At 41.6% G+C, this 70,898-nt stretch overlaps 5 protein-coding genes across 6 annotated transcripts; 2 read left to right on the top strand and 3 right to left on the bottom strand.

Moving 5' to 3' along the window:
• Positions 1 to 1,665: 1,665 nt before the first annotated feature.
• On the top strand, positions 1,666 to 20,538 carry map3k14b (mitogen-activated protein kinase kinase kinase 14b). Its single transcript, XM_085762065.1, has 16 exons — positions 1,666 to 1,760; positions 1,889 to 1,964; positions 3,468 to 3,741; positions 4,522 to 4,597; positions 5,964 to 6,651; positions 7,884 to 8,018; positions 8,522 to 8,651; positions 8,754 to 8,882; positions 10,518 to 10,622; positions 11,778 to 11,941; positions 12,951 to 13,101; positions 14,638 to 15,198; positions 17,615 to 17,721; positions 19,221 to 19,341; positions 19,430 to 19,530; positions 20,313 to 20,538. Exons 3-16 carry the CDS (start codon positions 3,495 to 3,497, stop codon positions 20,475 to 20,477), a joined length of 2,880 nt encoding a protein of 959 aa, XP_085618191.1. The 5' UTR covers positions 1,666 to 1,760; positions 1,889 to 1,964; positions 3,468 to 3,494; the 3' UTR covers positions 20,478 to 20,538.
• Positions 20,539 to 23,259: 2,721 nt separating this feature from the next.
• On the top strand, positions 23,260 to 35,688 carry arf2b (ARF GTPase 2b). 2 transcript variants are annotated; one of them, XM_085762066.1, is made up of 5 exons: positions 23,260 to 23,332; positions 26,102 to 26,259; positions 27,446 to 27,556; positions 31,446 to 31,570; positions 33,421 to 35,688. In XM_085762066.1, the coding sequence occupies exons 2-5, from the start codon at positions 26,112 to 26,114 to the stop codon at positions 33,580 to 33,582; spliced, it is 546 nt and encodes a 181-aa protein (XP_085618192.1). In that variant the 5' UTR covers positions 23,260 to 23,332; positions 26,102 to 26,111; the 3' UTR covers positions 33,583 to 35,688. The 2 variants fall into 2 exon arrangements, 1 of the variants encoding a protein (XP_085618192.1); XR_015034425.1 differs by lacking the exon at positions 23,260 to 23,332 and having other exon boundaries at positions 33,421 to 34,400; positions 34,433 to 35,688.
• A 3,931-nt stretch (positions 35,689 to 39,619) lies between these two features.
• Positions 39,620 to 43,674, bottom strand: LOC146967183 (tyrosinase-like). Its single transcript, XM_085762190.1, has 4 exons — positions 42,841 to 43,674; positions 42,555 to 42,765; positions 42,321 to 42,462; positions 39,620 to 39,923 (listed from the first exon to the last, which is right to left on the bottom strand). Exons 1-4 carry the CDS (start codon positions 43,615 to 43,617, stop codon positions 39,620 to 39,622), a joined length of 1,434 nt encoding a protein of 477 aa, XP_085618316.1. The 5' UTR covers positions 43,618 to 43,674.
• A 3,637-nt stretch (positions 43,675 to 47,311) lies between these two features.
• Positions 47,312 to 49,364, bottom strand: LOC146967184 (tyrosinase-like). The gene is made up of 5 exons (XM_085762191.1): positions 48,594 to 49,364; positions 48,308 to 48,518; positions 47,876 to 48,017; positions 47,416 to 47,702; positions 47,312 to 47,337 (listed from the first exon to the last, which is right to left on the bottom strand). Exons 1-5 carry the CDS (start codon positions 49,353 to 49,355, stop codon positions 47,312 to 47,314), a joined length of 1,428 nt encoding a protein of 475 aa, XP_085618317.1. The 5' UTR covers positions 49,356 to 49,364.
• An 11,744-nt stretch (positions 49,365 to 61,108) lies between these two features.
• On the bottom strand, positions 61,109 to 68,696 carry LOC146967185 (tyrosinase-like). The gene is made up of 5 exons (XM_085760847.1): positions 67,858 to 68,696; positions 67,572 to 67,782; positions 64,909 to 65,050; positions 63,855 to 64,196; positions 61,109 to 61,175 (listed from the first exon to the last, which is right to left on the bottom strand). The coding sequence occupies exons 1-4, from the start codon at positions 68,632 to 68,634 to the stop codon at positions 63,869 to 63,871; spliced, it is 1,458 nt and encodes a 485-aa protein (XP_085616973.1). The 5' UTR covers positions 68,635 to 68,696; the 3' UTR covers positions 61,109 to 61,175; positions 63,855 to 63,868.
• Positions 68,697 to 70,898: the final 2,202 nt, after the last annotated feature.

Below are 70,898 nucleotides of genomic sequence, written 5' to 3' on the forward strand. Positions count from 1 at the left end.
TGTTCAAATTTCAAAATGGTTGCCGTTTCCAGCAACTAGCAAGATAGCGCCATATTTAGCAAACAGAAAAGAAACTTATGTCTCATCTTGCTCAACGTATTCATTAAAAATGGCACATTTTAAACTCAAAATTCACCATTAATGTATTTTTTAAGGTCTAAATCAGCTTTTATTTGTATATTTGGAGGTTTTATTTGGTTTTGTTAGCTAGCGTAAAGCTAACAGTTAGCTGTTTGCTAGCGGAATAGTGTGAAATGTTTCAATTTCAGTTTTAAACTAAAATATGGAATATAAATTAGAAAAATGTTCGTCCATAAGTTTAATTTTGTTATCAAGGATTATTTCCATCGTGCTAAACTAAGCTAACCAGCTAAATCTGATCTAAACCAATAGAAACGGCACAATAAACCACTGAACGTAAGAAATGTTAACATCGCTGTGTTTTTCAGTGTATTTTAAGTAATTCATCATTATCTGCAGCAGCAGTGAAGACGCCGTGTTTCCACGCTGAGGATTTTCAGGTCTATGTTTAGCAGAGTTGCCCCACCAACAGCACCGAGGGCCGAAGTGACAAAAACCCTTTGACGTGAGGCTAAACTTCCTCCTCAGCTTCACCATTGGTCGGTCACTGATCCCATTCACATGTTGCCAGGGAGAGGGACCCTCCACCCCAATCACACACACACACACACACACACACACATTCACACACTCCCTCCTCCGGTATTTTGCTAATTCCCATTGGAATGTATGGATCTGTATTTGGGGCAGCAGATGTGTTGTTGGAGAGGAAGCTGCACTGATGGATTCATGTCAATTGTGTCAGAAGGAGAAGATGTAGGCTATTACACTTTGAATATAATTGTATATTCAATTAAAATACTTTCTATCTATGTATTTTGAGATTTAGAAAAACTTGTGAGTTCGCAATCAAATCTTATTATGGCATGATATAAATGTATGTTTTGGCCATAAAGTTAGAAAAGAAAGAAATATGAAAGTGTTAAAACATCTGGGACAAACTTGTTGTAAATTACTTTGAAAATCAAGTATTCTGTAATATAGCCTACTTAAATTTCTAATTTCGTTGTAATATTTGCATGTGTATCCACGATTAACATACTTAAAATGGATGATCATCAGTTTACCAACACAGACACTGCACTTAATCTATAGTGTAAATAAGATATACAGCATATTAATTCTACTTTAACTATTATGCTAAATTATTATTGTTGTTATTAAGTTTTATAATGAAGTGACATTACATAGCCTATTATTTGTTTTACATACTTAAAATATTTGAATATCACACCTGATAATGAGATTTGAGTTTGAGTTTAAGTTTTATTTACAACAACAAAGTGGATTTTAAAGCTTCACATATCTAAAATATCCTACTTTATTTTCACATTGAACTTTAATTTTCAGAATATTTGAAAATCAATTAATGTTTACATGATATAATGTCTTATAACTTCATGATATCTCAGTTTAAGTTTTGTTTTTTTTGTCTTGTCGTTACAAGTGAAACACTGAATGACCTAGAAGAGCGTGACAGATGAGATCCAAGTGTCACTGAGGGCATCCAGAGTCTTCGGAGGCTGGAATCCGTGTGTGGGTGGAGGGTGAGGAGGGTGAGAGGGTGAGGAGGGTGAGAGGGTGAGGAGGGTGAGGAGGAGGGGGTGACAGAGGTGTAAGGGCTCATAACTTACCCACGTGGTCGACCAATCAGCAGAGCCTGCGGGGGCTGAAAGCCGGTAGGTTACAGCTGGACACTAATATACACATGACACAAGACAAACAGACAGACGGAGACTCAGGAAGTCCAACCAGACCAGAACAGATCAGATCAGACCTGTCCTCTCATCTGTCTTTACAAAACCAGAATCTCACCTGAACCTGCATCGGGACGGGGGAGGAACACACCTGATTGTTAGAGTGAGGAAACAAACGTGTTTCAGGTAAGAAGCTGCAGCTTTAAACCTCTGAAACATGTGTCTGTGTGTGTCTGTGTCTCTGTGTGTGTGACATTATCTCAGTGTCAGGTCACGGAGCTGCTGCAGCGTGGTCTCAGCCGGAGACATTACGGGATGTAGATGTTTCACGTCCTCATCATCGTGGTGTCAGGTTCAAATCTCTGGAGCTTCGTCTTCTCACACCGACTCTTAACAAAAACCAACTTTATAAATGAAGCTTTTGGTTCAACTCTGTGACTTTGCATCATCCATCCATCCAGCCTCAGGTTGTCTACCCATCATGCTGCCTTGCAGGTTTTCTGTTTCTGTGAGGACTTCAGTGTCTCTTTCCTCTTTGTGTGGGAAGTTTCCGTGTTTTGGTCCCAGTAGTTTCTGTCAACATGGCGTTGGGCCTGAGGAGAGAGACTCTGACAGCTGGGCCGGCCCGGTGGAAAGCATGCAGCCGCATCTCTGCAGGCTATTTATACTCACTCTGCCAGGATCACTAGTGGTGTCTGTTCATTCACGCCCCGGCCACGGCAAATACCTCCGCATTAAAGCGCCTGCCAATTACAAATCTGCTATTTTCTACTACGGTTGAATCGACAAGTCTTCTTTTTAAAACGTCGTGCAGGATTGAAAGTCGATTTAAAAATAGATTTTTATCTTGGCAAGTGTGTGAAAGTCTCTGGAGCTTAAAGGGCAACGCCACCTGAAAACCTGAAAACCTGGTCTGTACTGACCCCCGGTGGTCTGACCTCTCACCGCAGCGACGTACAGGTGTGAACTCAGTGACATCACTGGTGGGTGTGGTCACAGGTGCAACAGGTGGAAACCTTCATCCAACCTTGTTTTTCATACGATATTGTTGTTGTTGTTATGGTTTTGTATCATTTCTATCTATCTATCTATCTATCTATCTATCTATCTATCTATCTATCTATCTATCTATCTATCTATCTATCTATCTATCTATCTATCTATCTATCCACCGTATCTATCTATCTATCTATCTATCTATCTATCTATCTATCTATCTATCTATCTATCTATCTATCTATCTATCTATCTATCTATCTATCTATCTATCTATCTATCTATCTATCTATCTATCTATCATATTGTTATTACATCACATATCACATAACACTATTACATATATTCTTCATATGAGAATATGAGTTAATCATATATGAAATACCTAGTAAGATCTGTATTTCTGCAATAGCCTATACACGCACATTACAACACATATATAATGTTTTTTATATCTTAATATGTTGTGACCATGGATTTTAACAGCATATATATTTTATTTGCATATGGAAGTTAATGAAAACAACAGGAATGTAAAGTTTCATATGTTTATATATGGTTTTTCTGATACTTTTAAACATATATTTTCTCATTGTGCATTACTTTGGGACTGTGTTGTTTATAATATTAACAAAAATACTTCACCTTTACTCCACAGTGTGTATTTACTGCTGTGTGTGTGTTGTCCTGCAGTAGCTGCACTCCTGCACCGACACAGTCATGGCCATTCCCCGGATGTTTAACTCCAACACGCCGTTCATCATCGTCACCGGAGGCTCCGAGCTCTCGTTCCTGGGTAAAGAGGAGGACGACCGGGGCCGAGAGGAGGAGCAGGACTCTCTGGTCCAGGTCATCGGCCCCCACCTGAGCCGCGTGATGCAGCACGGCACCGCCAAGCAGCTGGCCCCCGAGGGCCCCGAGGGCCCCGAGGAGAACCCCTGTGTGTCCATAGTGGCCCAGGCCGAGAGTAAGACTGGGAGGGGGAGGTGTTTCTGTTTCTGTTTCTGTTTCTGTTTCTGTTTCTGTTTCCTCTACACTCAATTCAATTCAATTCAATTCAATTCAGTTTTATTTGTCACTTTCATGAGAAACCATTTGTTTAACATGGGGGTGAGAAGCCGTTCTCCCTGTCATGTTGTATGCAAAGATAAAAAAGGGAGACATGTTTAAAACAAGACAATAATTCTAAAATTCTAAAAAGACAGCAAAAGTTTTGTTAAGTTAAATAAATAATTAAGAATAGATAGACTCATCATACATATAGTGTCATGCAAAAGTTTGGGCACCCCTGGTCAAAATCTTCAATTTCTTCTTTTCCATTTTCAAAATGACAGAAAAGGAAAAGGGCCTGCAGCATAGTTAGTACCAGTAGCCCCCCCGCCCTTTGAAACTATCACAGTGTAAATAGTAAATATCTCCTTGGTCAAAGTTATCTGAGAGCTAAAACTGTAGAAAAACTAAAATAATACACTGATATTGCTTAAAATATTGAAAAAAAAGAGTTTCATGTTTGACTTTATGCCTTTTGGGGATTATTTCATCTTCTATTCGCAGTAACACTTTATAAAAAAAGTATAATAGTATGTAGTTTATAAATACAGTTAGTGCTTATCAATGATGAGTAAAACATTTTTAACTGTTTATAACTTATTATAAAGTGCCACCCCACTTCCTGAACTGTTGACATTAACAGACATTTTGACACTGTATATGTATTTGTCTAACTGTCCACATGTCTCTGTCCCAGGAGAAGACTTCCAGGAGTTCAGTCCCACCTGCACAGAGTGTCTCTTCTCTCGGTCTCCTCTGCTCAGAAAACACAGGTACGTCACAACGTGCAGCTCACACCTGTTTGGAATATGCCTTTTTTTTTTTTTTTTTAAATATTATTATTATTAGGCTATTATCATTATTTTTTAAAGGTTGATGGATTATGGGGTTATTATGATATCTATGTTTTGTTTGTTTTGTTTGGCAGCATTGAAATATAAATAGTTAAGGATTGAAGGGTCGACTCGGCACGTACAAGCATTAGCTTCAGCCTGCTCCTAATTATGGACTCATAAATTAGATTGAATATAGTCTGGCAGGTAGAGATGGATGACGATTGTTTAATTTTTTATAGTAAAAATTAAACAATTGTCATCAATCTGTACTTGCCAGACAAATATTATGTGCATATGACCCAAATGAACCACTACTACAAACAAACACTCCTCTCTAAACTTCACGCCACTGGAAATCTCCCACTCAGTCCACTTTTAAGGAGTGGCTGGGAGGGAAGACTTATTTAACGAGGTGTGGGGCCCATTCCTATAGCTCAATTGCTGGATATGTAAGGATGTCACCATCTATCCATATTTTATTAGAGGCAGGTACAGGATTGGTATAATATGTAGACTTCCTAGGGTGTTTTGTTTTGTTTTGTTTTGTTTTGTTTTGTTTTGTTTTGTTTTGTTTTGTGTTGTAGGTCTGGCTTGTTTTGTAGCCTACATTATTGCTGGACTTCATTTTTTTTTTTTTTTGCTGTTTTTGTTGCTGTTTGTAAGAAGAAAAAAAAAGACTAGGCAGATAGATACTGATAAATGCATACAAGATGTGTATCTTATCCATGTAACTGCAATAAGGTAACATTTGTCTGTCATAAACATAAAAAAAAGAAAAAAAAGAAAGGTGCTGAGTGAGTGGTGGTGGTGGTGGTGGTGGTGGTGCATATGGCAAGCGGATTTAACATTTAAAAGATATCTACAACGTCATTTCGCCTAGTCAACACTTAATTTAAGATATCTGAAAAGGGACATGTAGATATCTTTAATTGAGGTGAATTGAAGATATCTTGAACTGGAATTATGACTAGTCAGAATCAAATTGTAGATATCTCAAACTGGAATTAGTAGGCTACTAGTCGTAATTCAGTTACAGATATCTGTAATTCACATTGCAGATATCTGCAACTGAATTGTAGATATCTGTAATGACAAACCCCATACACATGAATGGCAAAAGTGACGTCATTTGTCCTAGGAAGAACGTAGTTGCAGATATCTGAAATATTCTTTTTGACTGGGCAAAACTGAATTACAGATATCTGCAACACATATCCAGTCTGGCTTTTAAATGTTAAAATGGCTTGCCATAGGGTGCGTTCAGGGACCTCCTGACTGACGCCGCTCCTCCTCTCGCCCTCAGGTCTCTCTGTGAGGGATCTGCCTTCCTGAGCGACAGCGAGGACGAGGGTTTGAACCTGGGGCCGTTGCCGCCGCTGCACCACCTGCACCGGAAGCAGCAGCGGCGGAAAAGCAGCAGCAGCAGCCGGAGGAGGAGGAGGCGGAGCCAGGAGGAGGACGGAGGAGAGCAGCCGCCCATCATCCGCGGCCTGTGGGTGCAGGAGATCGACTGGCTGCGGTCGACCGACATCATCCCGCCTCCTCCTCAGTTCACGGACTCAGCCTCCTGTTGCCATGGAGACGGCAGCTGCGCATCTCTGTCCGGCGGGGACCAAGAGACGACGGAGGAGGAGGACACGGCCAGCTCCGAGGACCCGGACTCGGACTGCGGATCGGGTCTGGACCAGGACTCTGGATCCATCTGCACGCATGAAAGCGACTCGGACTCGTCGTGCTGCTGCGACGGCGACGAGGACGACACGCTCGCCGCCGAGGCCAGGAGGAGGAGGAGGTCAGGTCTGACCTTTGACCTCATGCGTGTGTCTGGCTTCACCTCACCACCACCTCAGCTGGAGGAACTGAGAGGGAAAGTGACGCAGACGCTGAAGCTGCTGGTTCCTCCGTTCTTCAGAGACCTGATCAGACAGACGCTCAACGACCAGAGACACAACAACCACGGCCACGTCAACGAAGGACTCGTCTTTCACCCTGTAAGAGCACAAAGTTAACATTGTAATAAAATAGAATAGAAAATAGTATATATAGTCATAGCAGTAGGTTCGTTACCTTTAATTGTCGGTGCAAGCTATTTTTTAGAACGGCGGAGCAGAGCCGCGAGCTGCTCAGAGCTACGCTACGGAAGCTAATGGATTTCTTGGTTTCCCTCATCAAACTCGTCAAATACACAATCCAACAACTCCACAACGCTCTGGTGGACAAGTTGTGAGCTGCACATTCACCACGCTATGAGATAATAACAGAACGTTACCAGACAGAGTTGTTTTAGAGGTAAATGCAGAGACTGCTTGATGAAAAACTGTCCCTGAAGGCAACGCACATCTGTGATTTTGCATGAATTTACCTCTAAAACAACTCCATCCCGTAACGTTATCTTACACCGACAATTAAAGGTAACAAACCTACTTCTAAAACTATGGGGATTATGGCAATGGGCCAATTTGCCAAAATGTTGAACTAGCCCTTTAAATATTAACAGTTTCCAGTTTCTCAAATGTCCAAATCTAAGTCCTGTCTGTGTTGAACATGAGGACTGAGCAGGTTTTTTTGGTAACCCTTTAATTTACAGGCTGCTTATTACGTCATAATGTCACAAAATCGCCAAGAAATAACAATTGATTGCGTAGAAAACAGTCCAGAAATAATTTATTGTAATTGAAAATTGCAAAGGACTTTGGCCTTTCCCAAAGAATTCAAAGCATGAAAAGCATGTGTACTATTTTGCCTTTATGGAAAACATGACATTATTATGAAATTGATTGTTATTTCTAGGCGTCACTCTAATCATGTAATTAGCAGCCTGTAAATTAAAGGTTTACCAAATATTTGCAGTTTCCAGCTTCTCAAATGTCCAAATCTAATTCCTGTGTTGAACATGAGGCCTTAGCTGGGTTTTTTCTGGCATTGTCGACACTTGACACACAAGATTAAAAACAAAAAACCAACATAACGAGACAAAAACTAGATAAAACAACAATAAAACAAAAACCAGGGTGATGGATACGTGATAGTGAACTGCATATTCTTGGTTTCTGGGGAGTTGGGGAGTCAAGAATTTGCAGATTAATCAGAGTTATCGTCAGTTTCTTATCAATACATTTGTGTTTTTCCTGTGAAAACAATCTGAAGGCGATTAGAGCTGACGTCTCTCTGGTTTTCCTGTTTCTCGTCCGTGTTGTTGACCTTTTGACCTCTGGCCCTCCAGCGCCTGCAGCCTCACCGCTCTCGGTACAGGGAGGGGGAGGAGTACAGCGTCCTGCACCACATCCAGAACGGCTCCTACGGCGATGTGTTCAGTGTCCGTGACAAGAGGACGGGATTCGAATGCGCCGCCAAGAGGGTAAGAGGCCAAGAAACAGCACTGCAAAAACTCAAATATCTTACCAAGAATATCTGTCTTATTTCTAGTCAAAACAAATCTCATTATACTTAAAATAAGAAACATCACATTAAAAAGTAGCCTGTTTCTAGACACTTTTTAGTTCTTTCAAGTCTATTTTCACTTGAAATAATTAGAAAAATTTTATAGTGGATCAAGTTTTTCTTTCTTATTACAAGCACAACAAACCTGCTTTCACTGGCAGATTTTTCTACTGTTTCAAGTGAAGATTTTGTTTGAAACAAGTGAAAATTATCTAAAAACAAGTTCATTTTTAGGTGATGAGTCTTATTTTAAGTGGAAAGAGATTAGTTTTGACTAGAAATGAGACATTTTGACAAGAAATAAGACAAATATTCTTGGAAAGATTTTGAGTTTTTGCAATGAGAGAGAGAGAGAGTGAGTCAGCGTCCTGCTCTCGCCCCAGTGAAACAATGACTAAGCTGAAAGTTATTGTGCCTCAGATTCCGCTGAGTCACTTCAGCAGTGAGGAGGTGAAGACGTGGAGCTGCCTGGACTCCCCCCGGGTGGTGCAGCTGTTCGGGGCGGTGAGGGAGGGGCCGAGCGTCGTGCTCTTCATGGACCTGAAGCCAGGTAGGAAACCGGAGAACTTTCACAATAAGAGACTGAGACGTCACGTTGCAGCTGTATAGATGATGAAGTGAAGTGTGACGTCGTTTCAACTTCCTCCTCCAGCGTGTTTGGCTCAGCTGCTCAAAGAGATGAACTCCCTCCCGGAGGATCTGGCCCTGCACTACCTGCACCAGACACTGGGGGCGCTGGAGCACCTTCACCACAGGAAGGTCCTTCACCTGGATGTCAAAGGTGCGTTCATGCTCCTGTTCTAGCATCCTTATCTTATTTGTCTCTTTCTAATGCAGGACTTTAACTTGTGAGGAATATCATCTTATTAAAGTAGTGTAACTTTTACTTAAAGGGATAGTTCAACATTGAGGGAAACCAAGAAATCCCATGAGCCTCCGTAGTGTAGCTCTGAGCAGCTTGCGTCTCTGCTCCGCCGTTCTAAAAATAGCTTGCACCGACAATTAAAGGTAACGAACCTACTGCTATGACTATAAGGATTATGGCAATGGACCAATTTGCCAAAATGTTGAACTATCCCTTTAAATAAAGTATCCAAGTACTTTCTCCAACATTATCCAACATCCGACAGTCTACATTTACTTTGCAGGCTACAACTTACATTGACATACAATGCGATTTATAAAATTCATTATTATATACAGTTATTAAAATGATCTGCACCTCAAACAGAGTCAGTGTTAAGGTGCTATTCAGATGTAAACAGATCAATAAGTGAGTCAATAATGTAACACTGGAGCGTTTTACCTCTAATGTCATGTTTTTATTTCGTCATATTTTTACTTTTACTTACCGGACATTGATGCTTTTCCAATTCTGGTTTATATTAACCTGCCAATAATGGATAAATACAGTTAATATTGTTAGACACTATATTACATTACATTATCACATACATGTACAGTACATCCTCTGGATAAACGACGACATAAGTTTGAAATACCCATACAACATATATATATATGGGTCTTTTTTACAATATGTTATAAGGTACCAATATCTGTAAATGTTTTAATTATTAGGATATTTACAAAAATGAATTAATTTTTATGTTATGTTATGACCATATAACATTATATACAGTATATTCAGTTATATGTAAGTTAATGAAAACAACATGCATGTAAAAAATGCATGTTTTCTTAATTTTTTCTTTTTTTTAACATTTATTTTCCCATTTTGGGACAAGGTGGTCTGACACTTCTAGGCCTATACTGTTTGTTATATTAACATGTATTGAACTTTGGGGTGCATACAAGAACATTTATGTCAATAATTAGAATTATTTGTCTATATTATATCTACAATATATATAATATAGACAGAAGCAGATGCAGCAGGCTACATCATCATGTTGTGTGTGTGTTGGACAGTAGGTCTGATATTATCAGCTCACACAGAGGGAGGGAGCCCAGTAAAGCCTGTAGCTGCTGGTCCGACTGTCAGCGAGCGTCCACGGTGACGGGACCTAATCCCAAACTGACACCTCAGCCTAAACCCTCGGTAATCCCCTGTGAGAGGATTGAGAGGGAGGGGAGGGGGCTCGCTCAAATTAGGCCCCTCCATTGTGCTCAGCGAGCAGGTTCACTCAACCACCAAATCAAGCAGTCGCATCCCATCACATCTCCACACAGAGCTGGGGAAAACGTGTGTGTGTGCTTTATTTTGGGTGTTTTTTTGTTTTTTTTCACCTGGAGGCAGCTGTGGAGGAGCCGCGGCCACAAAGAGGACGAGGTTTTGTTCCCATGTGGCCGCGGCCGGCCGTCAGCTCCTGCCTCCTCGGCCCCACTGTTTCATAATGAGCTCCAAATGAAAACAAGCTGTCTCTCTCAATCCTGTGTGTTGATTTTATTCCAGTTGACAATGTGCTGCTGTCTGCAGACTGCAGAGACACATTCCTCTGTGACTTTGGTCTCTCAGAGACTTTGGATGACAGCGGGCGGAGCACCAAGGCCTTCGGGGGTGAGTGGACTCTGCTCCGTCACACCGAGCGCCATCAGCCACGGGGCCAAAGGTCACATGGTTTCACAGATTCACTTTAAAACGAACAGAAAGGGTCAGTCACGCTTCATAGGTTCATCCGTTAGTGGTGCAGCCAAGTTCATTATGATGACAGAGAGTTAAGGCGAGACACTACAGGCTACAAAAAACTACACTGTTTTTTCATGCACTGATAAGTCGAAAATTTAGATTTTGGGCTATTTTGCCTCCTTAACATGTTGTCTTTCAGAATAGTGGAAAGAAATGGTAAAAAATCAACATAAAGCTGTTTTTATTTTACTTCATTTTGTCTCTTTTGTCTCCTAAATTCACCAGAAGTTAGTCTGACCTATGTCATGTCAGGTATCATTGTAAAGTTCTCTCTCTCCTGAACAATGATGTAAGCTCCAAAAATTGTCATTTCCTCCGTATCAGCAACCAATCATAAAAATAAGATTGACAATAACAATCTATGGAAATTTAAGTCTTTAAAGGCTGTTTTCTCAAAATTAGTTTTGGGAAAACAGACTCTGAGCTAGAAATCTCCACTTCAGCAGCATCTACAGACACCAAACCTTCCAGTTTGATCCCTTTCTATAGTCTGAAGGTTTTTACAGAGGGGATTGTTGATATATCATTCATAGCCTGATTTATACAACATTTTATTTCTTAAAACATGGCAAAATATGGCAAAATAAGATATTTTTTTAGGGCTGTTGACAGTATTTTCTCATTTACAGAGTGATAAAAAGAGATATCCAAAATCCCCTCTGTAAAAACTTTTGTCTCTAATATGTCAACAAAATAAAACAAGAATTTCACTTACTAAGTACATCCATTGTTCAGATTTCTGTTCTGGAAATGTATGCAAATTAGTGCAAATTTCATTAGATATTGCCTCATTTACATATTTACACATACAACTTGACTTGTAATATGAAAAATAATTGTTTTACTGTAGCCTAAGTGATAAACTTGGGAGGTTTCATGGTGATATGTGTACGTAGTGTCTCACATTTTAAACAATAGTAGTGATGTATCAGTAGAAATTGTAGCCGCTGCTCAGATGAACAGGTGTGATCTGTGTGATGAGACGGAGACAGAGGTGGATGTTAAAGCGTCTCTGTGTCCGTGCAGGAGCGGCCTTCCCCGGCACAGAGACCCACATGGCGCCGGAGGTTGCCCGGGGCTACCGGCTCAGTGTGAAGGCCGACGTGTGGAGCAGCTGCTGCATGATGCTGCACATGCTGAACGGCTGCCACCCGTGGATCCGCTTCTACTCCCATCCTCTGTGTCTGCAGGTAAAAGAAAACCTTTATCTTTATTAAAGGGCTATTCCAGGTAAATTCAACCTGGGGCAAAACCACATTTTTTTCTCAGATAACGGAAGGAAGGAAGGAAGACGACATGTTTGTAAACGGAGCTGTAATACGAAGTCTAGTGAGAGTCAAGTTCTCTCACTATGTTTACAAGTAGAATAAACAACAGCCAGATTTACTCTGACTGCTACGAAGACGTTGTGCTTCCAAGTTGATATTCCTCTGTTGATAAAACAAACGGGAGCTTCAGAGCCCGTCCACACAAATATGAATTTATTGAATTCGTAGTAAAGTATTTTATCGTTTCGTCCAGACGGAAACTGTGTTATCGGGGGGTGAAAACGGTATAAAACGGGTCCTAGAGTGGGAAAATCTCAAAACGTCATCCACTTATAATGTTTGAGTGTGAATACCTAAACTTTCTGTCTGCTTCTCTGTTTGTGGTGTTTATGTGTGACAGCGTTACAGCACCACACACAGGCCTGGAGTATGTACTACAACAGCGTTTTCAGTCGTTTTCAGTGTGTACGCAGATATTTCTTGTTCTCAATGTCGTGTTTACGGAGATTTTTTTCAAAACGAACAAGAAAAAGATTGTTTTGGGTGAAGCTCCTGTAAACATACTGAGCCGTCAACTCGACTTTCACTAGACTTCGTATTACAGCTCCGTTTACAAATATGTTGGCTTCCTTGAAGTGAACAAACCCCTCGGTGTACGTCTGAAGACATCTGACGTTGTCTGTTGAAAAAAATTGCAGTCTTGTGGGATGCAAAAGATCCGTCCGCTCCCATCATACGCTGCTGTGGCGATGCAGGGACAGACACAACTACTGTACTGCAGAACAGGAGACATTAAAAAGAAAATCTGCAGATTTATTCTGTTACACCTAAAATATTAGTAAACTAGAGCCCAGGTTGAATTTGCCTGGAACTGCCCTTTAAGTTTTTCAGCTCTGAGACCTTCTCACTGTCGTTTCGTCTGGTTTGTCAGATTGTGAACGAGCCTCCTCCTCTGTGGGAGGTGCCGTCCACCTGTAACAACTTCACGGCCGAGGTGTTCAGGGCCGGGCTGCAGAAGGACCCGGACCGCCGCGCGTCGGCCAGGGAGCTGCGGAGGAAAACCACCAAGGCCCTGAGAGCAGGTCGGTGACGGATACCTGAGTGTGTTCGTGCTGGAAAAGCTTCAGTGTAGGGATGTCACGATTACAAAGAAATAATCACGGTATTACGATTATCACGATTATTATGTATTAATTTCACAACACTATGAATGTGTAAAATCAAATAAAGTCAAATATATAATTACATTATTCATTGTTTACACAAAATATTTAATAAAGAAAATAAAACTAACCCAAGACATTAGAATTTTTTATACAAAGGTTAAAATCTGGCTGAAACAAAATCAGAACTGTATGCGTTTTTAATGTGTCATGACTTGGTATGATTTTAGATGTATTGTACATTTTATAGTGTTGTATGTAATTTTGATGTCTTTCTTCTTACCTTCTTTTTTCTACTAAAAGCCTAACTAGGGACGGGAGTTGGAAACTAGCATTAGCTATAATCTCTGTATGCAGAACATCAGTCACATTGACTTGTTTGTAACGAGTGCAAGTGTCACTATGTTAACCTGCATAAACTGAATTAAATTAAATTAAATATATGACGAATTATTAACCCCCCAGGGGAAGTGTTTGAAATATTCAGGTCATAAATTGTCATCTATATCAAATGTTTACGTTTATTTTAGTTGTTTTTTGTTTTATTTTGTTGTTTTTTTAAATTAAAAATGACACGCTAACATTTAAATTCCTACCAATTCAATGTTACGTTAAGTTAAATGGACCAGTATCTGTGCATTTACCTTTATTTTGGCTGCACATCTGCCGATACGGTTCCGACATAATCTTTTTTGGGACGTGACGGTATTTAGGGATCTCTATGATTAATTAATTGTGGCGTTTAATACCGCGATTCATTGTGAAAACAACTAATTGTGACGTCCCTACTTCAGTGCTGCTGCTCTGGTGACGAACAGAGAGTAAATAAGGTCGCGCACATCCAGTTTAAAAACATAAACGTGAACAAAAAAGAGAAAAGAGGAGACCGCACACTTCAGCTCCCTTACGTGCAGATTTATTAGCACATCAAAAATAAAAAGACAGTAACGTTTCGAGCGCACTGCTCTTCTTCAGACTAACTCATTTGTATAAGACGCCCCATTTTTAAACCTTCCCCTGAGGGTCACATGATGAGTCACATGGTTAAGGGAAATACATAAATCAGAACACACCTTGTGTTGAAGTAGAAAAGACATAGAATATATATATACACAAATAATCTATCAACATACATAGATCTCCATCATAATTGACATTAGATCAAAGCCCATCAGGCCAAATGGCCGTCATAAAGATCTAGTAAATTAGAGGCGCCTCTTAGTATTAGGATGGCTAATTTTGAATACAAGGTTATTGTTTTACATTTATAAATTTCACATTTTTTACCTTTTAATCATGTTTAGAGATTTTAGATTTTAACAAATTTTAGATTTTAATCATGTTTTAAAGTTCAATTTAAACATAAGTTTCCTATAACCTTGAAAAGGACCAAGGACAAACCCACCATAGGTTAACATTAAATGGTGACGAACAGCCGATGTTTTGTCTCCACAGTCGGAGGTCTGAGGTCCTGGTCCGTCAGAACCGCCTGGGAGACTCTGCATCGCGTTGGCAAGAACCGGACCGAAGACGCCTCGTCGTCCCACCATCCTAACAAACCGCCAGCTCCTCCCACAATGCACTGGGTGAGCCCCTGGAGGACGGCGGCGGTGGCCTGCGAGGACGGAGACTCCGAGGCGGAGACGGACTCGTTCAGCGGGGACTGGGACTCTCAGCCGAAGTCTCTGCGGGACGAGAAGGACTGGGAGACCGGCTCGGACTCTGAGGTGGACATCTACATGGGGGAGGAGGAGCTGAGCCGGCGGGCGTGGCCGAAGAGTGACCAGGACTACGAGGGCGACTGGGAGGAGGAGGAGGAGGAGGAGGAGGAGGAGGAGGAAGGACAGGAGGAAGAGGAGGAAGAGGAGGAGGAGGAGGAAGAGGAAGAGTGGGACTCCTCCATCTCCACAGGTCACCTCCACACCCTCAGAGGACTCTTCCCTCTGCTGCAGAGAGGCCAACGGACCGACCACAGCCCCTGGGGGTCGGAGCCGGAGCTGGAATATCTCCGAGACGGTGAGTCGGAGGAGTCGGAGGAGGAGGAGGAGGAGGAGGAGAAGGAGGAGGAGGAAGTCAAGTCAAGTCAAGTCCACTCACAATTTATTTATAAAGCACATTTAAAACAACCTCAGTTGACCAAAGTGCTGTACAATTGCAAAAGCACAACAAAGTTAAAGCAGAAGTAAGCGTAATGTTTGTGTTAATATAAATCTTAAATAGTTATATCTTCCGACAGCAATCACTTACATAGAGTGTTTGGTCTGAAACACGGGTCTGTCAGTCACTCTGCTCTGCTCTGAGCCGAGGAGAAAACTTTTCTCGTATCCTACAATTTTTATCCAATGAGGAGAGAGAACGGCATGAAGGGCTGTGTGTGCAGCCAAGGGATGCGCGTGAATGTGGTGACGTAGGGACGAGGACCAATAGATCCATGACGAGGGCGGGGGCTGCTAACTCCATCAGCTGACAAGAAGTTATGGTGCGTTCAGGGCAACCCGTAACTCGTGTTTTTCCGACCTGTGAAGTCATACCAGTTCGATCTGGTGCGAGTTCACGGGTCGGAAGTTACGAGTGGCCGTTATAGTGACTTTCACAGGTAAAACAGGTTGGAGAAACACGAGTGGGTTGCCTGGAACGCTACAAAGTCGTAAGTTGTGACTTGAAGCTGTAATTTACAGTTTCAAAAGCCTGCCTGGAACGCAGCGTTAGCCAAAACGACCGGATCGCTTACTTCTGCTTTAATCACAAACACTACAACAAACAACAAACAATTAAAACAACACAAGGGATAGTAGTCACTTTAAAACAAATCTAGGTTAAAAAGAAAGAATAAAAAAGAGAGAGAGGGAAAGAAAGAGAGAGAGCCAAGATTGCTTGCTTAGCTGGGAGTGAACGCCAAGGAGAAAAGATAAGTTTTTATGAGTGTTTTAAAATGTTCAACATACTGTGCAGCCCTAACATGGAGAGGCAGGCTGTTCCACAGCTTAGGAGCCGCGACTGAGAAGGCTCGGTCTCCACGAGTGGAGAGTCTGGACCTGGGTACTGCCAGGAGCAGCTGGTTAGATGACCCAAGTGCCCTAGCAGTGGTGTGCAACTGTAAAAGCTCCGATAAATAAGGAGGAGGAGAAGGATGGCTCAGCTCAGAAATCACTGTTTAATTAACTGCAGCAGCTTAATTTTATTAAATGAACAGTGAGCTCTGACTGGATTACAGACAGATTACTGAGCGTTTCCTCTCTGCTGCACACGGAACGGAGGAGGAGAAGTCTGGATTCACTTTATTTGCTGCAGCGTTAATATGCTCATGTGTTTTATGCATCAGTGGTTTGTTGCTGCAGCGTTACACAAAGGGTGCTGAACTGATTTGCACTGATTTGCATTAAACCTACCTACTAAACCTTCTCCTATCATGCAATCCCTATAGTCACAGCAGTAGGTTCATCACCTTTAATTATCGGTGCATGTTGTTTTGAGATCGGCGGGGCAGAGACGTGAGCTGCTCAGTGAACACAATGGAGGTGAACGGTACAGGTCCCCTGTCCCTCATCAAACTCATCAAATACACAATCCAACAACTCCACAACGCTCTGGTGGACAAGTTGTGACCTGCACATTCACCACGTTATGAAATAATCATGTAACGTTACCAGACAGAGTTGTTTTAGAGGCAAATGCAGCCGGAACTACATTCCAGACACGGCTGCTGGGCGGAGGGATTTCAAAAGCACAAAGTAGTTCAGAGTATTTGCTTCATGTGTCGTAATGTTACATGATTATTTCATAGCGTGGTGAATGTGCAGGTCACAACTTGTCCACCAGAGCGTTTTGGAGTTGTTGGATTGTGTATTTGATGAGTTTGATGAGGGACAGGTAGCTCACGTCTCTGCCCCGCCGATCTCAAAACAACATGCAGCGATAATTAAAGGTGATGAACCTACTGCTGTGACTATAGGGATTATGGTGAGAGGAGGATTTGCCAAAAATGTTGAACTGTCCCTTTAAAGTTTGGTGCAGATCCACCCAGATGATCACACACTGGAAGTTTATTTTATTTCATTTTTTTCTGACACTTTTGTCAATTTTTTAAGGAATAATATTTGAGTTTTGATGTAAGAAAGTTGTAGTTGTTTGTCCAGATAATAATGTGGATCTGTCTGACTGTTTGGACATCTCTGCAAACATTCACAGTGAAAGTAGATAATGTTGTGTGAACCCAAGACAGAAGGAAGAAAGTAAACAAGTTTTACGTACAAACCTCCAGGTGAAGACGTGTTTAGATGGAAGTTCCCTCGTTTATTTTACTTAACTGTCAGTCCTGGTTCTGGTTTCTGTTTCTTTTAAATTTGCTGTGTCATACTTTTGAGTTTGTCTTTTTGGACTCTGTAGTTTTCTGTTCTGTGAAACTCATAACCAACATGTTGTCTGTCATCAGAAGTAGCCATCGGCACCATGATGCAGACGCCGTCCCCTGAACCTCGAGACGACCCCCCCTCCTGCTTCAGCTGCTCCGACACATCGCAGATAGACGCCTCAGAGAAGGTGTGAACATCACACACACAAATACATGACAGAGGTTTATGTTTATGTGCATCAAAATAAAATCCTCTTCGTCTTTTTTTTTTCCTTTCTATCAAATCAGTCACCAAATCAGCCTTTTATCAACTTAAGAACATATCCAGAATTAAGGTTTTATGTCCCAAACTGATCAGGAGAAGCTGATTCATGCCTTCATCTCCAGTAGACTAGACTACTGTAACGGTCTTCTGACTGGTCTCCCCCAAAAAAGTATCAAACAGCTGCAGCTCGAGTTTTAACCAGAACAAAGAGATCAGATCACATCACCCCGGTTCTTTAGACCTTACACTGGCTCCCAGTCAGCTACAGAATAGATTTTAAAGTTCTGCTACTGATCTACAAATCATTCAGTACATTCATTCATTACATGACACTTGAAAAAAACGAATTATTGCCTTAATCCGACTATAACTGGACAACTGAAGTGCATGTAAACACCTTAGTCCGACTGAAATCGGAGTTGAGAACTCCGATTAAGACACCCAGATAATGCGATTGGAATTCGATTTTCTCCGTCATGTATACACCTTAGTCGGAGTATAACTGGACAATGCATGTGCGCTGCTCCACAACAGTAGAGACAGCACAAAGTGGAGCAGAGAAGCCGCCTGAATCCCGCAAAGTAAAGAAAAAAACCCAACGTTAGCGCCGATTCAATGCATTTCACACAGCGCGACCAGTGTTTCATTAAAAAAAAAAAAAAAAGAGAGAGAGAGAGAGAGATGAAAAAAGGAAGCCCGTACCCTATTCTCAGCGCGAATCCGGCCCAGACTGGCGCGTCTGGTCGGGAACTGCAGTTGAGAATTTATTATTAAGCTTACTAAGTTGTTTTTTAGGAGGTGACAGAAAAGTCAACAGGACAGGGGGCGTATTAACCCGCTGAAATGACGGGTGACGCCGAATGAGGGGTCGGACCCCGTCAGTTATTCGATTTTCTCAGTTGCATGTATATTGAGACAAGGACAGAAGTCCGACTTGACGCCAAAATCGAATTTTGAGCATAGCTCGATTAAGCTCTGCATGTAAACGTACTGACTGAATGGTTTAGGTCCAGATTACATGAATGACATGTTAGTAGAGTATAAACCCAGTAGAGCTCTGAGATCTACTGACTCAGGTCAGATAGTGGAGCTCAGAGTTCAGACCAGACATGGTGAAGCAGCGTTTAGCTGCTATGCTGCTCACAAGTGGAACAAACTACCAGCAGAACTGAGATCAGCCCCAACTGTAAAAACATTTCTCTTTTCAAATGCTTATAGCTGAGCTCACTTAAAACTTTATCTATTTTCTTTTATTTTACTTTTATCTGTTCCTGCTTCTAACTCTGTTTTTAGTGTCTTGTTTGTTTTTATTCTGTTTCATGCTTCTTTTTTAATGTTTTGTCTTTATGGAAAGCACATTGAGTTGCCTTGGTATGAAATGCGCTATATAAATAAAGATGCCTTGCCTTGCCTTCCACGCAGGACTCGGACCATTCGTCTGACGACCTGAGCTCCGGAGTCTTTTCCTCCTGCAACAGTCAGGGAGACGGACACCTGGAGTGGACGGTCTCAGCCAATCAGCCGTCCTCGCACTGCTTCGAAGGTGAGACCGGACCGGCGTCATGGAGGAGGAATCTTGTGACTGAGACATTTTTTAGTTTTGTCTCTAACGAGGCTGTGACACTCGACAGGTGTTGACATCTGGATCGAGAACGTCCAGGGCGAGTGTCTGAGGATCCGTGAACGTCGGAGGGTCAAAGTGGGTCACGTGGCCATAGGAATCAGTGATCAGGTAAGGGCTTTTATTTTGAAATATTTGAAAAATCATAAAGCTCCATACAGTATAAAGGTAGATGTTTGTGTTAAAGGGATAGTTCAAAATTTTTGGCAAATTGGCCCATTGCCATTAATTGTCGGTGCAAGCTATTTTTAGAACGGCGGAGCAGAGCTGCGAGCTGCTCAGAGCTACGCTACGGAGGCTCATGGGATTTCTTGGTTTCCCTCATCAAACTCATCAAATACACAATCCAACAACTCCAAAGCGCTCTGGTGGACAAGTTGTGACCTGCACATTCACCACGCTATGAGATAATAACAGAACGTTACCAGACAGAGTTGTTTTAGAGGTAAATTCATGCAAAACCGCTGATGAATGTTCCTGTCGGGGGAAGTTTTTCATCAAGCAGTCTCTGCATTTCCCTCTAAAACAACTCTGTCTGGTAACGTTGTGTTATTATCTCATAGCGTGGTGAATGTGCAGGTCACAACTTGTCCACCAGAGCGTTTTGGAGTTGTTGGATTGTGTATTTGATGAGTTTGATGAGGGAAACCAAGAAATCCCATGAGCCTCCATAGTGTAGCTCTGAGCAGCTCACGGCTCTGCTCCGCCGTTCTAAAAACAGCTTGCACCGACAATTAAAGGTAACAAACCTACTGCTATGACTATGGGAATTATGGCAATGGGCCAATTTGCCAAAATGTTGAACTATCTCTTTAAAGCTCCATACAGTATAAAGGTAGATGTCCATGTGTAGGGTGACTATTTTAAGTCTCAAAATCTCGTCTCTCCTCCAGATCTCGGGGAAGGCTTTTACTTTGGAGACTCTGGACAGGAAGTCTGTGTCTTTCGACCAGGAAATCAAAGAGTCTGGTTTGTGGCTCCGCTGCGTTCCTGCTCCAGACACTTGTCAGCGCTGGAGCTGGAGGGTCAGGGACGGGAAGCTGGAGCTCCAGGAGTGAAACAGATGTTGTTGTTTATTTATTTTGTATTGTTTGCACTAACTTAGACCGTGTCATTAAAGGGATAGTTCACCCTAGAATGATATTTCACTCATTATCTACTCACCCTCATGTTGACTAAGGGCTGGAAGAAGTTTCAGAGTCCTCCGTGGCTTCTCTGAGTTACAGGGGGTCTCGGCGTAGCAGTGCATGTCCATATAACGGTTGCAAAGGGACACCGGAGCTCTTCGTAAAAAAACACACACAAAAAAACATCCAAATACCTCCATGATGCTCGTATGTAATGTCCGTCTTGTGCTGAAGCCCCAAATTGCGTAATTGTCCCGAAAAAAAAATTAAATAAGTCTATATTTTAAGCTTGTTTGTAGCGGAAGCTTCTCGAAGCTCCTCTTCCTGGTCCGTCCAAATCTCGCGTGATTTGCGCCGGCGTCAGCATGCGTCAGTGCGGTTACTGCGAATCACGCTTATTTAATTTTTTTCGGGACAATTACGCAATTTGGGGCTTCAGCACAAGACGGACATTACATACGAGCATCATGGAGGTATTTGGATGTTTTTTTGTGTGTGTTTTTTTACGAAGAGCTCCGGTGTCCCTTTGCAACCGTTATATGGACATGCACTGCTATGCCGAGACCCCCTGTAACTCAGAGAAGCCACGGAGGAATCTGAAACTTCTTCCAGCCCTTAGTCAACATGAGGGTGAGTAGATAATGAGCGAAATATCATTCTAGGGTGAACTATCCCTTTAAATTATGTGTTATGAGTGAAAGATGTTTGTCCTCCTGGGTCAAAGCTGGAAAACTGCTGCTTTTGGGAGAAATGTGACATTATCTAATTATACAGGAAAAAATGAAAGCAGAAATGTAAATGCAATGTTGTTTTTTGTTGTTTTTTTTGTTCTTCATACAAGTGGAATAGAAAAGATCCAGTTCTCAGAGTTTAATTTGTTCCTCTGGACGTTGGAGTTTGTCGCCTGCTGTGAATGAGTGAAGCTGCTTCAAACAGTCGATCACTGTCATGAAACCACATGAGCCCTCAACACCTCAATACTTGAATGTAACTGACATTTTATATCTTAATAATAAAAAAAACAAACAAAGCCGATCTCTGTGTGTTCTCTGCTCTCACAGCCTCATCAGCACAAACACATTATCACCATCGTCGTTACACATGCAGCAGGTTGTAAACATTTACTGCACTGATAAAGAAACGAAGATTTTGCACTTAGAAAGAAAGTTCATGTAACTGTGTCACGTGTGGCGACATTTTCACTTCAGAAATCATATGGGACATTGATGATGCTTTATTTTTCCACATCTGTTATGATTCATAATAGGTGGCACAGAAAAACTGTGAATAAGTAGCCTACAAATTATAGCTAAAATACACCTCCAGTTATTTGTTTCAAAATGCCAACTCAGCAAAATGTCAAGACTTTAGTCAGGGGAGAACAGGTGAGCTGAACCTGAGGATGTGAATGTGTCTAAAACTCAGTATGTAATTGATAATAATTGAACAATCATTAAATCATGACCAACTCAGATGTAAAATTATCATTAATTAACATAATAATCACATGTGAAGTGGTTGAGCAGGATGAATGTCTGAGGATCTGTTAAAAATGTTTATTTAAATTCAAGGTCCTTGAGCTTTTCATTTTTACCAAAAATGGGAAATTTGAATCATTTTGCAAACTGCCAACCTTTGTGTTTTCCTCAGCCTGTTACTTACGACCCTGTGGCTCAGTTGAGGTTAATGTTTGAGGAATGTGTAGCTCGCTCACTCAGGCGGCTCCTCCCATAGTAAATATTTAAACATGGCCCACCTCCTTGTATCAGGCCCAGGAGCAGAATCCTGCTGTTATCTACTCATCACCGTGTGTTTGTGGTCATGTTATTTCGTCTTTCTGGAAAATTTTTGCAGCCCATTTATTGTCATTTGCGATAGTTGTGTTTTTCTGTGTTTGTTTTGTGCCTCTTTATCTTATTTGTGGCCATTTTGGCCTCATTTAACTGAACTCAGAGTCTTTCAAACAAGAGCCTGTAACATCATACCTGAATTATGAGGGTAGGCCCGGTCACTAATACGTCCATCAGAGTGGCAGTAAAATGACTTGAAATGACAGTAGCAGCCATTTTGTTGTCAGGTTGGGTCATTATCACCAAAACAAGTGTGACCACTCTGTTCTGTCAGTCCACTCATATCTGGACACAAAGTATTGCACAAATTCCAAAGCTTTTAAGACGATAGCCTTATGTAATGAGTGTTTGATTGGTGATTTATTGTATTTTAATTCATTTGTATTTATTTATCTTGTTTTTATTTTTCATTCTTTCTCTCTATTGTATTCTTCATTTGATTTCTGCATTATTAATATAATTTGTTTGTTTTGTTTTGTTGACAGCATTGCCTCGAGCATTCCTTGTTTCCTGTTTTTGCTGTTGACAATTACCTCGTACACTGCATTGAGTCAATAAAAATAAATTAATAAATAAATAAAATTAAAAATTCTGTCAGTCCACTCACTCACTGGGTCAGTCTCTCTCACTTCTCTTTCTGCCTGCGTCTGAAACTTGAATAAACTTGTTGTGCGCTCCACTTCATTTCACTTCCTCGACATCTTGTGCACCGTGCGCACAACTCCAGCGCAGCGGGCAGCGGCGCCTCTGATTGGCTGACAGGTGGAAAGGGGGCGGGCCCTCAGTTACACCATTCCCTCCGTGATTGGCTCCGGTGTGATAGAGGAGGGGGGAAGTGCCCGTACGTACGCCGGTGTCTCCCTGGTTGCGCAAGACGCCATTTTGGAGTGACAGTGAAAGATAACGGAAAGATCGAGAAGCTGTCTTTTCTAAAAGGTAAATATCCGAATAAAACACGCTGCTTTGTCGTCTTAAAAATGCGAGGTTAACCGTGAGCCGACTCGCTTCTCCGCGCGAACGGACCGTTTTGTCCAACGTTCGACATGACGTCACGGTGCACTCTCTTTACTGTGACGCGGCAGTTAGCTCGGTTGGTTAGCCTAGGTAGCCTGCTCGCTAACGTAGTTCCTGCTGCTGCCGGAGCCCGAAAAAAAGCCACCGCGAGAGAGAGAACCGAGTTTATAATGTCTGTCCGTGTTGGCCACTTTTCGCTTTATCATAACCTGTCGGCGTTAGACGCGTTGATAATGTACGTACACCGTACCGTACGCGGTGAAAAACGGAATGGTGTCGCCCGTCAGTTAGCATTAGGCTAAGCTAACTAGCTGAAGCATCCGCCCTTAATGAAGCCGTCGGTAATCTGCTCCGAGCTGGACCCGGCTAAAAAGCACTACCGTCGACTGTACACACACACCGTCTAGGATAATCAGTTATACATCGGTGTGAGTGTATTGATTTAAGATTTAATAAACGTTTACACCTAAACGGTAGATGGCTTGTCGGCCCTTTTTGCTAAGGTCGGGGTGTTGTTAGCTTGTTAGCGAGCTCCCACCGACAGTAACATTATCACCGACAGAGTTTACCAGCTGTAACAGGCCTCTCTTATCTGGGTGATCGTTTTTTTTATGCTCGGTTTATCTGGGTTAACAGCGAATCTACGGCCAGAAACGCACGGCTGTCGTCGTTATCTATTACATTTACGATTCATCTCCCCTCAAATTAATCAGTCGATCGATCGCGTCGTTTGTAAAATGTCAGAATAGGATGAGCAATGCCTGTTGTAACTTCCCAAATTCCAATTTGACGTCTTTAGATGCGCTGATATGTCGGAACAACAGCCTAGAACCCAGATATCAACACTTTAGTGTCATGGTTAGGTTAGAGAAACCTGCCATACTCATGCAAGATTGTATTAATTGATTAAATTCAGTTGGCTAATCAATTCTCTCTTCATTGGCCTACCTGAGTAGGCCAATAAGGATTACACACTAAAATGTTTGGCATTTTGTAGAGGGGGTAAAAAGTAGGAAAAACAAATATCCTACTAAACTTGAATCAATTCAATTTCTGTTCTGTCAATAGCCTAAGACTTTTATCAGGATAGTTGAGAGGTTTCACTAGAAACTAGGAGACCCTTAATCAGTCGCCTGCGTCGTTTGTAAAATGACAGAATAGGATGAGAAATGCCTGGTTTTAGAATTAGACTTGGATACTTTATTGACCCCACACGAAATTCAAGTATCAAGATATAACATAATACAATATAAGGGCATGGTAGAGCAAAATAAAACAGGGATAAGAAAAAATATACACACTATACATCCGTGTAAATTATGTACATTGATATGTAATGAGAGAAAATGCTAAAATTACAATAAATAGAAGGATCTGTGCCAGGGTAAATATGCTTAATGTATAAACTGTGCAATGGCAGAAAGAACTGTGCAAATACAGCTGTGCAAGGAGTTGTTTGGTTTAACTTCCCAAAATCCAAGTTGACATCTTCAGACAGCTCTGATGTATGTTGAAACAGCCCAGAAACCAGATATGTACATTTTTAATGTAAAGAAGCCTGCAATCCTTGTGTAAGCTTTACATATAATGATTCAATTCAATTGGCTAATCAGTTGTCTCTTGATTGGCCTACTTGGGTTGCAACTATTTTGTAGTGTGGAAAAAAAGTAGGAAAATGATAATAAATCCTGTTAAACTTGAATCAATTAAATTTCTGTTTGCACCTGTATGAGATTTTTCATCAGGATAGTTGATTAATTAGAAATTAGGAGACCCTTAACATCTTAAACTGCAACCAGTAATTGTTAATTTGCCAGTTATGCTCCATTAGCTGCTCAATTGATCTCTAAAGTGCGAGATGATGATGATGTCTAACATTGTTTAAACGTCTTGTTCAAAGTTCATCCAGCACACAGCGACGTCCTCGGATGTCTTTTTCCATCTAAAAATGACACAAAACTCAAAGATATTCAATTTACCCTGATGTCAAACAGAAAGAAGCTGAACGTTCAGAGTGGAGAATCCAGAGCCAACAAATAGTTCACATTCCTGCCAGATAAATCCAGTAAAACGACCCTTGAATTATCAGCATATTTGTGAATCACTCTCTGTGAGTTGATTGACTAATCATCACAGGCCCGATCCAGTTTACAGTTTAAAACATGTTGTCATCAAATGAGAGGCCAGTCATTTTTTATTAAGTCAAATTTCTATGTTTATTTATTCTAAATAGCATCGTGGTGAGGTTTCAGTATAAATTGTGCAACATTAAAGTCCATGTCCCATATTAAACTAAGGGAAACATGAGATAATGGCAGATGTTGACACTATGGGCTGGCTGGTAATGTATAGCCCTAAACCTGGACCTGAATGTTTAACCATTACCTTCAGTAAACTTCTCCACTGTGCCCTGGTCATGTTACATTCATCAGTGCAGTGAGAATCAGCCTTTTACTCAAACAAACAAGGAATAAACTGCTCCTACCGTTCTATTTTAGTTTGTTTGTGCCTTTTACGAACGTCCCGGCTCTGATGAAATAATACATTTACTGCCAGCGCGCTCGTCTTAACTGGCAGGTGGCTCTGTTTTGATCATTCACTCTTTCCTCTCGATATGTTTACCACACTGAAACTGAAAACTGCAGACGTTAACACTCTCTAACGGTGTTTCCTTCTCCTTCTCCTCGACAGCTTCGTCACCATGGGGAATGTATTTGCAAGCTTATTCAAGGGCCTGTTTGGCAAAAAAGAGATGAGGATTCTCATGGTCGGTCTCGATGCTGCTGGAAAAACAACCATCCTTTATAAACTGAAGCTCGGAGAGATAGTCACCACCATTCCCACCATTGGTACGGATATCTATCTACTCGTCAAATACACTTTACACATGCATCTTTTGTTTGTCTTTGACATCTCATCATTATATTATCTGACCTGTCGAGCTGTGGTGCAGAAACCAACATTTTTTCTTTAGGTTCCACAAAACCTGTACGAGACGGTGTGGTGTGCACAATAGATTATAATTGTCATCATTTCCTGGTGAACTGGAAGGTTGACAGTTCAATTACATGACGTGCACGGTGACAGACTAATACTAGACAAACAAGACGACACTTGACACCAAGTTACACACGCACACACACACACACATGTAACCCACACCGTCCTTCAGCTCTGTACAGTTTCATACTGTGAATGTAAAACTGCAACAATTGGCTTATTCATAGAAATGACTAAACTTAAACGATAAAATATTCACTTTACATAGTTAATAATTACTGAAAAGAAACAAATCATCACGTTGGAAAAGGTGAAACTAGGGAATGTTTGCCATATTTGACTTTAAAAAAAGATGTTTGTTGTTTTATTTTAGATATATTTTTTTTAACATCAATAGAATAGAATAGAATAGAATAGAAAATACTTTATTAATCCCTAGGAGGGAAATTCAGATCGTCCAGCAGCTTAAATAACAATGATATGATATAAATGATATAGAATGATATAAAAAGTAAACGTGTATAACCTAACAAAAGGCATTGTGCATTGTGCATCAGTAGTATTTCAACACCAAGCAGGACGACTCATTTTACAAGTGGTCTTAGTAGACGAACTAGCAGCATAATTTTGTTTATCTACTGTGTATATATATCAGAAATTCAAAATTTAGAATAATCAAGCACGTTAAGAAAAATAAACAAAAGAGAACGAAGAAACATCAAGAAAAATGAACAAAAGAGAATGAAGAAACATCAAACAAACAGACTTGGATGTTAATTAAATTGTCAAAATGGTTGAGTAATTTCCTGCTGATCCACCAATCGATTTCATTTCTACATGATCACATTAGACAACATTGGTTTTTATACCCAGCTCTGTTTCAACACTAATCTTAAACGCTCACCACTGAACTAAAACACAATTTCCATTTCATTTGAATTCAGATAAGTGTTAAACTGCAGCGTGTCGGGTGTGAGCTTTTTCCCTCTCAGTCGGTGACTCATCTGTGTTTCTTGTTCTCCTTCTTCTGTCCAGGTTTTAACGTTGAAACTGTAGAATACAAGAACATCAGCTTCACAGTGTGGGATGTGGGCGGTCAGGACAAAATCCGGCCGCTGTGGCGCCACTACTTCCAGAACACTCAAGGTGAGTTTGACTCTAGTGTCGGTGAACATCGTTGCAGCCTATAGGTGGCCTCGCTGTTGCGTTACAAACCATCTTAAAGTTAGTGAACCAGTGACTCATACACACCATTGTTCACTCCTCAGAGGGCGTGTGTGTGTGTGTGTGGTTCCTCTGCTATTTCCTGAAATTTAATTCATCACAGTATGTGGAGGGAGGCATTGTTGGCCAGACGCTGCAGGTGTACTGGTAGTTTATTTATTTATTATTTTAGTTTACGGAGACCGTCCATGGAAGAACATTGTGATTCAGACTCTTTCTTTCTTTATTCTTTATCGAATATGTGACAAACAAAACAATAGTAAACAATAATAAACAAAAAAATAAATAAAAGTGGTCAGCTAACCACAAACAACATAACGTGTATATATATTTCATATCCAAAAGGAGTGGGAAGAAGTATGAATTTATTTAATCCCGCCCCCAAATTACATTACTGCCTTTTCTCTTTTTGACTTCCTGGTTACTGTTTCATTATGTAATCGTTTTTTGTGTTTTTTTACTATGCAGTAACTAATTATATTAATTACATTTCTAATTTAGGTATAAATTCATGTACATACACATTATTATATTCAACATACACATGAATGCTGGGGGTGTGCCAAAAAATTGATTCACATAAGAATCGCAATTCTCATTTAATACGATTCAGAATCGATATAAAATGTCCCAAAACCGATTTAGAAAAATGAAACAAATCTGCTGGTTGTCGGCCTCCATTTCCTTAGAATTTAAAAGGCTGCATGTTTAACTGCACTATTTTTTTTAAATAAAGAGGCACTTTTAATTTTGTTTCTTAAGCAATATGTGACATTGCTTTTATGCAACAGTTTCAACAAATCCATCTAAGCATGGATAAATGTTTAAATTCTAAATTCATTCTGTCTTGCCAAGCAGACTGGAGTAGATCATGAGGATCCTTTGCACACCGATAGACTGAAGCAGAAATCATTATGAATGAAATTGTTTTGAATCGAAAATCAATTTTAAATCAAATCGTAGACCCAAAAATCAGAATCGAATCGTGAGATAGTAAAAGATTCCCACCCCTAATGAATGCCTGTACCTGCAACATACACTTGTGCCATTAGAGACAACAAACACAAAATGACCGAAGTAAGAGATAACTGAGAAAACTGTAGTGGTCTGACTGTGTTTTCTTTGCCTGCACCATTAAAATAAATAAATAAAAACATCCAGCAGCAGCAGCAGCAGCCACAAACATCAGCATCTACATACTGAGCATCCAAGTGTGAAATTGAATCTGTGTGAATCCTTTTCGGTCATGACAGTCAAATCGTTGCATCGTTTATCACAAAAAGGCTCAAGATGTTTTCCCAGAAACAGAACATGGTGATATTTTCCACTAGTATGTAAAGACACATGCTGCTTTATCTGCAGCTGCACCAGCACCGACTAAACATCTACAGGCTTCACTCCCTCCACCACAGTGTGTCCTGACTTTACTATCGCATCCAGAGATGAATAAAAAAAAAAGTCAGAAGATAAAAACTTGTGTTATATTCTTTTAGATGAGACTGTGATGGAGGTCACAGGACGATAAAAACACAAGGACCACCGCTCCCTTTAGAGAAAAGCATACAAATACAAATTACTTTATAAAAATCCCCAAAGGGAAATTCATTTGTCTGTCAGCTCGTCTACCATTTGCAGAAGAATTAAAAAGCCCGACGGCCGTTGTGGGTATGAAAGCTCGTCTGTATCTCTCTGTCCGAGCAGGTCGAACTGTCAGTTTGCATCAGGACGACTCGTTTTTACGTGAAATGTTTTTAAAGGTCGACTCGTCTCAGAGCAGCAGCAGCAGCAGCTCCTTGTCATTGGTGCAGCGTTGTATCAGACCTGTGTGTGTGTGTGTGTGGTGATGATGATGATGATGATGCTGCAGCTCAGACGAGTGCCAGCTCCTCCTCCGGCTCCAGATGTGCATGTGACCAGTGATACAAAAATAACATAACATTTACTGAGCTGCACGGATGACGAAACGTTTTCCAAATGTAGAATTAGAAACAAACTCAAGTGACACACGGGTCAGAGCAGCAGCAGCGTCATCATCGTCTTCATCATCATCTTCAGTCCCCCTTTGATGCTTCACACTTGGAAACTGTGAAACTAAACTCACATTATCTACTTGTCTCTAAATGAACTCATTCCAGCTGGATTAAAACAGATCGTGAGTCAGGTGTTTGATGGGATGTTCACACTCCACCATCAGCTGATCTGTGTACCTGGTGTATATACAGCGCCGGGGGAAAATATATTTATATATATTAAAATATATTTCTAATTGAGCTATTGACATGAAATTTTCGCCAGATGTCAGCGACAACCCAATGAACACATACAAAGAAATCCAAACAATATGTCCATAATAAAGTGAAATGACACAGGGAATAAGTATTGAACACATGAAGAAAAGGAGGTGCAGAAAGGAATGTAAAGCCAAGAAGTCTGTTAGTATTTATAAAGTCATCCTGTTCCTGATCAGTGCAAAGTAATATCAGCCAATATCGATGGATGGATAGATAGATGGATGGATACTTTATTAATCCCAAAGGAAATTCCTCTGTCAGCTGCTCAATACATTCTGTAAAAATACTGCAAAGAAAAGAGAGATATGGGGAAAAAAGCACAAGTATAAGAAGAATGCAAGATCAATATATAGCAGCAATACAAAAATACTTAAAATATAAAAGTGTTCTTAAAGTGGCTGAGGTAATGAAATATATTAAAATTAACTAAAAAGTCAGTGCAGATGTTGTAGTCCAAATTGACGCCTATGAAAAGGTTTTTTCTCATCACAAGAAGAAGCATCTCATGATGGGAAAAGCAGCTCTCTCTCTCTCTTAGGACCTTCAGAAACGTGTTATTACTGCAGAACATCCTGATGCGTCGGTTACTGACGAGTCTGAATGAACCGTTTTATCCGTTAGTGTCGTTAATCCGGAACTGAAAAGAGTCATTTCACCATAAACTGACCACGACCAGATTCCCCTCGCTAGATTTCTGACATGAATGCTGCTGCTCGCCATGCAACTGTTGACCTGCTCAATACTGATTTTCCCTGCTCTGTGTGTGTGTGTGTGTGTGTATATATGTTGTTTTAATCTCACTTTCAAACCTCCAGTCGATCAGGGTTATTGATCGAGACGACAGCCTTTTTATACGAAGCCCTGACTGTGATCGAGTCAAAGAGACTAATTAAAGGGATACTTCACCCAAAATCAATAATGCACCAATCATCTACTCACCGTCATGCATCAGGGAAGGGTTTGGAGAAGTTTCAGAGTCATCAAACCGCTTTAGGAGTTCCAGGGGGGGTCCGGCTGGCGACGGATTTTCATATAATGGCGGCGGATAGAGTTCACTTTTGAATCGTCCAAAACACACACTATGAAACATCCAGATACCTCCATACTGCTCGTCTGTACTGACCCAAGTGTCCTGAAGCCGCCACATGAACAAGTTGTTTGGAAAAAATGTATTTGATCTCTGTTTTTAATCCTTGTTGTAGCAGTAGCTCCCAGTGGCTCTGTGAGATTTGCTGTGAGATGTTCTTCCATGTTTACATCAAACATCCAGTGGTTTACAACGACGAACGAACATCTGGCAGCAAATACCAAATATCGCGAGTAGAAAATTGGTGAATTATCGATTTTGGGTGAAGGATCCCTTTAAGCAGAAGGAACAATTTGTGTGTGTGATTAATAATTAATCATTAAAAGTCTTTGGATCCAGAAGACGAGCGATTACAAAGCTCAGTCCCTGCGTGGAGACTGATAACGGTGGCGTTGTTGACCCGGTGTGTGTGTGTGTGTGTGTGTGTTCACAGGGCTCATCTTCGTGGTGGACAGCAACGACAGGGAGAGAGTGAACGAGGCGAGGGAGGAGTTGTCCAGAATGCTCGCCGAGGACGAGCTCAGAGACGCCGTGCTGCTCGTTTTCGCAAATAAACAGGTGAGTTCTGGTTTTTGTGTTTGTGTTTCTGCTGCCGACGAGAATCCGTTTTAAAATGTAGCCATAGTTTCAGATCTCGGTCCGGTTCGTCTGACGCAAAGCTTCAGAGCCGATCTCTGATGATTGAGCCTCATTAGACATTAATTTCCTGGTTATAAAACTGAATCAGAGATGTTTTTATGGATTTATATAATTTATTAATCTATTATCTCAAGTATATTTTAAAAAGTAATTGAGCTCGTTTAGTGGATGCTTCTTTTAAATACAGAAACTAAACGTCGGCCTGATGTCAGCTCCTGTCCAAGGACACACTGGGCAAAGTACAATCCACTCACAGCCAGAAAAACAACATGTGTTCAGTAAACACAACAGAGCTCAGATCAGTGTGAGGAGGCTCGTTCCTTCGTCCTCTGGGTCTGTCACAGGTCTCTAATTGAGACTTTTTTTTGTTATTTAAACCTGTATTGGCAGCTGTGGAGGCAAAGATACAGATACAGGCCTGATGGGACGAGATCGAGTTTATCGTAGTTACCAATACAATTTTCAGTTCTTATGGAGTGAAAATGAGACGGGAGAAGAAACGACAACTAAACAAACGCATACAAAAAGCAAGAAATATTGTGTAAAACCTAATTGAGACTTAATTTTACTTTATAATGTCGCTCTCAAACTGAAGAACGTACAGCGTGTTACCACCGACGGTATCTGAGTGAACTTTGTGTTTGTGTAGTCCAGCTTTAATCAAGTTTCTAGTTCAAGTTTAGTTAATTTGTCACATAATTACAAGTAATTACAGTGAAATTCTTATGTACCTTTTGGTCATTGCATAAAAAATAAAAGTACAAGGAATATAATATTTTAAAAGCAATAGAAGAGGTTAGTAGTAAATTTAAAGTAAAATACAATTAACTAAATGCAAATAACTAAAGGAATAAAAAAAAGGAAGAGAGGCAACCCTTTAATTTACAGGCCGCTAATTACGTCGTAATGTCAAGAAATAGCCAAGAAATAACAATTCATTGTGTCATAATGTCAAGAAATAGACTAGACATAACAGTCAATTTCATAATAATGCCATGTTTTCCATAAAGGGGAAAGATTACACATGCTTTTCATGCTTTGAATTTTTTGGGAAAGGCCAGAATGTTTCTCCAGTCAAGTCCTTTGCAATTGACCGTTATCTCTGGGCTATTTCTACTCAATCAATCGTTATTTCTGGGCTACATTTCTCGACATTACTATGAGATTGACCGTTATATCTAGGCTGTATCTAGACATTATGATGTATGGCCTGTAAATTAAAGCTGTACAGAAAAGAAAATTGAATTTGAGCCCACTATGGGTCTTAACATTAGTGTAATAACTCATCTATCAGACGATGTAGCCCAAACTTTGTGCAAAAGTCTATTTTCGAGTAAATCCGGGATGAAAGTGTGGTAGTTCTTTTTCGCATTGGATAATGCAGGCACACGGATTACGTCAGCCGGTACACGATTCATCAGCCACTGATATTGGATCCGTCATCCGTCAATCAAACATCTGAGACACGCACACGGAGCTCGGTCTCACCCCAAGCTTTGAATATCCCGCCCGCTCGATAATGACCAATCAAATTCGTTTTCCTTACTCGGGTAAACTCGTGCTGCAACTCGTGGACACTCGGCACGACAAACAGGACAAACTGCCATTTCTGAACACCTTTTAAGAGTTACCAAACATTTTAAAAGCAATAGAAGAGGTAGTAGTAAATGTAAAATAAAACACAAATGCTGTAAATTAAATGCAAAAAAGGAAAGAGATCTACATTTATGACCTGTCAAATGTTAACCCCTCCCTCTCTCTCCCCCCAGGATCTCCCCAACGCCATGAACGCTGCAGAGATCACAGACAAGCTGGGTTTGCACGCCCTGCGCCAGCGCAGCTGGTACATCCAGGCCACCTGCGCCACCAGCGGCGACGGCCTGTACGAGGGCCTGGACTGGCTCTCCAACCAGCTCAAGAACCAGAAATGATCCATTCCACCAGTTTTTGATTTTTCGTTTGTTGTTTATTTTTTCTGTTTCAACACAGCGGCAGCACCGGACCCAGGCCCCCCCGCCCCCCTCGCCCCCCCTCCCCTCTCCTCCGCTCCCATCTAAACCGACTCTCGGCCCCGGCTCTTTCTTTCAAGAACTTCCTTCATTCCCTCCTCTTCCTCCTCCTCCTCCTCCTCCTCTTCCTCCTCTCTCTCCTCGTCAGTGGGGCTCTAGCCTGTGCTGCTTGTGTGTGCGTGTGGGCGTGCGTGCGTGTGTGTACCTTGTGTGTTCAGCGAGTGTGTGTGTGTGTGTGTGTGTGTGTGTGTGTGGGTGTGAAGGCGTCTCTGTGTATGTTGGCTGGGATTGGGAGTAACCCTGGCGTGCCTTTACACACCTCCTGTGGAATCAGCAGTCTGGTTTTCAAGCCCCTCTCTCCATCCACCACACTCAGCCTCTGCCCCCACTCAGCCCCCCTCCCTCCACCCCCCCACTCTCAGTCTTGCACGGCCCCCCCACCCACCCACCCACCCCTCGTCGTCTCCCCCCCACCCTTACTCTCCAGAGGAAGCATGGTTTTCATACGGCAAAGAAAGAGCAAGGGTGCAACAAGCCCCCCACTCCCCCTCCTCCTCCCTGTAGTGTATATCTATGTTAACTAGAAACCTTCACCCGCGGTAGACTGAATGCTAGATGTTCATTTTAACCTCTTTTTTTTTTTTTTTTTTGATTTTGAAAAACCTCAACCCACCAGTAAGAGATTCAGTAAATTGCATCTTAACCTGTATCAGGTCGAAGCAAATCAAAAAACGGAAAAAGTTTAAAAAAAAAAAAAAAAAAAAAAAAGAAGACGAAAGAAAGAAGAAATAAACGCCCATCCTCGATCATTCTGGTGTCATTTGAAAATCATGCTGTTTGTTTTATTATTATTATTATTATTATTATTATTATATTGGAATATAACAGATTATTCTTAACAATGGTTCTCCAATGAACACTACCTTTCTCCCCCCTCCACCCCCTCCCCTCACCCCTCACCCCCCCCACTAAGAGAGACCGTGAAGCACAAGGCAAGCCAACAATCTTAAAGAAAAAATAAAATTAAATCTACTTTAAAAGAAAAAAAAATTAGAAAATCTGCGAGTATATGCAATTGTGTTGTCTTCAGATGTTTTCGGTTTTTTTTTTCGGTATAGCTGTCATTGAATTCCTCCGACTGAACTGAGATCTGAGATCTGAGACCTTCGAGCGCGGCGACTCGTCCCCGACAGTGTTCCTGCTGCTTCCGCGTAGGTCAGATTTTTAAAGGGTGTTGGTGGGCATTTCACAACCTTCAGCCGGTGAACAGGTGTCCTGATAACATTCACGAGCTTCACATGTTATTCCTTTAAAGAGACGTTACATGTGTTTTTGTTTTTCTGTAACTAGTTTTAGCGTTTCTATTTGTACTATGACTGCTGAACCAAATGCATTTGAGCAGTATGACAAATCCTGTATGTGAGAGTAGTGCGTCCTCGAGGGCCCTCCTTAAACTGCGTATGATTTTGACAGATGAGGTTTTTTTGGGGGTTTTTTTTCTCTCTTTCTCACCAACGGTTGGCAGATTTACTTTACTGAAACCCTGAAAGCATCCGGCTGCGTTAACGTTCCTGGTTGGGATGAAGGATTGGCACCAAATATGAAGGCTCTTTAAAAACTGTGAACGGTCCAAGACGCGAAGAACGGAAAACCATATAGTTGGGACAGTCTGGGTGTTTTTACAGGCTACTACTACTTATTCTAGCGCTGCATACTTCATGACTTTAAAAAAAAAAAGAAAAGAGAAAAAAAAGACCAACACACAACAACAACAACAAGTACTCTGTCAGTCGCTGGTCAGTGGGCTGAAGGACTCGGCGGCGGTGGTGGTGGTGGTGGTGGTAGACCTGTTGAGGGGAATGGGTGTGCAGTTAGCTGGAGCAGCAGCAGCAGGCGTCCTCAGTGTTGAACCATGGGGGTTAAAGCTGGCACTTCTGTCAAGAATGATTGTAAATCTGTAAGTTCCCCTGTAAAACTGTTTCTGTGGGGATTTCCTGAACACATTAATAAACATGATTTGATCCAACAGTCGGTTGCACACGGGACGTTTTGTTTTCTTCTTCAGTTTCACACTACGGATGTCACGGTTATAGATTTTCTTGGTATGATTATTCAGAGAAATAATAACGGTATTGTGATTATTATGCTTTAATTTCACAACTCTATGAATGAATAAAATCAAATATAGTCAAAATACAATTACATTACTTATATCAGTGTTTTTCAACCTTGACCCCATTGATGATAAACAAAAGAAAGACTGATACACATTTGTTTTAAACTAATTATTATTGTTTTTAAAATTATGATTAAAAACACCACAGACAATCTTAAACAACAATTCTCGAATATAAATCGAGTTCAAATAAAATGCAACGTATAAAATCTAAGCTGGCACATCTTGATTGACGGGGGTCGGCAGAAATTTGTGATGTCAAAATGGGGTCACGAGCCAAAAGAGGTTGGGAACCACTGAATTATATACACAAAATAAACAATATTTTAAGTATCTATTAATATAGGACCAATTATTAATCACCCTGGGGAAATTCAAGTCATTGTCATCGATACCAAATGTTTTCGTTTGTTTTAATTGTTTTTTTTAATTATTATTACAAATGACATGCTAACATTTAAAATTCCTACCAGTTCAGTGTTATGTTGGGGAAATTGACGAAAACAAAGTTAAAAAACGCGGTTGTTGTCTAACTTTGCTTTCGTTCATGTGAGTTGAGCTGATCTGCTTCTATGGTTATTATGACATAATCTTTTTTTTTTTTGGAAAGTGACAATATTTAGGAACCTATATGATTAATTAATTGTTGCATTTAATTCCGCAGAAAACAAGTGATTGTGACATCCCTATTTCACACACATCAGTCTGAACGGAGAAGTACGGTGGCCCAGGGAGCGGTTCAAGACAAAAACAGGCTGCAGATAAAGAAAATTCAAAAATAGTTTAAAAAAAAGATGGCGAGGGGAATGAAAATAAACTGAGTTCCGTTTATTATTTCATCAATGTCACATGGTTCATATTAATTCCTAGCCTCGTCCCCAGAAATCAAACTGATTGAAGTTTTTCCACTTAATTTGTTGCACATTTGTGCTTTTGCGCATGTTTTCTTCAGGTGTAGTGAACTGAGTCCTCTGGGCCACCGTAGTGAGGTTGTTAAATTCATATTAACTCAAAGACTCAGAGCCCAGAAACCACTGACACTGTTATGTGGCAGAGAAAACTTTATATAGATTTAATTAATCTGTTAATTTTAGCCCGTTACATGTGTAATTTCATTCACATCGAGCTAAAGTAAAGTTTTAAACAGAAAACTGGGTGTTTTCTCACTTGAGAGTCTGTGGCTTAAAAGACAAACAACCGTGAGCAGATCAGGGAGGTGAAGCCTGACAACAGTCTGTTTTCTGTGCACGATTCACACAACAAAACAATAATCTAACTGCCTCCAGGTCACAACTGGAAACCGTCGCACTAGATAATTGCTTCAATAAAAATAACTGCATTTCTGCCACGATGCGTCTTGTCACGCAACCGGAGAGCAAACAAATATTCAGGGCAAATATTTAACCCAGATTAAACCCAAGAGAGAAGCGGGTAAATAAAAAAACAAGAGACCAGACTCGAACACTAGGAGGAGACAGATCATCACACATGAAGTCAAAGTGCTTTATTATGACAGAAAACACACATTTCTGACAGGGGCAGTGATCACCTGCTGTATATTATAAGTAGAATTAAATATTGTTTCATCATAAATAAAATAAATAAGCAAAAAAATAACATCATATAAAAATCACAGTTTCCTTAAACCCAAGGTGATGTGTTCAAATGTTTAAATAATAATAAATTCATTCATTCATTCATTAAATCATAGAGTTAAATTCTGAGGATTAATTTGTTGGTTATTTTCTTGAAGGATCAACTGATTGATTTGTAAAAGCTGTGACCAGTGGGTAATTATTCCCCCACTGGCAATAAATTAATGACTGGACTAATTATTACTGTTATTTATTATTGATTGTGTGGTGCAAAAACAATAATCTAGAGCTCAACAACGCCTCAAAGACAAAAGAGCTGGTCACAGACTACAGGGGGGAAAAAAATAACATCCCATAGAAATCACAGTTTCCTTAAACCCAAGGTGGTGTGTTCAAATGTCAAAAGTTTACACTGTAAAACCGGTAGGTGCTAAATCAAAGGTAACTGGACTTCTTTTGGCTCTTGAAGATGTTTCACCTCTCACCCAAAAGGCTTCCTCCCGATGTTCAGAAGAACTTCAGGCGAGACACTACAGGCAAAAACAGTTTTTTTTTTTTTTTTACTTCATTTTGTCTCTTTCGTCAGTAGATTTCTCCTAAATTCACCAAAAGTTAGTCTGACCCATATCATGTCAGGTATCACTGTAAAGCTCTCGTCATGTCAGGTGTCACTGTAAAGCTCTCTCTCTCCTGAACAATGATGTAGGCTCCAAAAATGGTCATTTCCTCCGTATCCGCAACCAATCGTAAAAAAGTACGATTGACAATAACAATCTATGGAATTTTACAGTACAAGTCTTTAAAGGCCGTTTTCTCAAAATGAGTTTTTCCTCAGACTCGAGCTAGAAATCTTCACTTCAGCAGCACTGACAGAGACCAAACCTTCCAGTTTGACCCCTGTCTATGGTTTTTACAGAGGGGATTGTTGATATATCATTCACAGCCTGATTTATACAACGTTTTATTCCTAGAAAATTAAGATTTTTTAGGGCTTGTGACAGTATTTTCTCATTTACAGAGTGATAAAAAGAGATATCCAAAATAGATATAGAATAGAAACAGATATCCCCTCTGTAAAAACTTGACTGACTCCAATATGTCAACAAAATAAAACAAGAATTTTGAAAGGGGCTTTATCCATTGTTCAGATTTGAAATGTATGGAAATGTATGCAAATTAGCGCATATTTCATTAGATACCGCCTCATTTACATAACATTTGACAAAACTTGTAATACAAAAAATAATTGTCTTAATGTAAGTGATAAACTTGGGAAGTTTCATGGTGATATCTGTTAGTTTAAATTTCTACCCTATTCGCCTGTAGTGTCCCACCTTTATTTTCTCAGAACTTAAGACGATGACTATGATGACCTGGATGGCCGAAAACCTTCACAAACACATTTCCAGCTCATTGTTGATAAATAATTAGGGCAGTTCTGAAGTCCTGTGGTCGGTGAGTTGAGGCAACAAAGTGATTGGAAGTTGCTCATTTTCCTTGTGAACCAGGAAGTTTCACCTGTTAGAGCTCCACCTCTGTGGTCGAGGCCCGTGGTCCGCGCCGTTTACCTGAATAGAGACAATGTGATGAGACTAACACTAATGAATGTACTGTATTCATCACAAACTGAAGATGACACTCCTCACTAGGGATGTCACGATTATAGATTTTCTTGGTACGATTATTGTCAGAGAAGTAATCACGGTATTACGATTATCATGATTATTATGCATTAATTAATTTACATATGAATGTGTAAAATCAAATACAGTCCTAATATAATAGTAATAATATTACATTACTAATTATTTACACTAAATATCTTAAGTATCTCCTATTAATATATAACCATTAACCAATTATTAATCCTGCAGGGGAAGTGCTTTAAATATTCAAGTCATTAATTGTCATCTATACCAAAAGTTTATTTTAATTGTTTGTGTTTAGCACAAATGAATCACTAACATTTCAATTCCTACCAATTGTACTGTATGTTACGTTAGGTAAATGGACCAGTATTTCTGACATTTACCTTCACTTTGGTTCACATCTGCCTCTGTGATTCCAGCATAATCTTTTTTGGAAAGTGACGGTATTTGGAAATCTTTACGATTAATTAATTAATTAATTAATTAATTATGGCGTTTAATACTGCGATTAATTGTGAAAACAAGTAATCGTGACACCCCTACTCCTCACCTTTGTATTTGACAGCAGCCCAAACGCCACCGCAGAGCAACACGACACCAGACACACCCAGAACGGGCCCCAGCCACCGCCACTGGCTTCCACCTTCATCTAACTGGAGGGGGAGGCTTCTGTACGCCATGTAGCTGTAGCCCAGCCTCTTGATGTCTTGGTCCCAGTACCAGCCGTTGGAGCGCAGGGGGAAGAAGGGGGCCATGAAGGCGCCCTTCCTCTGGGCTGGATGGATCTCGTCACTCTCGGGGTAGCTTGCATTCCTGTGGATCTGCAGCCAATCCTCCAGAAGCCTGAAGGACATTTCTACAGCTCAGACAAGATCGATCGTTCCCCATCGAACAACAAATACAAACACAACGTCTGCAACACGTTCTTCTGTCTTAAAGGGGAATTACCGTTTTTTTACAATCTGGACCTTATTTCTAGCATAAAATACGATAATTTACTCACCCAGATAACTTTGGTGTCATTACAAGTTGTTCCGATGAAATTAGCTCCAGCCGAGAGCCACATATCATATACAGTAGCCTACATATAATGCGAGTATACAGGTCAGCGCAATGCAGCCTCTAAATAACACATTATCTGCCGCGAAACTCGTTCATTTCACCAATGACCACTTGCATAATGTAGTGTGACGTAGGCCACTTCCACTTTAAGAAGTTACGGTCACTTCCGGCGGTCGTCTTTACCATAGCGCTTGCTGTTAGCCTACATTTAACACTTTACACCTCTCTCATTCTACATTCATAGTTATGTTGTAACACATGTTGTTACTAGTATAGTTGGTTCCGTTTGCATTTTTGTTTATATTGGTCGAAGCATTTGTGATCATTGATCGCATTTTGCCCAAGGGGGCAGTTGTCGGTCTGAGAAGTGAAGCTCACTTCCGCGTTCAAAAAGCTGCAATCCCCTGGGCTGTCGCTGGGGGCTGGCTCCAGAAGGGAGCAACTCCAATTGAGCCCCATGTTAAAATAGCCGATTTTACAGCTTTAAAAAACATATTTACAGCCTGGTACATTTCATTTTTTTGGTCTCAACCGATAGTTTCTACAGCCGCACACACTCTGAGGGGGGTGAATTTTTTTAAAACTCTACCGTTTTACTATTATTAGGTTTAAAGTTCTGGCCAATTAGGGCGCAGAACCGTTGAGTGACAGGTCCGGAGACCGCTGTTACGAGGCCAGTGGGCGGGCTCTCGGCCGGCCAACGGCCGCACCGCTCCAAATATGGCAAGTAGAATCCAACATGGCGCGGTTCAAACCCCCGTAGTAGCGGCACAAAACAGACTCCCCCAAACCAATGGGTGACGTCACGGACGCTACGTCCATTCTTTTTACAGTCTATGATTTTGCCGTTAGCCGCCCAGCTAACTTAGCATACTGGCTAAATGATTTATGATGATGAAAATTAGAGGCTAAATAAAAATCCATAGGCTACAACACTTTCATTATTGTTGGACATATTGTCATAGTTTCAGTTAGTGTTCAGTTTGTAGGCCTATATAGTGTTCTGAAAGATTTTGATCATTTTTAATCATTGATCTACTTGTAGTTTGTAGCGTTAGCTTAAAGGGATTGTAGCATTTTTTTAAAAATGTGGTTGTATGATCTACAAATAGCCCCTACAGTAAGTACTTTAATTGCAGTAGAAGACTCTCTGCACTCCTCCCGTTAGCAACGCCAGCCCATAGCCCTGCCCAGAAATTTACAACATACATTGTTGTGAACAGACCCAAAGAAACGGCCTATTTTCACGGCCTAAAAGAGGTTTTACCTGAAAAAAAAATACACAGTTCCATTGTTCGCTATAATATAATTTTTTCCAGCCCTTCAAAGTGCAGGAAAAACACAGTTTTTATTTGGACCTAACCAACTGCTGATCGGCAGGCGCTAACCCTGGGCGGAGGGATACGTGAGTTGGTTAGGTCCAAATAAAAACTGCATTTTTCCTGCACTTTGAAGGGCTGGAAAAAATTATATTATAGCGAACAATGGAACTTTGTATTTTTTTTCATGTAAGACCTCTTTTAGGCCGTGAAAATAGGCCGTTTCTTTGGGTCCATTCACAACACTGTGTGTTGTAAATCTCTGGGCAGGGCTATGGGCTGGCGTTGCTAACGGGAGGAGTGCAGAGAGTCTTTTACTGCAATTAAAGTACTTTGGGGCTATTTGTAGATCATACAACCCCACTTTAAAAAAAATGCTACTATCCCTTTAACCTGCCACTAAGCTCTCAGCTGAGCATCAGCTGATAATGAGTGAAAAGTCACGGAGAACTAAGACATGAGGAGCAAAGAGAGGCTGAAAAAAGTCCTTCCAAACTCCGTAGAGCCGGTTTCCCTCTTCATAAACATTACAGTGTTTTTTTTAAATAAAAGCCAAGCGGCTAACGGCAAAATGCGATCAATGATTAATGATCACAAATGCTTCGACCACTATAAAAGTGCAAACGGAACCGACTATAGTAACAATATGTACAAACATGAATGAAGAATGAAAGTGCACCGTCAAAATCTTGGTGATGTCAGTGGGGTCTGACTAAAAACGGTGGTATATTGTAGGCCTACTGGTGTATTATTTTGAAACTGAAATACGCTGTTAGTTTTGGTCTGTTCACAGCTGTTTGTCACCTGTATGGCCCCACTTCAAAAAAACTGAACCAACACTTTAATTTACTTGACTTACTTGTCAATAAAGCCGTGGTGGACCATGAACATGGGGTCGTTGGCTGCAGTGGTAACATCACTCATTGTGCCGTTCAGGTAGTTGTGGACCAGGTTGTGCATGGACGAGTTCAGGTGTCGGGAATCTTCAGGAATCTCAAAACCTAAGAGGATGAAACTTTAATTATATTTAAACATGTATACATTTAAAAAAAAAAAATTTCTTGGCGTTTTTGTACTGTATGAAGTATCTTACCTTCTAGTTTGCTCCTGAAGCTGTTCTTAGAGCGGATGTTATATGGGGATGTGTCATAATTGTCTGTTCGCAGCATATCATTAACATCATCGATGGTCGGCAGTGTTTTGTATCGTTCATTCATTCCAGGTTTGCGGCTGATAGGTGCAGGTGCAGGGTCATCAGGGCGGCTGCAGATCTGACCAAGACCTTCATCAAGGACACATGCGGTCTATGGAGAAAAGAAAGAGGAGTTGGAGCAGGAGAAAGAAGAAACAGATGGAAAAGTCTGGTTCTGACATCTCACCCTCCACTTTGAGAAACGGGAAGCCTTGTCTATATGACCGCCCTTGCCGACTGCCCCAAAGTACTCGTTGGTGCAGATGTTGCAGTCTGGGTGTCTGGTCCAGTCCCAGTAGGGGATGTAGAAATCTTGGTTCCCTGTGAGCAGCCTGATCTCCCTCTCAATGAAGAGCAGGAAGACTCGGTGCCAGAAGGGAAAAGTGGGGCCCTGGTGAGCAGAATCGTCGTCAGTATCGGCGTACGTCTTAGCTGCATAGTAGTGCATCCACACGTACAGGTCGTAGACGGTGGAACTGTGAAACTTAAAGTTGCCCTTCACTCTGGTGTCGTTGCTGGTGAGGATCTTGTAGCGGTTGCTGGTGGTGTGTTTTGCCTGGTCCAGGTTGGAGAGGAAACTCTCCCTCTCAGCTTCAGTCATGTCCGTGATCTCCTTCCTCACCACGTCATGCGGCTCGTTGCAGTTGTCTCCTTTCCAGCCCGGGAGGCACACACCACAGTCAAATCCATCGTAGTTACCAGAGCATCTACACAAACTATCATAAAACTTGTGGGGCCAGTCCACCCTGTGGTCAATTGGTGGACTGGCCCTTGCAGTATGTGGTTCACACGTCCCTCGACCTGAGCTCTCTCCACAGGGAGAACCGTTCCACAGGGGACAACATGTCCAGGTCTCCAGAGCCTCAGGTGTGGTACAGTCGATAGGAAACTGAGCCTCCACTTGGCTGAAGCTGCTCAGATAGAGGAACAGAACCAACCACTGACCAAACATCTCCTGCAGCATGATGACCACTCAATGATCTGTAAACCCAGGGAAGTGCATACAAGTCTGTTGTAGTTGTTCTGCTTTTCTTTTTTGTCAACGATCCAACGGGGTGCTCGTGGTGCTGAGTGCCGGTCCCTCGCTGCTCCGGTGTTGGAAAGTTCCTCTTCTTGATATATGCAGCCTAGTGCACTTTCTGTATTACCAGCGCGAACTCTCCCCCGAGAGCCTCAAACTCTCTTTTTATCCCATACATCGCACTTTTCCACACCCAGTTCTCCATGATTACTAATCATTTTACTGGTAGTTTTGTAACCTCATTATTTCATTATATTGCATTGACATCATTGTGGTTAAATTTCAGGTACTTTTTCCATTAGCTCATTCCTTTCCGCCAAACCCCCCCCCCCCCCACTTGGGTGGCTGCACCTCTGTATTTAATCATTGCGACATCTCCCTCCCCACAGTCGACCTAGTCAACATTCTGCAGTTACATGGTTAATTTAACCTAAAACGTCATTTTATGCGTCAAATTAGTTATTTTCATTCATTAGCCTACTCCAGTTCAACCCTAACCCTAAAGTGAACTTTTGACCCTAGCCAGTGTGACAGGTGGATTTTGAAATCAACTTGACTCTTGCACAAGCACATTTTTTCCTGACTTCCTGCTGCTTATTGCTTCCTTAATTTAATCAGAAGAGTGTGTTTGTAACAGATCGGTAAAGGAAACAACACATTTTGGTGTTTTATTTTATTTTATTGTTATTAATTTCACCAAAATCCATATCATGATATGTTTTAGTTTCTTTTTACTTTAAATATGGATTATTGTCAATATAATTAAGATTTTTGTGGTTTTATTTTTGTATTTCTTTCATTTTTACAAACCCAATCTTTTCACCATCATACAGGCAAAGATTCCAAGATAGGCTACATGGTTAATTTAACCTAAAACGTCATTTCATGTGTCACATTAGTTATTTTCATTCATTAGCCTACTCCAGTTCAACCCTAACCCTAAAGTGAACTTTTTTTGGCCACCAGCCAGCAGGTGGATTTTGAAATCGACTCTTGCACAAGCACATTTTTTTCCCCTGACTTCCTGCTGACTATTGCTTCCACAATTTAATCAGAAGAGTGTGTTTGTAACAGATAGCCTAGAAAAAGAAAATGACACATTTTGGTGTTTTTTTTATTGTATTGTTCATTTCACCAAAATCCATCTCATCATGTGTTCCTTTTTACTTTAAAGGTAGGGTCTGGAGTTTTGTTCGTTGCAGTTTGTAAACAAAACACTGAAACTCAGCCCCTCCTCTCAGGCTAAGCTGTGTAGCCTCCTGCCCCTGACAGCAGCAGTTGTCAGGACCGCAAAGGAAAGGAAATACAGTCTGAAAGAACCGCTGGAGCCGTGGGCTGATTAGCCGACTATTCGCCAACACCAGGAGCCACCGTGTTACGTTTTTATGCCGCTGTGGTGCGATGGGAAGACGGTGTTAGCAGGGGATGCTAACCGCTACCGATAGCCGAAGTTAGCATTGAGCTAGCTCACTACAACGGCCCTAATACTTGTTAGTGTCTGTGACGGTCGGGAATCGGTCCGCGACTCCAGCGCTTCACTCAGACTGTATTTCTTTTTCTTTGCGGTCCTGACTGCTGCTGCTGAGAGAGAGAGAGAGAGAGAGAGAGAGAGAGAGAGAGAGAGAGAGAGAGAGAGAGAGAGAGAGAGAGAGAGACTCACCGACTCTCTCGCTCTCCACCCAGAAACATCCCCTTGTATAACAAAACCTGAACAAAACAAAGCAAAAGACCAAAATACAGGGGGGGGGGCGCTGCAGACACAGCCCCCACCACACAGGACTAAGCTCATAGGTGACGATTAAGACGGATTTAATTTAGTCTAATGTTTATTTTTGGGCACAAAACTCCAGACCCAACCTTTAAATATGGATTATTGTCAATATAATTCAGATTTTTGTGGTTTTATTTTTTGTATTTCTTTCATTTTTACAAACCCAATCTTTTCACCATCAAAGACACCAAGATCTACCCCATGAGAGGCTGCTCCAATGATATGAAATGGTTACACTTCCTGGTTACACTTCCTGTCTCCTAAATGGGCGTGGTCAACCGTCCCCCCACCTCGCTCTGTGAGCGTGTGTGGATTTATAACATTTGTAGGTAGATGAAAGTGAGATATTTATATTTTCTTATAATAACATTAAATATTTACACAGCTAACAGTCATATTTAGCATGACGAAAATTATTTAAATAATTTTTGCAGGTGTTCGCGAACGCTTGTTTGATGTTGCGAGAGTGGGTCGTGAACAAAGTTCATTTTCTCCTGATGTGTCCGTCTGAAAATTGCCATTTTTGTGTCAAAATGTCCAGAAGAGATGTGGCTTGTGAAAAATGAGTTTAAAATTTACTTCAGTGACTGTGGGGCGAAATAAATAATCGACCATAATCTGTGTTCACGTTCAATTCCCATTGGAGTCAATACACTCAAGGCTGCCGCTATAGTCTCCTAAAAAGGCGTGGCTGTACAGAAACCCACGTGACATGTATACAGGAAGCTGACTCGTCCCGTGCGTCCCGTTATTGTGCACAGAACACAACGCAGTGTAGTCGGGACCTGCAGACCATCCTGGCTTCAAAAGTGCAACTTTTCCTCTGGTAGGCTACTGATTTGCATTATTTACTATCACTGACACTTATTCACTCAGTGTGATATTCAATCAAATGGGTTGCATAATGTCTTATAATTTATTTCACCATAGGCTACATATGATCAAGACATAGGACATGACAAAACACAGCATAGGTGAGAAAATATATGATTATGAAAAAAAAAAAAAGTACAAAAGATGGTGATGTACTGAATGTCCTCTACAGAAATGTAATTGTAGAGAGAGGGCTGATCAGGATGTAGCTTACTGTGGCTAATTGTAGTACTGTATGTAGCTAACAGGCTGGCAAAGGTGAGTTCTGTTAGTAACAGTTAGAGTAATTAAAATAGTATAGCTAATACAACAAATGCAGTACGGTCCAATCGCTGAACCACAACATGTGGAATAGAGCCGGCCCATGGCATAAACCAACTAAGCATCTGCTTAGGGCCCGATGACCATTGGAGGGGCCCCTAAGGGCAATTAACTCTTTTAAGCGGTATCGCATAACTTCTTTTGACCCATAGAGAAATTCTGCGCAATAACAAAAATCTTTAATTGTTGTTGTTGCACCTCCAATTGTTGTTGCAGTTTATTTAAAACCAAAAATTAAAATAAAAAAAGCAGATGTGTTTACAATAAATGCATTGTATTAGTTTATTTTGTTACTTACAAAATACTAGTTGTAGGCCTAATTGACATTCAGTATCCCACTGAGTACTTTAACAATTTGAATATTAACCCCAGGCTGCACTTTTAGCTGAATTTGGTACCATTTCATAATTAAAAACCATAGATGGGTAAAAACATGCCAGATAATTCATCATCACAGATTAGAAAAATGAATTGAGTTTGTAGGTTAGTAAACAATCCATAATCAGTATTATTGGCAGTAATAGAGGGCCCCAAAATAAACATGTTGCTTAGGGAGCTGTGGAGGCTTGGGCTGGCCCCAGCAGAAGAAGAAGAACCACACCAGCTGTCAAGATATCAACAAGAAGGAAGAAGGTCGTCTGGTCTGATGAGTCTCGATTTCTACTGCAACATTCAGACCGTCGGGTCAGACCTTTCACCTGAATAGAGACAATGTGATGAGACTAACACTAGTGAATGTACTGTATTCATCACATAGTGAAGATGATACTCCTCACCTCTGTATTTGATAGCAGCCAAAACGCCACCGCAGAGCAACACGACACCAGACACACCCAGAACGGGCCCCAGCCACCGCCACTGGCTTCCACCTTCATCTGGCTGGAGGCCCCTGAGCTCCATGTAGCTGTAGCCCAGCCTCTTGATGTCTTGGTTCCAGTACCAGCCGTTGGAGCGCAGGGGGAAGAAGGGGGCCATGAAGGCGTCCTTCCTCTGGGCTGGATGGATCTCACCACTCTCGGGGTAGCTTGCATATCTGTGGCGCTGCAGCCAATCCTCCAGAAGCCTGAAGGACATTTCTACAGCTCAGAGAAGATCGATCGTTCCCCATCGAACAACAAATACTGTACAAACACAACACTTCAACACAAGCTTTTCTTCTTTGGTCTTTAGTGTAAATATCATCACAAGAGATAGTGTATTCTGAACTGTACTGTGAGTTTAATTTACATGACGTACTTGTCCACGAAGCTGTGGTGGACCATGAACATGGGGTCGTTGGCTGCAGTGGGGAGGTGAGACATTGTGCCGTTCAGGTAGTCATGGACCAGGTTTTGCATGGAGGAGTTCAGGTATCGGGAATCTTGAGGAATCTCAAAACCTAACAGGACGAAACACTATTTATTTATTTATTCACAAATGCTGTAAAAATCTAAGCACGCAATCTGTAAATGCACATATATACTGTATGTGCGCGCACACACTCTAATTATAGGCTCAAACTCTTAAGGATGTGTACTTTATTCTGTTCCTCTTTTTTTCTTTCTATAATATTTTTCTGCAAATCTGTTGTATAAATTATTTCAATTCTAACCCTACTGTTAAAGTTTTCTATTGTACTTTTCTATTAATATTATTTATGTACTGTATAGAATTTTTTAGATAACTTACCTTCTAGTTTGCTCCTGAAACTGTTCCTAGAGTCTTTGTTATATGGGGATGTGTCATAATTGCCTGTTCTCAGTGTATATAAAACATCATGAAGGGTCGGCAGTGTTTTGTATCGTTCATCCATCCCAGGTTTGCGGCTGATAGGTGCAGGTTTAGAGTCATCAGAACGGCTGCAGATCTGACCAAGACGTTCATCACCGACACATGCGGTCTATGGAGAAAAGAAAGAGGAGTTGGAGCAAGAGAAAGAAGAAGCAGATGGAAAAGTCTGGTTCTGACATCTCACCCTCCACTTTGAGAAACGGGAAGCCTTGTCTATATGACCGCCCTTGCCGACTGCCCCAAAGTACTCGTTGGTGCAGATGTTGCAGTCTGGGTTTCTGGTCCAGTCCCAGTAGGGGATGTAGAAATCTTGGTTCCCTGTGAGCAGCCTGATCTCCCTCTCCATGAAGAGCAGGAAGACTCGGTGCCAGAAGGGAAAGGCGGGGCCCCGGTGAGCAGCATCGTCCTTTGTGCCGTTGTACTTCTTAGCTGCATAGTGGTGCATCCACACATACAGGTCGTAGACGGTTGCGCTGTGAAACTTAAAGTTGCTGAACACCGTGGTGTCGTTGCTGGTGAGGATCTTGTAACGGTTGCTGGTGGTGTGTTTTGCATGGTCCAGGTTAGAGAGGAATCTCTCCCTCTCAGCTTCAGTCATATCAGTAATTTCTTTCCTCACCACGTGATGCGGCTCGCTACAGGTGTCTCCCTTCCAGCCCGGGAGGCACACACCACAGTCAAAACCATCGTAGCTGTCAAAGCATTTACACACATTATGATAGAAAGCACTGGGCCATTGCACCCTGTAGTCAATTGGTTGAACGGTTTCTCTGGACGGGTTACACATCCCTCGACCTGAGCTCAGTCCACAGGGAGAACCGTTCCACAGAGGACAACACGTCTTGTTCCCCAGAGCCTCAGGTGTGGTACAGTCGATAGGAAACTGAGCCTCCACTTGGCTGAAGCTGCTAAAATAGAGGAACAGAACCAACCACTGACCAAACATCTCCTGCAGCATGACGACCACTCAATGATCTGTAAACCCAGGGAAGTGCATATGTCTCCAAATCTGAGTCTGTCTGTGTAGAGCATTAACTTGTAAGCATTAAGTGAGCGTTAGAGGTGATACGCGCCACTTATGTTGCTGTAAACTGATCTGCAGTCTTTTATTCCTGCTTCAGTCTCAGAATAAGTAATCCAGAAACTTGGCTGTTGACCCAGGAAGGAAAATATCCTGTAAAGGACAAATAAAGCTTGGTCTTTTTTTCCTTTTTCTTTCTTTTATAATTATTGTTATTCCCAATTATATCACTTACAAAACATATAAGACAAACATATCATAAAGACACACTCCCCCACCCCCCACTAGACAGCACAGAGTAAGGATACATTGGTTCTGGGGATCAATTGAAAGTAGTTCAATATGCCATAGAATTACAGTATACATACGATCACATTCAGCCAATGGAAGCTTCAATTTGTGGAATAGTTTTCAGCAGAGGTCCCCATATATTGGAAAAATGCTCCCCACACTATACATCATTTTTTTCTGGAGTACAATATGATTGTTTCAAGGATGGTGGTGTGTTGTGGATTTCCAGTTTGTTAAAATGCATTTTTAGCATCTGTAATGGATAATAAAATCTGTTTTTTCTGATTCAATGTTAAGTTGTGAAGTCCGTTTAGGTCCCCAATAGCTATCTTTTTTTTTTTTTTTTGAGTGTTTTGGATAAGCTGTTATGGATACCTTGCCAAAATGCCATACACATTGACATCCCTGGTAGTGCATCTTGGACAACATGAAAACACATATTGATACATGTGATGTAATCTATGAGGGGTGTAACATGTGTGATGCAAAACATTAAATTGAATCAGTCTGTGTTTAGTTAAAGTTAAAAAGGTTTATGAGTTCCTAAGGATTGTTTCCCATTCTCCCATTGGCTTTATAAAGCTTTGAGATCAGTCCAGTTGGTGAATCAGACAAGTGTACTATTTTTCCCATTTGAGTATCTCTAGTAATCCTTGCATAGATCTTTAATCCAATTTCTGATTTGTAAAAACTTAAAGTGTGAGGAGGGACACTGTAGCGATTGCCGATATCTGAGTATTCACCAGTTAGACCGTCTTTACAGAGGTCACCAAGCACTTGTACCAAAATTTCGCCATTAACGGGAAATTTGATCAGTCATAAACTCATGTAAAGGAAAACTAATCCACAGGGAAGTCCTAACAAAGAGCATGTTTTTTGTTCATTGAATCCACCAATATGGGCAGACTTTTCAAATATTCTGCAGGAAATCCACCTGGACCTGGTGCTTTCCCTATTTGAAGCTTATTTATAGCTTGTATGACTTCCTCCTTACTAATTTCTGTATCCAGTTGCCTTCTGTTTCCTTCACTTACTTTAGAGACGGGCTGTTATCAAAAAATCTCCTACACAGTAGGCGGTCTACTGTGAATTATAAAGGTCATAATAAGATTCTGACAGCCAGATAACCAAGGTAACTATCTGAACTCTAGCATCCCGAGTGGTTTTGAATCATCAGAAAAATGGACGACATCAGGTGGTCTTTTACACGGAAAAGGGGAGATGTTTCTGCAGTTGTGGTGGCTGGCGGCAGGGGCTGACTGGCCATTGGAAGTACCAGAAGTTTTCCTGGTGGGCTAATATATTCTATAATCAAAGTTGGCTGAACATCTCAGGACATGTGTAAAGCTCAAGCATGTGGGAGCCTCCATTCATACTGCATTAAGTTCAACTTCAGCCATTCTTGCCATTACAATGATAGGAACCTCAGTCAGTACTAAATCTGCTTTTTTATCCGAAGCAATTTGTCTTTTCCATTTATTTTCTCCTCAGAGTACACCAGAATGCCTCATTTAAGTTTTAAAAATCACAACATTTTTCTGGGGGAGTGCTCCCCAAACTCCCTACAGTACTTTAGTTCTCAAGTATGGTGTGTTTTTGAGTGAGTGAATGAGTGAGTGAGTGAGAGAGAGAGAGAGAGAGAGAGAGAGAGAGAGAGAGAGAGAGAGAGACAGAGACAGAGAGACACTACATTAAACAGTAAATAGGTTGAAAAAGTGTGCCCCCCTGAAAAATTGTAATGCCCCCCTTTAATTTGTTTATGCAGCCGGGTCTGTGCGACCAGGAGGGGGAAAAAATGAGGACCGGTTAAAAGGTCCTCACTTCCCAAAAATGTCCTCACTCTGTTGGTTAAAAACTCTTTCCAGTCCTCACGACGTAGTAAGTACAAGAACACACACACACACGCACACACACACACACACACACCCTTGTAATGCTATCTTTGTGAGGACACTTATTGACATAATGTATTCCCTAGCCCCTTACCCTAACCTTAACCATCCAAAACAAATACCTAACCTTAACCATTGCTCTTAACCTAACTTAAACCCAACTATAACCTAAAGTCTTAACCCTCAAACAGCCCTTGGAAAAAGTGAGGACCGGCCAAAATTATGAAAGAATATAGTCATATTGCAAATCAAATCAAACAGCAGACTCTGGGCTACAACGTGTATAAACCATGTTTACACGACACAAACACAACTCAAATAACAACTACACGTAATAATTTTACTTCAGCTTAAACAATGACAACTTCTGTATGTCAATACACTGAGTGTGTGTGAATAAACTAAATATGAAATATGAAGGTCACCAAGCACTTGTATACCACAGTCTCGCCATTAACAGGACATTTGATCAGTCATGAACTCATGTAAAGGAAAACGAGTCCTTTTTTTTTGTTATTTGTAAGTGGATCCACCAATATGGACAGAAACTTTTTCAGAAATTCTGCAGGAAATCCAAGATTCAAGATTCAAGATTCATTTATTTGCCATTTTATGTTTAAACATAATTGGAACGTTCTGTGGTGATGTGTGTGTGTGTGTTCATTTCTTTTCACATAAATAAATGATTTATCTGGACCCGGTGCTTCCCCTATTTGAAGCTTATTGACAGCTTGTATGACTTCCTCCTTACTAATTTCTGTATCCAGTTGCCTTCTGTTTCCTTCACTTAGTTTAGAGACGGGCTACACAGTAAGGGATCTATGTCACCCTGTGAATAATAAAGGTCATAATAAGATGACGTGCATGTGAGGGAGTGGAGCAGCAGCGGACAGAGAGGTGGCGTTGGGCTCAACACACACACACACACACACACACACACACACATAGCCTACCGTGTATTACAAGGAAATGCGTACAGTAGATAACAATGGCATTTTTAAACCGCCGTTTTTTTTTTACATCCCCATGCACAACAGGAATTTATTTATTTGTTGGAAAAAAAGAAACACATAAAAAGGGCACTTTTTATTACGAGGCAAAAAGGGCAGGGGCTCAAGCACCCCTTGGGCCCTATGTGTGCACATGCCTGCCCGGACTTTAATTGTTCAATGTTTTGTATTTGTCCTTTGTTGGACCTTTTGTATTAAATGATGAAAATTATCTATAAGTAAAGAGTTTACATAAATAAATACATAAATAAGTGTGTTATTTCAGTGTTTTTAGTCTGTGCATGCTCTTTTTCTATCTTATATGGATAGTTTGCTCCAGCCTAGTGAGTTTTCTTTTTTGGACAGTGAAAGAGAAAACTATGTGTGAGAGATCCACTGATGTTAGACAGGACGGGACCCCATCATTTCCTTTTAATGTAGGCCAATTATTTTCTTAAACATGGTTAAACTGATTCTGTAGTTGAGAAAGACTCTTCACCAACAGGTGGCGCGTGTTATTGTCACGGTTACCAGAGTTCTTTTCTGTGGTAGTTCCTGTTTGAGAAAGAAACATTGTAGTGAAGCACTTTGTGAAGGTTTCTGTATAAATATAATGGCTGATTGAATTAACTTTGAAATGATTCAATGATTTCTGGCAACATGTTGGTGTCTGTGGACCAGATGGTTTTTGGGACCTGGAGGATCATTGGTGAGTCCTTCTGACCTCAATTTGTTTTGATACTACTAGGCTACATGTTTTACCCGGTTTCACTATCCTTCACCACGTTGAGGGAGGTCTGTTTTGCCACTCAGTCTGAACGGAAGGGGTGTGTCCCAGGGCAATAGCCGTGTTTCCACTGCAGGAGTTCCTGGTAAAGGGAGGGGGTAGGAACTTCTACAGGAACCGTCCTCTCACTCGGCCCTCTCAGTGGCCGTGTTTCCACTGCAGAGTAGGACCCTGCGGCGACGTCATGAGTTTCGATCGCCGCTGTGCAACAGTTTCGACCGTGACGTCACCCAGGCAGGTCACAAGCACATGCACAAAAATCATAACAACAACGGAGAAGGATGGAAGGAGCTGAGGCGGTAGCCGCGTTTCTGGTTTGTGTGTTTGTGCACATGGCGGCTGATTGTAATCCTGCTTGAGTTTTTTTTTTTTTTAACTTTTCACGGCATTGTTTGCGGCGTGATGGATCCCCAGTGTGTCGAGGTGCGCTGATATTTTCATTTCGCCGCGATGACTCAAACCCCCTCTGAATCCCCTCGGTGCTGTAGACTGCATCAATGTCTGCACCTCACCGTCGGTCCATTTGTGTACATCTTCCTGCTGTTTTCTTGTTGTTTACAGCGGTGTCTGCTAGGCTAATGCTCCCCTTCTGCTCCCCCTTTTAAAAATGCCGGTTGTTTTGGCGAAAGAAATAGTAGTAGTCAATTGGTTGAACGGTTTCTCTGGACGGGTTACACATCCCTCGACCTGAGCTCAGTCCACAGGGAGAACCGTTCCACAGAGGACAACACGTCTTGTTCCCCAGAGCCTCAGGTGTGGTACAGTCGATAGGAAACTGAGCCTCCACTTGGCTGAAGCTGCTAAAATAGAGGAACAGAACCAACCACTGACCAAACATCTCCTGCAGCATGACGACCACTCAATGATCTGTAAACCCAGGGAAGTGCATATGTCTCCAAATCTGAGTCTGTCTGTGTAGAGCATTAACTTGTGAGCATTAAGTGAGTGTTAGAGGTGATACGCGCCACTTATGTTGCTGTAAACTGATCTGCAGTCTTTTATTCCTGCTTCAGTCTCAGAATAAGTAATCCAGAAACTTGGCTGTTGACCCAGGAAGGAAAATATCCTGTAAAGGACAAATAAAGCTTAGTCTTTTTTTCCTTTTTCTTTCTTTTATAATTATTGTTATTCCCAATTATATCACTTACAAAACATATAAGACAAACATATCATAAAGACACACTCCCCCACCCCCCACTAGACAGCACAGAGTAAGGATACATTGGTTCTGGGGATCAATTGAAAGTAGTTCAATATGCCATAGAATTACAGTATACATACGATCACATTCAGTCAATGGAAGCTTCAATTTGTGGAATAGTTTTCAGCAGAGGTCCCCATATATTGGAAAAATGCTCCCCACACTATACATCATTTTTTTTCTGGAGTACAATATGATTGTTTCAAGGATGGTGGTGTGTTGTGGATTTCCAGTTTGTTAAAATGCATTTTTAGCGTCTGTAATGGATAATAAAATCTGTTTTTTCTGATTCAATGTTAAGTTGTGAAGTCCGTTTAGGTCCCCAATAGCTATCTTTTTTTTTTTTTTGAGTGTTTTGGATAAGCTGTTATGGATACCTTGCCAAAATGCCATACACATTGACATCCCTGGTAGTGCATCTTGGACAACATGAAAACACATATTGATACATGTGATGTAATCTATGAGGGGTGTAACATGTGTGATGCAAAACATTAAATTGAATCAGTCTGTGTTTAGTTAAAGTTAAAAAGGTTTATGAGTTCCTAAGGATTGTTTCCCATTCTCCCATTGGCTTTATAAAGCTTTGAGATCAGTCCAGTTGGTGAATCAGACAAGTGTACTATTTTTCCCATTTGAGTATCTCTAGTAATCCTTGCATAGATCTTTAATCCAATTTCTGATTTGTAAAAACTTAAAGTGTGAGGAGGGACACTGTAGCGATTGCCGATATCTGAGTATTCACCAGTTAGACCGTCTTTACAGAGGTCACCAAGCACTTGTACCAAAATTTCGCCATTAACGGGAAATTTGATCAGTCATAAACTCATGTAAAGGAAAACTAATCCACAGGGAAGTCCTAACAAAGAGCATGTTTTTTGTTCATTGAATCCACCAATATGGGCAGACTTTCCAAATATTCTGCAGGAAATCCACCTGGACCTGGTGCTTTCCCTATTTGAAGCTTATTTATAGCTTGTATGACTTCCTCCTTACTAATTTCTGTATCCAGTTGCCTTCTGTTTCCTACACTTACTTTAGAGACGGGCTGTTATAAAAAAATCTCCTACACAGTAGGCGGTCTACTGTGAATTATAAAGGTCATAATAAGATTCTGACAGCCAGATAACCAAGGTAACTATCTGAACTCTAGCATCCCGAGTGGTTTTGAATCATCAGAAAAATGGACGACATGAGGTGGTCTTTTACACGGAAAAGGGGAGATGTTTCTGCAGTTGTGGTGGCTGGCGGCAGAGGCTGACTGTCCATTGGAAGTACCAGAAGTTTTCCTGGTGGGCTAATATATTCTATAATCAAAGTTGGCTGAAAATCTCAGGACATGTGTAAAGCTCAAGCATGTGGGAGCCTCCATTCATACTGCATTAAGTTCAACTTCAGCCATTCTTGCCATTACAATGATAGGAACCTCAGTCAGTACTAAATCTGCTTTTTTATCCGAAGCAATTTGTCTTTTCCATTTATTTTCTCCTCAGAGTACACCTGAATGCCTCATTTAAGTGTTAAAAATCACAACATTTTTCTGGGGGAGTGCTCCCCAAACTCCCTACAGTACTTTAGTTCTCAAGTATGGTGTGTTTTTGAGTGAGTGAATGAGTGAGTGAGTGAGTGAGTGAGTGAGTGAGTGAGAGAGAGAGAGAGAGAGAGACAGAGAGACACTACATTAAACAGTAAATAGGTTGAAAAAGTGTGCCCCCCTGAAAAATTGTAATGCCCCCCTTTAATTTGTTTATGCAGCCGGGTCTGTGCGACCAGGAGGGGGAAAAAATGAGGACCGGTTAAAAGGTCCTCACTTCCCAAAAATGTCCTCACTCTGTTGGTTAAAAACTCTTTCCAGTCCTCACGACGTAGTAAGTACAAGAACACACACACGCACACACACACACACACCCTTGTAATGCTATCTTTGTGAGGACACTTATTGACATAATGTATTCCCTAGCCCCTTACCCTAACCTTAACCATCCAAAACAAATACCTAACCTTAACCATTGCTCTTAACCTAACTTAAACCTAACTATAACCTAAAGTCTTAACCCTCAAACAGCCCTTGGAAAAAGTGAGGACCGGCCAAAATGTCGCACTAATTATGAAAGAATATAGTCATATTGCAAATCAAATCAAACAGCAGACTCTGGGCTACAACGTGTATAAACCATGTTTACACGACCCAAACACAACTCAAATAACAACTACACGTAATAATTTTACTTCAGCTTAAACAATGACAACTTCTGTATGTCAATACACTGAGTGTGTGTGAATAAACTAAATATGAAATATGAAGGTCACCAAGCACTTGTATACCACAGTCTCGCCATTAACAGGAAATTTGATCAGTCATGAACTCATGTAAAGGAAAACGAGTCCTTTTTTTTTGTTATTTGTAAGTGGATCCACCAATATGGACAGAAACTTTTTCAGAAATTCTGCAGGAAATCCAAGATTCAAGATTCATTTATTTGCCATTTTATGTTTAAACATAATTGGAACGTTCTGTGGTGATGTGTGTGTGTGTTCATTTCTTTTCACATAAATAAATGATTTATCTGGACCCGGTGCTTTCCCTATTTGAAGCTTATTGACAGCTTGTATGACTTCCTCCTTACTAATTTCTGTATCCAGTTGCCTTCTGTTTCCTTCACTTAGTTTAGAGACGGGCTACACAGTAAGGGATCTATGTCACCCTGTGAATAATAAAGGTCATAATAAGATGACGTGCATGTGAGGGAGTGGAGCAGCAGCGGACAGAGAGGTGGCGTTGGGCTCAACACACACACACACACACACACACACACACACACACACATAGCCTACCGTGTATTACAAGGAAATGCGTACAGTAGATAACAATGGCATTTTTACACTGCCGTTTTTTTTTTACATCCCCATGCACAACAGGAATTTATTTATTTGTTGGAAAAAAAGAAACACATAAAAAGGGCACTTTTTATTACGAGGCAAAAAGGGCAGGGGCTCAAGCACCCCTTGGGCCCTATGTGTGCACATGCCTGCCCGGACTTTAATTGTTCAATGTTTTGTATTTGTCCTTTGTTGGACCTTTTGTATTAAATTATGAAAATTATCTATAAGTAAAGAGTTTACATAAATAAATACATAAATAAGTGTGTTATTTCAGTGTTTTTAGTCTGTGCATGCTCTTTTTCTATCTTATATGGATAGTTTGCTCCAGCCTAGTGAGTTTTCTTTTTTGGACATTGAAAGAGAAAACTATGTGTGAGAGATCCACTGATGTTAGACAGGACGGGACCCCATCATTTCCTTTTAATGTAGGCCAATTATTTTCTTAAACATGGTTAAACTGATTCTGTAGTTGAGAAAGACTCTTCACCAACAGGTGGCGCGTGTTATTGTCACGGTTACCAGAGTTCTTTTCTGTGGTAGTTCCTGTTTGAGAAAGAAACATTGTAGTGAAGCACTTTGTGAAGGTTTCTGTATAAATATAATGGCTGATTGAATTAACTTTGAAATGATTCAATGATTTCTGGCAACATGTTGGTGTCTGTGGACCAGATGGTTTTTGGGACCTGGAGGATCATTGGTGAGTCCTTCTGACCTCAATTTGTTTTGATACTACTAGGCTACATGTTTTACCCGGTTTCACTATCCTTCACCACGTTGAGGGAGGTCTGTTTTGCCACTCAGTCTGAACGGAAGGGGCGTGTCCCAGGGCAATAGCCGTGTTTCCACTGCAGGAGTTCCTGGTAAAGGGAGGGGGTAGGAACTTCTACAGGAACCGTCCTCTCACTCGGCCCTCTCAGTGGCCGTGTTTCCACTGCAGAGTAGGACCCCGCGGCGACGTCATGAGTTTCGATCGCTGCTGTGCAACAGTTTCGACCGTGACGTCACCCAGGCAGGTCACAAGCACATGCACAAAAATCATAACAACAACGGAGAAGGATGGAAGGAGCTGAGGCGGTAGGCGCGTTTCTGGTTTGTGTGTTTGTGCACATGGCGGCTGATTGTAATCCTGCTTGAGTTTTTTTTTTTTTTTAACTTTTCACGGCATTGTTTGCGGCGTGATGGATCCCCAGTGTGTCGAGGTGCGCTGATATTTTCATTTCGCCGCGATGACTCAAACCCCCTCTGAATCCCCTCGGTGCTGTAGACTGCATCAATGTCTGCACCTCACCGTCGGTCCATTTGTGTACATCTTCCTGCTGTTTTCTTGTTGTTTACAGCGGTGTCTGCTAGGCTAATGCTCCCCTTCTGCTCCCCCTTTTAAAAATGCCGGTTGTTTTGGTGCTTTCTGGTAGCGTCAGAGCCTGCTCTAGCTTTAGCCAATCAGTGCCGGGTTAACCTCGAGCCCCACCCAGGAGCTTTTCAGGGCCGAAAGGAGTACCTACCCTGGAGTAGGTACTCCGTTGGCCCCCGTAAAAGTTCCTGTAAATGGCCCTGTGGGGGAGGTTCCTGCAGTGGAAACACGCACCTACGGGGCTGGCCCCGTAAAATTACCCCGAAGTTCCTGCAATGGAAACGCGCCTAATGTGACGTAAACGCCTACCCTCTATAGAAACAAGTGATCAGACTCAAACACCAGGAGGAGACAAATCATCAGACATAAAGTCCTTTATTATGTCAAAAAAACAAAAAAAAAACAAAATAACCCACACATTTCTTATCTAGCCTATTTGATTATCTGAAAGGGGTGACGACCATCTGCTGTATATTAGAGTAGATATGAGCAAAAAATAACATCCCAAAGAAATCACAGTTTCTTTAAACCCAAGGTGATGTGTTCAAAAAGTTTACACTATAAAACAAGTAAAAGCTGCACAATTGACAAACATGAGTAACATAAAGTAAATTACAGAGTTCAATTCTGAGGATTAAGTTTAATTTTTAATTGAATGATCAACCAATTGATTTCAGTGAGTAGCCTAGTAGATTCCAGTGAACAACTACTGGCAATAAATTCATGATTGGACTATAGAAGAAGCCCTAAATGGAAAGACGTCGCCTCTGCGATGTAGAATGATTATAGAAGAGAAACACACATTTCAGGATCACTGACTTGTATCATCAGAACAGACAAATGTAATCACAGAAGGCTGAAAATCACTGGACATGTCTGTTGGGATTATACGAATTAACAGTGTGAAGTAGAGCTGTATGTATCACTCACACTGTTTCTGTGTGTAGGCTATGTGGATGTGTGCGTACACGATGTGTATGTGAATGTGCAGATGTATGAGTACCATGGGCTCGCTATGTGTGGTTTTAGTTGCAGCTGTGTCAGCACTTGTGCCCAAGACAAGTTTCCTGTCAAGGACTAATAAAGAATATCTTAATCTTAATGTACAGGTGCATTGGAATATCATAGGAGAGTTTATTACTGTAAGGCCTATGTCAGTGATTCAATTCAAAAAGTGAAACTATTAGTACACATTATATCCATTACACACAGAATGAAACATTTCATGTCTTTATTTATTTTTATTTTTTATTAGTTTATTTCAATAGTAGCTAATAATTATGGCTAACAGTAAATGAAGACCTAAAATTCAGTATCCCCAAAAATGTAGATAGGCCTATTACAAAAGACCTTTTTTTTTTTTTTTTTTTAAAAAGCATTTTTAATATAGAAATGTTGGCCTTCTGAAAACTATGTCCATCTTCATGCACTCAATACTTGGTTGGGGTTGTTTGATGGAAATGGACTTTTCCATGATATACCGTAAATTCCGGACTATTAAGCGCACCTGAATATAAGCCGCACCAGATAAATTTTAAAAGAAAATAGATTTTGTATATAGGCCGCACCTGAATATAAGCCGCAGGTTTTTAATGTTGTAACATATGATATTTACACAGAAAGACAGTAAGATGTATGGAAGAGTGAAACAAGTCCGCTCGCTTTTCCGCTGTTTCGGTTACGCTCCTCTCAGCCATGTGCATTGACAACGAAGCCGGCGAAAAATCAACACGGAGCGGTGGATAACGTTACATAACAAATACGATGTTACGGCGTGTGTTTGTGTAGTCTTAACCGTCATGAACAAAACATTACGGGTTACGGAGCGCGTTTGTGTTGCGGTGCGCAGAGACGAGAGCTGGGACACCGGGGTGGTGGCCGAGTCTACACTGATGTTTCAGCCGTGAGACGCGTGAAGGCAGAGAGCCTCCGTTCTCACTCGTACAAGTCACAAGTCATGTAGTTAACGATCAAAAATGTAAACATAGCCACGGGAGAAATCCTGCTTGCTTTTTTTTTTTTTCAAACTGTGCCTGAACGGCACCAACAGTAACATGCCGGTTAGAAAATAAGACTGCACGGCACCATAGACTGTACGGCACCAACACTCAAAACCAATGTCTTCTTCGGCGCATAATCTTTCCCCACATGTCTGTCTCACTTGCGCTTCCTGCTACAGTGCCCCCCGGAGGCTGTTAGCCAGTAAAAATCTATAAATTAGACGCATCGTTGTATAGGCCACAGGGTTCAAAGCGTGTGAAAAAAGTAGCGGCTTATAGTCCGGAAATTACGGTATGTATTAAGATGCACATGTATTATTTGTTAATGGTGAGTGTCACCGCTCTAAGTGACTGACTGTTTACTTCCCCCTCACACACACACCCCTCTCCCTCTGTGGTGCACTCACTGTCGACGCTCCCTCCCCAGAGCTCCCCCTGCTGGCCACACTTGTCATCGACTCCCTCAGCTGCTGGTCTCCCCATTAGGCCTACTCTGTCCAATAACCACAGTGATGCCCAACCACTCCCTATTCCTGTCCATATTACAAACAGACACCACTCTGGCAGAAACACCATCCGGACTGTTAATCACTCTGTATTAGCCAGCCCATCTATGCTAGCCTCCACTCACACCAAATATGATAACTCATCTGTCAGCTTCGGACTTCTTAACATCCGCTCACTTACAGACAAAGGACACCTCATCCATGATCTCCTCACTGACCGCAAGCTCGACTTCCTCTGTTTGACTGAAACCTGGCAACAACCAAATGACTTTTCCTCACTAAACGACTCCACCCCACCGGACTTTACCTACCTCTCCCAACCCCGTAGCCACGGCCGTGGGGGAGGTATTGCAGTCATTCCCCATAAGAAGTGGAAAGTCCTACCACAGTCGCTGCCTGTCTTCTCCTCATTTGAACATCTTGCATTTACACTCCCTGGACCCACTCCCACCATCATTGCCACTTTCTACCGCCCCTCCAAGCCCCACAGTGACTTCTTAAATGACTTTGCCGTCTTACTCACCCATCTATCCACTCTATCACCAAATATCATACTACTGGGGGACTTCAATATACACATGGACAACATTAATCTACCCCTCACCAGAGACTTTTCATCATGCCTGGACAGTTTTGGACTCCATCAACTTCCCAACACACACAAAAGGACACACTCTGGACCTAATCTGCTGCTCTGGTCTCACCCCCTCCAACTGCACAGCTGATGATCTCCATGTGAGTGACCATTTCCTCATCCCTTTTAGCACTGCACTCTGCCTCTCAAGAATCAAGTCATTACGCTTCATTTCATTCCGGAACTTAAAGAACATCAACATTGACACTCTCTGCTCCAACATTGACAATATTCTGATCCCGGACTGTACTACTGTAGTGTATTATACACAGGGTGCGATTTGCCGGGGGGGATGGTGGGGATTTCCCCCCCCCCCCCTGTTTTCGATGTCCCCCCTCTGGTCATTTATTATTATCCCCGGTGGGGAAACGTGTTGTCCCCCCCCTCTGGTCAGACAGAGCCTACTTTAGATCAAGTCTACATAATTTGAACCACAAGCCTTCTCATCCCCCCTACAGTAGTGCACAGCGTCTCCCAGACCGTAGCACTGGGTCGGGTCTGTCTCCAGGTTTGAGCAAATAAAAGCCGGTCTCAAGTCGGGTTCTATATGCTTAATGTTTGGGTGCAACAAAGTCACTGTTAACAAAATCAACATCTAATCTGTCCCTTCAAAATAAAGTTAGTGACGTGTCTGTTTGGAGCAGCTGCTGACAGATGCGCATATAAATGTTATAAAACAAAATAAAAAGGAAAAAAAACACAGATGCGCAAATTGAAATGACCTATACTGTAGTCTATTCAATGACCAGCTGATCACCATGCTTGTCGTACCACACCTGTTACGTCTCTATGAACACAACTACAGGCTTTCTTTTATTTAGGCCTATTTATTTTTGCCGCGGTCCGACCGCATCGGGTCCAGGCCAGGGTCAACACGGTCGGACCTGGTCGGGTCTCTGCTCATTTGCTCAAACTCGGAGCCAGACCCGGTCCACTAGGAGACCAGAGTCTGTTTGAGAACGGTAGTTGTCAGGTGCGAAGGTACGGGGGGGGGGGGTGACTATAGGAAACTATCCCCCCCTCTGTTTTTTTCACAAATCGCACCCTGATTATACACCTTAACTTTCTTTCTTAAATATCTTGTATTGTCTTATGTTCGTTCTTTGTGTGTGTGCTTTCTCTGAACTGAAGGAATGTGTGAACTGATGCTCTGCTTCATGGGTTCCATATCCTGCCTAGAAGCAATTTGGTCTGTTGGAAAGTTGATGATTGTTTTGTTTGGTCTAAAGGCTGAAACCTTAGGTCAAGGGCATCTTCTTCCGTTGACCTATGGTAGCCCAAAAGTTATCGACTTGGTCAAGAGGTTAAATGCCAGAAAGTAAATGATCCAGATCAAGGTTGTCTTTGTTGATTTGTTGCATTCCTTAGTTTGGAGAAGATGGAGTGTTTGGAGTTAGAAACATATATACTGTAAGGTCAGAGCTTTGGGCCAGTAGAGAGAGATCTCATTTTGGACCAGAGATGCTCCAGGATTCGGCATTTTTGTACACTGTTCTTCAATCAATCAATCAATCAATTTGTTTATTTCGGGCATGTCAATTTAAATCATCATCATCACACTTCATCATCAAATAATACAATACATGGCCGAAAGGGAAAGCGGGAGAAGCAAAAGCTTATCTAGTCCCGCCCCCATTCTTCTTGTTATTAATAAACTCCTTTTTTGAATACAAGCGAAGACGTGTCAGCAGTGATCCCTTCTTTCCATCAACACATCAATATACCACACTACCACCTCTGATGCCATAATTCACTCTTCACTCACCACTGGAACTGTTCCCTCACCTTGAGTGGCATGAAAGGCGCTTTCTAAATAACATTTATTATTACTGTATTATTATTATTAATATTATTATTATTATTATTATTATTATTATTATTATTAAGCACCCCCCGCCAGACAATTACTCGCTTTTTACGTCTCCAGTCATTCCAAACTTCTTAGCAGCCCAAATGCCACCACAGACCAACATGACACCAGACACACCCATAATGAGCCACTGCTGCTGGCTTCCACCTTCATCTGTTGCACCGTCATCTAGCTGGAGGCGGAGGCCTCTGTACTCCAGGTAGCTGTATCCCAGCCTCTTGATGTCTTTGTCCCAGTACCAGTCATTGGAGCGCAGGGGGAAGAAGGGGGCCATGAAGGCGTCTCTCCTCTGGGCTGGATGGATCTCTTCACTCTCGGGGTATCTTACATGTCTATGGCGCTGCAGCCAATCCTCCAGAATCCTGAAGGACATTTCTACAGCTCAGACAAGAGCGATTGCTACCCATCAAACAACAAATACAAACACAATGTCTGCAACACAAGCTTTTCTTCTAAAATTCAGTCTGGTGTAAATATCTTCACAAGACATAATGTATTATCTCTTATCTTATTCAGACCAGTCTCTTGTTGATTGACCCTTATTATATTTTTGAAGAAATCTCTTTTTTGTTCGTTTGTTTGTTTTTACCAATATGAATCTGACCTTTGCTGTGACCTAGGGGGTATTCCAGAAAGCGAGTTATGTAAAAACTCAGAGTAAGTTAACCCTGAGATGAGGGAAACTCTGAGTTTTCAGTTCTAGAAAGAGAGGTAACTTAAACTCTGTGCAATGTGCAATACGAATAAAACCAAAGTGAGCAGCCATCACGAGACTGTTTTTATATTTCATTTTAAGCTGACTGCATTTAAATAAAATAGAATAAATTACCGGTACCCTAGACAAAAAAAGAGCTCCATTGATGATGGCTTTTTACTAGTCGTCAGACAAGAGCTCAACTCAGAGTTAACATACTCAGAGTCGACTTACCTAACTCAGATCAGCTGTTCTGTAACTGAAAACTCAGAGTTTCACTTGACAGAATAAGTCAACTCAGAGTTTAGGGATAGACTCAGAGTTTGTTGAACCTCTTTTCTGGAATACCCCTCTGTAATGTGAATTTAAACATGACTTACTTGTCCACGAAGCTGTGGTGGGCCATGAACATGGGGTCGTTGGCTGCAGTGGGGAGGTGAGACATTGTGCCGTTCAGGTAGTTGTGGACCAGGTTGTGCATGGAGGAGTTCAGGTGTCGGGAATCTTGAGGAATGTCAAAACCTAACGTGACGAAACACATTTATTTGATTAAAACATTCATTCATTATTTATTCACACTTGCTGCGTTCACACTGGACCTTTTATTTTTGTTGCTGTTGTAACGGATGTGCACTCACTCAACCTGCCAAGCGGTTGTCAACCTCTTGGCGAGGAGGTTAGCATTGTCGCCTCCGGTTTGGGAGGTCGTGGGATCGAACCCCACCGAGGGCAGGCCGTGAGAAACACAACGCAGAGGGCCAGATATGACATCGGCTACACTGTCACTCGTGTCGCTCCAAAAAAATTGCTCTGTCACTCAGCTGCTGTCGCTCGTCATTTTGGCACAATTCAACAGATGACTCGCTCTGATGACATCATTCAAGCGATTCCAGTTAATTTTATGTCGTTTGGAGTTGCTCTTCCCATTTTTTTTTTTGGTCCAGCAAGGCTGACATTGTAGGCTACCTGTTGCCGCCGGTGAAGTTGTATTTCGTTTCCACAGTTTCCTAGTTGTCATAGTTACGCATAGATTACGGCAGCCAATCAGTGCTGAGCGACAAGCGACTGGGATTTCTCAAGTCGAGCGACAGAGCAATTTTTCGCTCCGACGCTGTGTCACTGTCGCTCGAAGCCCCAGCGGTTTTTCACCTGAGTGATTAATTTATTAAGGGCCATTCCGAAATATGAAAGTAAACGTTTGGAATAGCGCACTGGAACCGAGCGGGGGAGAGTGAAGCAATATAGCTACTGTATCAGTGTAGCCCATGTCATATCTTGCCCTCTGCGTTGTGTTTCTCACGGCCTGCCCTTGGTGGGATTCGGCAGCTCCCTCTCATGTGATATCGCTTTTATACAACGTGCTACGACAGTAAGCTACAAAAGATTATGATTTGTTTGTTTATTTAATCATTTATTTGGCTCCGCCAACACAAGTTCTGCAACTGGAAGGGACAAGGCTGTTGCCAGGCAACACATAAACATTTCCTGTTAGTTAGGGGGGGCATACATCAGCCCAAAAGTCCGATGGCTCATTTCTCTAACTACCCATTCGACAGTGTTAAGGTTAGGTTTAGGGTTAGGTTTAGGGTTAGAGCTTCTTAAGTCGGAGAAATGGGAGGTCGGACTAATGGACGCAAAAATAAAGAAATGTATGGTCGGAGAAATGGGTAGTCGGACAGATGTCATGAGCCCGCTAGTTAGCTACTAGCTACAAGCTTTTCACCGAGCTGGTTACAGTGCTGGTTCTGGTTCGGAGCCAGTGCCTGATTAGCACTGGAGCAACAGGACCAGCGTGGAGATATAAAGAGACGTTATCGATACCGTATTACATTTGTTTATCTGCTATGTAATCAATATAAACACAGTTGAAGCAACGTAGCTGAGCTACGTGGCTAACAGCAGCTAACGCTCATATCAAAACACATCACCGTCAAAACGTAGTTGCCGCCGTGGTGATTTTTTTTTCCAGCTGGGTTTAGGCTGAGAATTATTAGACGGACCACGTCAGGTCCAGGTTTTAATTTTCAGGTCTGTTTATAACTGTAACTTAGGCAGCAGAGAGATGGGGCAGCTCCTGTATGGGGAGCGTGGCTCTGACTTAGCTCCTGTCCTGAACAGTTAAGTGATAATGTCTGTAAAAAGTGCCAGTGCTGTTATACTGTATAGACCAAATCTCCTTGTTGTTTACATTCTACTTCCGGGTAGAAAACCAGCACGTAATTTGAATGAGATCAATAGTAACGAACGAGAGTTTAGCTATATCATATTTTTCACGCCCTATCACCGTTTAGACAAATCCGAAATTATTGAAGAAACATTACTATTTCTCTGTGTGTGTGTGTGTATTTTGTGTTGCTATGTGTTGTATTTATCCAGTTTGGGGGAATCACGGTGTCTAGAAAGCATCAGTGGCTCAGCTGACAGGGACAGCTAACGGCGGTAGCTAAGCTAACATCAGGACGTCAGCTGTTAAAACCCTCCCGTTGTGGGACATGACATGAAACTACTCCAGTTAGCTCAATCATGTTAAAAAAATATTTTTTCATGAACCGTTTGAGTCACTGAGTTATTAAAGTTCAACAGGTAGCTAACCGTTAGCCCATCTCTGATAACTAATTGCAAAAATGTGCACACGTAAATAGTAATGTTTGTCCAATCATTGGTTTTATAAACTTTACAAACATCAGATTAGTCTAAACGGCGATATAGTGACATGAAAAAGTAGATAGCGAAACTCTCGTCCGTCGTTAGAATTCTGGTTTTCTACCCGGAAGTAGTTGTAAACAACAAGGAGATTCGTCCTATATCAGCACTATGGAATGTCTCTTGTCCAATCAAATTACTCGGTCAGAACCGGTCGGAACTAACTGTTGTATAGTATATTACTGTATAGGCTACTTTATTCTCTTCCTCTTCTTTTCTTTCTGTAGGCTAATATTTCTTTGCAGACCTGTTATATAAATGGTTTTAATTCTAACCCTACTGTTAAAATTGCACTTTTCTATCAATATTACTTATGTACTGTATATAATTTATTAGATACCTTCTAGTTTGCTCCTGAAGCTGTTCCTAGAACTTCCGTTATATGGAGATGTGTCATAATTGTCTATTTCCAGTGTGTCAATAACATCATCGATGGTCGGCAGTGTTCTGGCAGTTGGATCCATCCCAGGTTTGCGGCTGATTGGTGCAGGTGCAGGGTCATCAGGGCGGCTGCAGATCTGACCAAGACCTTCATCAAGGACACATGCGGTCTATGGAGAAAAGAAAGAGGAGTTGGAGCAAGAGAAATAAGAAGCAGATGGAAAAGTCTGGTTCTGACATCTCACCCTCCACTTTGAGAAACGGGAAGCCTTGTCTATATGACCGCCCTTGCCGACTGCCCCAAAGTACTTGTTGGTGCAAATGTTGCAGTCTGGGTTCCTGGTCCAGTTCCAGTAGGGGATGTAGAAATCTTGGTTCCCTGTGAGCAGCCTGATCTCCCTCTCCATGAAGAGCAGGAAGACTCGGTGCCAGAAGGGAAAGGCGGGGCCCCGGTGAGCAGAATCATCCTTACTGTCGGCGTACTTCTTAGCTGCATAGTGGTGAATCCACACGTACAGGTCGTAGACGGAGGAGCTGTGAAACTTAAAGTTGCCCTCCTCTGTGGTGTCGTTGCTTGTGAGGATCTTGTAACGGTCGCTGGTGGTGCGTTTTGCCTGGTCCAGGTTGGAGAGGAATCTCTCCCTCTCAGCTCTAGTCATATCAGTAATTTCTTTCCTCACCACGTGATGCGGCTCGCTGCAGGTGTCTCCTTTCCAGCCCGGGAGGCACACACCACAGTCAAAACCATCGTAGTTTCCAGAGCATGCACACACATTATCATAAAAAGCATCGGGCCAGTCCAACCTGTAGTCAATTGGTTTACGGGCCCTTGCAATATGTGGTTCACACGTCCCTCGATCTGAGCTCTCTCCACAGGGAGAACCGTTCCACAGGGGACAACATATCCTGGTCTCCAGAGCCTCAGGTGTGGTACAGGCGATAGGAAACTGAGCCTCCACTTGGCTGAAACTGCTCAGATAGAGGAACAGAACCAACCACTGACCAAACATCTCCTGCAGCATGACGACCACTCAATCCTCTGTAAACCCAGGGAAGTGCATACGTCTCCAAATCTGAGTCCGTCTGTGTAGAGCAATAACTGAGTGAATGTTAGAACTGAAGACGTGCCAGATCTGCAGTCCCTTTTAAACCTGTTCCTTACTCATACAGTACTTGCTTAGACCTGCCTGATAAAGACTGGTCTGTGGGCTTTCCAATCCAAGACTTACAAACTGCTAAGTTCCTGTTTAAGATCAGATAAGATAAACTTGATTCGTCCTTGACAGGAAACTTGTCTTGGGCACAGGTGCTGACACAGCTGCCTCCTAAAACCACATCATACATCATACATATACACATCATACATTTAGAGTGCACATAGTATTCACATACACATGTACACATGGAGTAAACATACACGAAGCATAGTGCACATGGTGTACACGTTCAACTGTACAACAAACAGAAAGCTGCAAAACGTACGGGGTATGCGTGAAGCACGTAGACAAAACCAACAACACCAGCAAGCATGGCATAACCTCTGGGCAGGGAAAAGACCTAAATGTCGTTTACTACCACCACTGACTGGCACAGCTTGCCTAATTTGTAATTGAGATGCAATGCAATTTCTAATTTGGATTAAAAATATATATAAAAATAATAATTTACAAAAATTAAGCAATTGAATTAAGATTAAAAGCAGGTGCACCCAATTTAAACTGAGTTCAAAGACAAGGTGGAGGGATTCAAGAGTTAAATAAGAAAAATTAAAAAGGCCATAACAACTACACATGCATCAACGACGATGCAGGGCCTGTTTTTTGTTATGGAGGTAGGAATGAAGGAGAATTTGAAACTGTTACTTCTGTATTACTGGCCCTAAAGCGTCTTTCCGGTGGAAGGAGTTGATATTCTGAAAGGAGGATGTTTGTGAATCCTGTGTGCCTGTCTGATCACTGTTGTTTCGTATGTGGCCTGAAGGGATGGGTAATCTGTTTTACCAATCACCTTCATGGCTGTTTTGATCATTGTCATAACTTACTGGCTCTCAGCTGGACAGTGGCGGTGCCGTACCAAGCTGTCAACCCATAGCGGATAATACTGTCAAGCACTACATTATAAAATGTCAGCATGACGACTGAGTGTACTCCATACGGAGGTGCACTCACTCCCCTATAAAGGACATGCAAACCGACATCGGCTACAGTGGTGCCGTGACCCAGATGCCTTGGGTGGAGTCAGTTCAGTGGGGGTGAGTGTAACAGAGGTGCACTCACTCACCCATAAAGGAGGTGCAAACCGGCTGCCAAGCGCTCATTGAGCTCTAGGCAAAACGGTTTGCATCATCGCCTGCCGTGCAGGAGACAGGGTTCAAACTCCATCTGGGGCAGTCCGTACCGAGAAACACAACGCAGAGGGCCAGATTGACATCGGCTACACATACAACCTGAGTTTACGGAGGAAATGCAATCTTTGAGCCAGCTTGGAACACAAGGCTTCAACATGGTCATTCCATCTTAGCTTACAGTCTATCATAACACCCAAGTATTTATATGAATATTTTTATTAAAGTGCCAAATGTAGATTCCACTTTTTTTCTTTTGCTAAATGCATTTAGCAAACTACTTTAACTTTAACTACAAGCCCTGTATCTAGCCGCTTTCCCACTAGTAGTATGTAGTTTAAAGTTTTGGTTTTGAGAAAATGCATGGAGGTTTCAAGAAATGTCATTTAGCAAGAATGCCTCACCTTACACTGGAAAGACGCACCCCAACAGTTAACATAACCTGAAACAGGTCAGACTGGAGCTGCACTTTATACAGATGTAGCCATAACACATACCAAGGAAAACCACATCACTTTTGGCAAACTCGCCATTTATCTGTTTATGCAAAATCCACTTTCTACAGGTTTTGTAGTGGTCCTATGTGTTCCCATGGCCTTTCTATGACGCCTGGAGGTGGAAAAAGTCTGTTCACTCCCTTAATTGATTTCTACACTTTTTTGAGATTGTGTCTCCAAACGGGCGAATTGGAAGTGCTGGCAGACTTGACGTCAGGATGCGCTGAACTCAGGTGACTCCACCTCCCGGTACTTCCTTATACTCCCCCTGGGCCAGTCTGGAAAAACGTGAGCTCCGCCCGGTGAGGCATTTCCGTAGCAGCGACAGTCGCGACCCCGACCCCCCCCATCCACATACACATACACACACGCTCTCTCTCTCTCCCTCCCGTCCGTCATTTGACATGAAGCGGTAGATACAGGAGGAGCGGTCGGTACCGCGGCC

This window comes from Trachurus japonicus, chromosome 19 (assembly GCF_045865225.1).
Source record: "Trachurus japonicus isolate A0001 chromosome 19, Traja_1.0".
Taxonomy (NCBI): Eukaryota; Metazoa; Chordata; class Actinopteri; order Carangiformes; family Carangidae; genus Trachurus; species Trachurus japonicus.

Coding starts and splice junctions, on each gene's coding strand:
- arf2b (XM_085762066.1), top strand. CDS start 26,112: ATGGGGAATGTATTTGCAAGCTTATTCAAGGGCCTGTTTGGCAAAAAA. Junction 26,260..27,445: donor CACCACCATTCCCACCATTG/GTACGGATATCT, acceptor TCTTCTGTCCAG/GTTTTAACGTTGAAACTGTA. Junction 27,557..31,445: donor CTACTTCCAGAACACTCAAG/GTGAGTTTGACT, acceptor GTGTGTTCACAG/GGCTCATCTTCGTGGTGGAC.
- LOC146967185 (XM_085760847.1), bottom strand. CDS start 68,634: ATGCTGCAGGAGATGTTTGGTCAGTGGTTGGTTCTGTTCCTCTATCTG. Junction 67,783..67,857: donor CCCGTTTCTCAAAGTGGAGG/GTGAGATGTCAG, acceptor TTTTCTCCATAG/ACCGCATGTGTCCTTGATGA. Junction 65,051..67,571: donor CTTCAGGAGCAAACTAGAAG/GTATCTAATAAA, acceptor TCGTCACGTTAG/GTTTTGACATTCCTCAAGAT.
- LOC146967183 (XM_085762190.1), bottom strand. CDS start 43,617: ATGCTGCAGGAGATGTTTGGTCAGTGGTTGGTTCTGTTCCTCTATCTG. Junction 42,766..42,840: donor CCCGTTTCTCAAAGTGGAGG/GTGAGATGTCAG, acceptor TTTTCTCCATAG/ACCGCATGTGTCCTTGATGA. Junction 42,463..42,554: donor CTTCAGGAGCAAACTAGAAG/GTAAGATACTTC, acceptor TCATCCTCTTAG/GTTTTGAGATTCCTGAAGAT.
- LOC146967184 (XM_085762191.1), bottom strand. CDS start 49,355: ATGTTTGGTCAGTGGTTGGTTCTGTTCCTCTATTTTAGCAGCTTCAGC. Junction 48,519..48,593: donor CCCGTTTCTCAAAGTGGAGG/GTGAGATGTCAG, acceptor TTTTCTCCATAG/ACCGCATGTGTCGGTGATGA. Junction 47,703..47,875: donor CACCACAGCTTCGTGGACAA/GTACGTCATGTA, acceptor AATGTCCTTCAG/GCTTCTGGAGGATTGGCTGC.
- map3k14b (XM_085762065.1), top strand. CDS start 3,495: ATGGCCATTCCCCGGATGTTTAACTCCAACACGCCGTTCATCATCGTC. Junction 3,742..4,521: donor CATAGTGGCCCAGGCCGAGA/GTAAGACTGGGA, acceptor TCTCTGTCCCAG/GAGAAGACTTCCAGGAGTTC. Junction 10,623..11,777: donor GAGCACCAAGGCCTTCGGGG/GTGAGTGGACTC, acceptor GTGTCCGTGCAG/GAGCGGCCTTCCCCGGCACA.